We start from the raw sequence: 71146 nt of genomic DNA on the forward strand, positions 1-71146 counted from the left end.
CCCGACCCGACCCATTTGCACCCGTAGGTCTAGATGAAGCTGAATCTAAATATGGTAGTTACTATTTATCTACCCACTATTCATAACATGAAAGGAGTGGGGTAGTTATATGCATCTTCTTATTATCCATGATGTGAGAGGATGGGTAGCACTACCTATTATATATGGCAACATTAGGCTATATGTTAAATAATAGAAAGGACAAGTTTTCAAGATGAGAAGTGGCACACATCTTGCTAGTTACCGGGACTTACAAAGAGGGGTAAAACTTTTTGACAAATCAATCAATGCATTTTATCTTATCTTAGGAGTAGCCTTTCACAATAGGAGTGGTGCAGACATAACCAGATCTCAACCACCATAGCTCAGGCTCCATCCCTATTCCTATCCGAATCCATCTTCTTCGAATGGTGGTGAGACGATAGTGAAAGTACTTTAAGGTCAAGGCACCTGGATCTACACTACTCCCATATCCTTCCTTCTATGACTATCTTTCCGATTGCTATAACACCTATAGCATACTCGCAAACCTATCTATCTTGCTTTTTGACTTGTGCCAACGAATTCTTTAGTATGTCCATCCCCTTAGACTGTGCAAGGGGAACTTCATGCAAACAGTGACACCCTTGTTATGGTTGCCAATCATGGACCAAAATATGACACTTTTGGTTGCCAGACATAGGCTGAGGTCTAGCACGAGTGATGAGAGATTTGCCTACCACAAGCTAGAACATGGCTATAGTTAATCCAATGCCCAAAATTAATAATAAGATAAATATGATATAATAGTAAGGTGGAGGAGATGGGGACATCTAGACTCACCGCTATGAGGATTTGCCAGCCACTAGTTCATGCTAACCACAAGCTAGAGCATGGCACTCTGATTAATGCTTCAAACTAGCCTACTTGATTGAATAGAGCTTCTTGCTAAAGAGCAATTACTGTAGACAACGACTGATTTAATCATAAGACAAATGATTGCGAGTCATTAATTTTATTACTCAATGAAGGGAGACTTATTTCGCCTTTTCTTTAATAGTGTGTTGAAGTACGGAGTTCCCAATTCGATGGCTCCATATGTTCCTTCATTCGGCTCGTGAAATTTATCAAAGAGCCATATGAGCTTCTGGGATTTCGAGATAGGCACTTCGCCTCCTGGACTATTTGAGGTTTTAGAAAGACGCTTCTAGGCCGAGGCTTTCGAAACTGGGCTTTCCAGGCTACTAACGGAAAGCACCATGGTACTTCTTAATGTAGCAAGCCTACACAGGCGGGTGCTTTCGCTGTCTATATAGGAATGGACAAACTTGCATCAATGAATTCTATAAAATTTGTTATCTTTTTCCATGGTTTGTTTTTTCAATTCCTATAGGTAACCAGTTCTCTTTGTCTTCTGTTACTGCACAGGAATGGGTACTCCGGGGGGGGCCTATGGCTCTTTGACGAATTTCACAAGCTTGGTTGATAGTCATGAGTTGAAACATGGCACGTTGGTCGCTACCTACAGGCTAAAGTGACACATGAGTAATGGGAGATTCAGTTGTCGCAGGCTGGAGTAACATTGTGGCTCCATATTCTAGAAATAAGATATTACATTCAACCTATGCTAAATAGATAATAAGTAATCTCATTGAGATTGTTGTTGGCTAGAATTGCTGATCTAGTGACATACGATATGTATACATATAATGGAAATACTACTTTGATTATGTATTTTATGAAATAGAAATGCTCTACAAATATTATGTGATATGCATATGGTAGTGTTATTTGATTTTTATGTGAAACATCTTTTTGGATCTATTAAATATATATATTATCATTAAAATGTTAGCATATGAATTTTATAATAGCTATACTTTGATATTATCTTGGCATTTATATATTTGCTAAAAATTGCTATCCTATTCTAGTCTGTGTGCGTGCATGTGTAGGATTCTTACTGAGCTTTGGCTTATATCATTTTTATCTCTTTTCAGAGCCATAGGATGCTTAGTTTCATGGGATTGATCCAGAATTTTGAAGAGAGAATATTAGTTAGATCTTGTATCTAATACCAGATGTTTCTATACCTGATATTTTGGATAGCTCTAATTCTTAGTGATTTATAACTATGTTTTGCATATATTGACATTTTGCCCTCTATTGTGAAAAATTTGGTTTAGATTATTAGACCTTGCATATTCTTATGGTTATGCCCTAAGGGGTGTGTGGCTATATCACATGTCAGGCCCGAATGATGGGTTTTGGGTGTGATATACTCGGTGCTGATATGTATCTAAAATATCAAAATCATATTATTACAGTTAAAGTGGTGGAACAAAATCCAATATGATATAAGGATATTTTCAACAAATAATTTCATGAGAAAAAATTTTGTAATGGAAAAATGTTGAGCATGATTGCTCCATCATATAACAACTTAGCTATAACATTTCTACTAAAGAACAATCATTCTATAAAGATAAAAATAAATAAAGAAAAGACTTAACAACACGAGATAGATGTACCATACAGTCCAACAAGATTACATTGTTTTTTCCTTCATATGCAATAGAGGAAGGTAAGAGGGTTAGTTTTCCTGTTGCTTAGGTGGAGAGGAAAGAGATGAAGATAGAGGAAAGTAGTTTCAGACTTTTGAGTCCCCAATTATCCAAAGGCAATAATATCTTTCCATAATTTAAAGGTTTTTGCTTCGATGCCTATAATTTTTTCTAGGCTACTCTTTAGTTTTGATCCAAGAGCCTAGATTGAAAGAAAGAATCAATGGATATGTCATCTTTTATTGGAGGTACCATTGAAAAATTAGGTATTCAACATAAATAAATGGAAAATAGATATCTAATCTTTTTTCTAATTTACAAGAAATAAGCACTAGAATTCGACAACCAATTTTTTTTTCTATTCTTATTTACCTGTGTGATCCAAGCATATGAACCATCTTTCTTCTATATAATCTTTCTTTATTCTATTTCAAACTCTTCTATACAAACTCTCTTTTTTTATTTCGCTCCCAATTTTTCTTCTGTTCCCTCGTGAAATTGAGTATTTAGAAGACGAACGATGATGTAACATGGACAAGATATTAGGGACAGTGAGGTAGACTATAGGAATCAATTAAGGCATTTACAACATGGATGATGAAGTAATGCATATAGGATATTAAAGTTAATAAGGGCAGGCCATAAAAAAAGGATGGAGGGAGAGGTTAAAGAGTTCCCTAACAAGCGATATCAGGATAAGTAAGAGATTAATAAAAGAGGCACAGAGAGGTGAAAGCGGAAACTTAAACAGGAGTACTTAAAAAGGGATTTTCTCAAAAATATTAAATTAAATCAGAGCTATGTGAGGGAGGAAAGTAAGGTGCTTGTCCAAAAGATAGAAGGAAAGTAAGGTGCTTGTCCTGAAGGAGGGGGTGATTTGATCCATGACCAGACCTATCCTTGAGTTGATCCATGACCAGACTTGGTCTCGAGTTGATCCGTGACTAGACCTACTCCAAACTTGATCCGTATTTGAAGAACCATGTGCTTCATTGACTTCAAAAAATTGGACCTTATCTAAATTTTGGGTCTGGTCAAGATATTGTAATTTTCAACCTGACTAACCTATTCTGTATGTTATCTAGGATTCATTTAGGTCAACTAAATGGGCTAACACTAATCGAACTTGATCCGACTCAGTCCAAAAATCTGAATCATATAAACCTACTTCTCCATTTTGATCATCTTTCCCAATTCATTGAATAAAATATCATTTAAAGTAATTCTTCATTTTTTATCTTAACAACTACATCTCCTCCCATCTGTTTTAACTAAAATATATTTAACAATTACTATTTCATTATTTGATTATGTAGATTTTTATTTATAATACCATTAAGCAAATCAACATAATATATTAAAAATCAAAGTTTGTAAATTTAAGAATGATCCATTAGTTGGACGAAATTAAAAATATTTGAATAAAAATTCATGTTAAAATTAGCACTTTTTTATTTTTATTTATTATATTTATTTATCAACTATTCAATTATGGCTAACTGCCGGATTTTAAACTCAAACTACATGCAGACATACATGCTTGGTATTTCACCAACATACTCCTAACCTAGACTTGAGAGTTAGCTTCATGAATACCATAATGGGGGACCATAACAATCTAATTCTGCTTTTTATTCCATGCCAAATAGGTCTCATTTTATATACCAGAAAAAATAAAAAAAGAAAAACTTTACAACTTTTATTGTTTTATTGTATGACTGCCATCCATCTCTATATACCCATCCCACATGCTAAGGGCTGCTAGTTAACAATGATAGGGAGACCTGCTTGTGCCTCGACATTATTGGAATAAGCTAAACACTGCACTAAAGATGGAAAAATAAAAATAAAAGACACAGGTCGATGAAAAAAGCCAATAAACCTGTCATATGTTAATGTTATCCGATCCGCAGGGGCCACGAGAACATGCCCAATCTCTCCTTTTCCCCACTTTCTCACAAGCGAATCTTTGAAAAGTCAGGAACTTGCATATAATATACAACATGACAAGGGGTTCTCTATAAAATTCTCCTGCCAGTCCAATTCTAGCCGTCTGACTTCTGTAATTCCAATTCTAGCCATCTAACTTCTGTATGATGAAATAAAACCATAGCACCATCCCTTCACTCTCACGTCACGCTTGCCAGCCCGTCGCTGCTCGCGTCCCCCGCTGCAGCGTAGCTCGTTTTCCCTTTCGATCTCCACTGCTCGCCGCCATGGCCAGCACCGATCCCGAGCGCAGAGACGAAGAGGAGACAGAGGCCGCCGGCGGCGAGGACGAGAACACCGGCGCCCAGGTCGCCCCCATCGTCCGGTTCGAGGAGGTCGCCGTCACGACCGGCGAGCAGGACGAAGACGTCCTTCTCGACCTGTAAGCCCCGATCCCCTCTCCTCCCCTCACGTCCTAGGTTTTTCGCGGGAGATCCTAGGGTTTCACCTTCCAAACCTGATCGGTTCTTGATTTCAGGATGGCGAAGCTGTACCGATTCGACAAAGAGGGGAACCAGTGGAAGGAGCGGGGCCATGGGAGCGTGAAGCTTCTGAAGCACAAGGAGACGAGAAAGGTCCGGCTGGTCATGAGGCGGGCCAAGATCTGTGCCAATCATCTAGGTCTTTGTCTTGTTCCTGTCTTATTCCTTTGATTAATGATTTAATTTCTATCTCTTTTTTTTTTTTTTTTTGGTAAAAAATAGGAGGGGAGGGGAGGGACCAGCCCACCCGTGTAGCAGCCCTATTACTGGGCTCCCCTTCCACTAGGGAATGTTCGATACAGGTCGCAGGTTTCGCGTGCCTTCCCCGACCCGTGGGCTCACCCCACTGGGTTCACCGCCTCACGTATGGGTACGTCACCTCAGCGCCACTTTGGTACAAGTGGAAGGAAAGCATAACCGCCAACAAGCCAGCTGGGCGTGGGGCATCCGGTCCCCTAATTTAATCGACGCCCTCGCGTTTCGAATCTGAGCAACTTGGGTGAAATTATCGCCCTCTTACGACCAGGCTACTACCTTGGTGGCTTCTATCTCTGATGTACGGAATTGTCCCCTATTTTTTGGTCTGCAGTTCTTCCGACGACTAAGATGCACCCGCTCTCAGCCACCCGATTGTTGAGATCTCGATTTAATTCGACCGTTGGTCAGGCAAGTCAAGATTCTCAATATCTGTGCCAATCATCTAGGTCTTTGTCGTGTTCCTGTCTTATTGCTTTGATTAATGATTTAATTTCTCTGTCTGATGTATGGAATTGTCCCCTGTTTTTTGGTCATTCTTCCGACGACTAAGATGCAGCGCATGCTCCTCACCCGCTCTGAGCCATCCGATTGTTGAGATCTCGATTTAATTCGACCGTTGGAGGCATCTCCTCATCCAACAGGGAAATCCTCTCCACATCCCCTTCTTATTTAACAAACTATACAAGCTCCTACTTTTCTCTTGGTCACGGAAGAGGCCTTTTCTTTTAATTCTCGCTCTTAACTCTGTTCTTTTAATCCCCATCCTCATCCCGACGGCTTGGCTACAGCCGCTCACCCGCTCTGAGCCACCCTATTGTTGAGCTCGATTTAATTCGACCGTTGGAGGCATCTCCTCACCCAACAGGGAAATCCTCTCCACATCCCCTTCTTATCTAACAAACCGCTCTGAGCCACCCGATTGTTGAGATCTCGATTTAATTCGACCGTTGGAGGCATCTCCTCACCCAACAGGGAAATCCTCTCTGCATCCCCTTCTTATCTAACAAACTATAAAGAGCGACAGAAAGAAAGAAACCTGACAACATCTCTCAAGAAACCAGAGCATAGAGAGAGACCTGAGAAAGAAGGGAAGAAGAGGCCGGAAAGCAAGGGTTTTTGTCTCTTTCCCTCCTAATTTTCTCTTGCTCGCAGCTGGGAAGCCTTTGGATCTCGCCTACATTGGCGAATCTGAGTAGCAAAGGGGAGTCGCGAACAGAAAAGGCCTTCACTTTTCTTCGATGTTGTTTAGCCTCTTTGGGAAGAGCCTGGAAGGAGGAGGAGAAGAAGCCATGGCATCGAGGCGTGATCTTGTATTTCTTCAGCAGCAGCGAGGTGAGATAGAATCAGAAGCCCACCTCCTTTAAATTTCATTCTTTTTCATCTGTTAGCTTGGTTTCTTGAACAGTTTCGTGAGAGAAAGGCCATTTCTTGGTATCTTTTTCTCATTCAAATCTTTAATTGTTTTGTTCTTACATTGAACCATATCTATCTTGTTGTTCTTTCTAGGGTTTTCGTTTGTTTCTCTGTGTGTTAGCTGGGGTGAAGATCTTTTCTTTGTTTTCTCCTTTCCCTTGCGTTCTTTTGTCTAATTTTGGTTTCCTCACGTTAAATTTGTTATTTGAGTTCTTTCCATGTTCTTTTAAATCAATTGTAGTGTAGGTTTTCAGACGCTGTAATGCATTGCTCTGCCGGTGTGTTTACCCCTACATTGTTATGTGGATTCAATGCTCTGTTTTCCCTCTTCAAATTTTATTTTGTTTCCGTTAAAGAATTGGGGATTTTGGCAACTTTTATGGACTTGATCTTCCCCTTTCTCCTGAGTTCCAACGTCAAGGCTGTTGCTCTTCTACATGCGATAGTGAATCACTAAGTATTGGCCCTTGTTTTATTATTTTCATTTAAAATTTCAACTTGTGCTCTTGGAAATTTAGTCTCTTTTTTCTTCTTTATGATGTTCTGTTGGTCTTCTTTTTTGTGTTAATTCTTCTGAATTTGTCCTGATCATTAGGTTCTTTAAATTATTTCAAGAAGATCGCTGGTCTAAAACGTCTAATACATTGGTGTCTTCCTAAAAGTTTTGGTGCTCAGATTCAGGATGAAGCACAAACAGCCACCGCCACTGCTGCTAATGAGGTATAAACGATGATCTCTATCAATTTTTCCCCCTCAATGAACCCATTTTCCTTGTATCATGTCTAGTCGTGGACTGAATGTTATCATTAAATATAGATTAATCATTAAATTTCTTATCTGCATTGAAATTTCAATTCAGGCTACTTGTGGGATTGTTGATGAGCCAAAAGATCTGGTTCATGATATCGATGCTTTGAGTGCTGAAGATCAGTTAGCTGTGGTGGATTATGTAGAAGACATCTACAAGTTTTACAAATATGCTGAGGTATATATGTAGTTTCTCTGTTGCATTTTCTCCATTTAGTTTACCTATCTTAGCTGACCAGTGTTTGCTCTTTCTGCTAATATAGAACTCTAGCCAACCACATGACTATATGGGCTCCCAAGTTGAGATCACCGCAAAGAAGAGAGAAATTCTGGCTGCTTGGTTGATTGAAGAACACCTTAAGTTCAAGCTAAGGCCTGAGACTCTCTACCTTACATTTTACATAATTGACCTGTACCTTTCCAGGGAAACAGTTCTGAGGAAAGAGTTGCAGCTTGTGGGTATAAGCGCCATGCTCATCGCCTGCAAGTATGAGGAGATGATCGTGGAGGCTCCAGAGGTAGTAATTATATTGTTCATTAGTTAAAGATTATTTCTTTAATGCTTTTGTTTTCATGTATTGATTACTGAGTAGTTGAAATTGGTTGAGAGCAGGTCAAGGACTTCATATGCATATCAGACTGGGCATATAGCAAAGAGCAGATATTGACCATGGAGAAAAGAATTCTAGACAAGCTTGAATGGAACCTAACTGTGCCCACACCCTATGCGTTCCTCGTGCGTTTTTAGAAAGCAGCCATGTGTGATAAAGAGGTGAGAACAATTTTACTTGTGTGGTCTTAAAGTAGTGCCAATCTCAGTTCAATAAATAGTCTGATTCATTTGGTTGTTGTTATAGATGGAGCATATGGTCTTTTTCTTTGCTGAGTTGGCTTTGATGCATTACTCAATGATCATGTATTGCCCATCCTTGATCGCTACTTCTGCTGTGTATGCTGCACGGCACACTCTTAAGAAGACTCCCTTCTGGAGTGAAACACTCGAGCATCACACAGGTTTCTCAGAGCCACAGTTGCTGTAAGTATTCACTACCTTTAAAACATTTACAGAACTTTATGTGTGTATGGCTTTATCTAAAGCATTGAGCACGATAACTGAACCAATTCAATATATCTGGACACAGGGATTGTGCACAGCATCTAGTGAGATTTCATTCCTCAGCAGTAGAGAGTGAGCTGAAGGTGGTTTATAAGAAGTATTCGAGCCCTCAATATGGAGCTGTTGCGCGGCATCCTCCTGCAAAGAAACTGCTCGATAAGCCAAAGGCAGCTTCGAGTTTTGTATTTTTATTTTTATTTCATTGGGGATTTTGTACCAAGTTTTTGAAGGAGGGGGATGCATAGAGGAAAGGGGGATTGGCTGAAGGCAGATCATCTTGCTGATGATAATGTTTATTGTGTGCTTTTGGGTTCCTACTCCTTTCTTAGGAGTATTGGTGAATGGTGTGCAATTTGATGTATCATGTGTACTGAGTAACTGCTTTGCCACATCTAGTGGTAATTATTTATAGTTTGTTCCCTTTTGCTAAAATTGAATTGTTGCTTTTGGTGATTGAAGGTGCGCGCTTTGTTATAATCCATAGCAATCCGAGCTCTTATTACATCTTTGATTTGGGGACAAATTGTACAATGACGTGTTGATTCCTAACTATTCCTTGTTCTTTCCTCCAACAAATTTTGTGTCAATGATGTACGTCTTTAAGGGGTAAGTACCTTTTGCAAGAGATGTTTAGTTGAGAGTATTTGCTATATATGTCAGAAATATGCGTTATTTATGAGATGCATAAGAGTGTACCATTTTATGATATGCTTGAAATTTTAACAAGCTATTACTAGATGGCAATACATAGCTCTCGAAGAATATGTTTACATAATTAATTGAATGAAAGCCACTATTTTGTATGCTTGGCAAGCATCTTCTTCAAGTTAATTAGCAAAAAATAGAAGTATAAGTGGTTCTGGATCTTGGTTATATTCAGTTTAAATCTGGATTTGGACAGAAATTAGGCCAGATTTAGGTAGAGTTTATATTTTATTTCCCAATTAAAAAATAATAAAAAGTTGATGCTTTCATTTTTTTTAGTTAGGAGGTGAACATGGATCCATTTGATTTCATATGCTTTTTAGTTTGTTTTATATCACATAAACTCAGTTGTGAAACTAAGGAGCTAAGATTTTGAATAGTGGGGTATCTACAAGTCAGTTGTTCATTTCTTCTGTTCTCTTTTAATATCAACTCACTTAAATGGAGTGACCCATTTAACAAACATTTATCTAAGGGGCAAGTTGATTTGGAAGTCAGTATTTTTTATTGCCAATCATGCAAATGTCTAAGGAACATATTTCAAAAGCCAACTGGGATTTGCCTCCTTGCAAACATGAGGAAAAAAGAATAAAGAAGCTAACAAGGATCAATACTTAACGCTTGCATTGAAAGCCATGCTATCCTCTATTTCTTTCATTTCTGTCAAATATGGTTAGGGTTATCTTTGCCACAATTTTGGTAGTGTTCTATGGCTATTGGCGATGCTTATTGGCTTCTTTCTTTCCGACGAGACTAATTGATCTTTAGTCATGTCGTCGAATTAGAATAATGCTAGTGCCTCCTTTGTTCGAGGCATTGGATTGTGATCATGGAAGGGAGTCATCTAAAGGCAGCACCAGCTGTCTTGACATACCTACAAAATTTTTGATAAGGAAGTTGCTGCTCTGCAAGAATACTTCTCTAATGATCTTATTCTACTGAAAAACGAAATGATTGTCGCTCATAGCAATTAGGAGAGGACTTCATGGTTGCTAAGAGTGTAGGTTGGTGAGTTCCTATGGAAGTGATAGCCAAAAATTTTAGAGAAAGTGCAAACTCTCAAATGATGTCAAGGCATTCGCTACGGAGAAAGGTTGCTTTATGTTCAGATTTCAATCAAAGAAAGCTAGGGACTCTATTTTAATGCAGGGACCATGGATTAACTCAATGCAAGTCTATTGAGCCATGGTCGCCAGATTTTTTCCCTAAAAATGATGCAATTAAATCTGCTTTGTTATGGGTGAGGTTGCCGTTGTTACCATTGGAGTATTGGGAGAGATCTGCAATTCTTAAGATTGTCTCTACCACCAGCCAACCTATATTTGTTGATGAATTCATTGATAATGTCTTGGGGCTGGAGTGTGTTAGGGTCTACATTAAAATTGATCTCACAAAACCCTTGATTCCATGATAGCCAATTCAAAGATCGAAGTCAATTTTCTAGCAGCCTTTTCATATATGAGAATACACTAATTGTATGATATCATTGTGGTCGTCTAGGTCATTGGGAGGCAAATTGCTATGAAGAATCATCTCTTCATCTGCAAGCAAGTCAAAAATCCAACCTGAGAACTTTGTTATGGTGGAAGAAAATAATGGTTCTGATGGAGGCTCTGAATTAGGCAAGAATAGTTGTGGTGGCTCTACAATTGGTGACGATGATCATTGTTCAACCTCGTCGAAGAACAAGGACGAGCCATGGCTTGTGGCGACAAAGGTTAGAATCCCTAACATGAGGAACCAACCAGTATCTTGGTCAAATTGCCTCAAACTTGGCCTTTTGAGTTGATGTCTGAATGGATTGGACTCTTTGGTGAGGAAGGCTAGGAAAAGCCAACTAAAGTGGTGCAAATTAAGGAGCCCAATCCATTCCTACGGAACTAGTTATGGAACTAATTCAAACCCTGAGTCAAATGGGCCTTTCGTTTTCTCATCTACATCAGCTCCTATTCCATCTACATGGAAGGCTGAATGTTCTTCCAACCGTGGAAAGGAAAAAGTGGAGTTTGTCCCACAAACTCCAGTTATGTCAGGAGATGTGATACCAAATAAGGAGAAGAACAGTTGTAGACTAACTCATGATGAACGTAATAAGGTGCTTACATTGATGAAGGGTGCATTGGAAATAGTCTCCATTCAGAGAAAATTGATGGTGACGAGGGACCTTGAATGGAGAATGCTCATGATGATGAAAATTTAAATCCTTATAATATTAAATAAAGATTCTTTTGTAGAATTGTACGGAGACTGTAAACTCTTTTTTATGCTAACTGTTAGATGATTGATTCAATTACATAATCCTTTTATTCATGTTTTCTTTGAAATTAGATTATCAAGTAGGAGTTTAGCTCGGGTGCAACTCCATCTCCCTCCTCGTTGGTGCTATCATGCTATAGAGTCACAAAGACTAAAAGGGCGGTACTATTGCTATCTAGAAACAAGCCAATATAAAAATTATTATTTTCAATAATAGTTCACAACAAATTGTTTTTGTTATTATAGAGCCAAGCAAACATACTTAAGTTTTGTTGGCTATATATGCAAACCTAAGATCTCACCAAAAGCATTTTATTTGGATGGAAGCTTCTACACTTATTCATCAAGGATTGCCAACTTTAATTGCCGGAGTCAATTATATTGACGGGCCTTCTGAGAAGATAGGTAGTAAGGCTTTTACTAAGAAAATTGGTGTTAAAGAATTTCATTCTTTCATCTCCTCCAATGGATTTTCTAATTCGGGCTATTCGGGTATTCACTTTATGTGGTGTAACAATTAGAGTGGTCAAGCAAGGGTATGGGAGAGAATTGATAGAGTTTTTGCTACTAGTGGGCTATTCTAGGATTCAATGCATTCCTAATTATTAGGTGAGTATCTTCCTTGTATAGCTTTTGATCATTATTATATTCTAGTAGAGACTACACTTGAAATTTCTTGCAAACCACCTTTTTATTTTGAAAAATTTTGGCTGCATTATCCCTAGTACTTGAACATGTTCATAGTGCATGGAATATTCCAGTTAAAGGGGATACTATGTATTAAGTGATAAGAAGAGTGGAGCTTACAAAACAGAGGATAAAATCCTAAAATATAATAGCAGTAGGTGATATTTTTAAGAGATTAGCGGAGCTACAAAGAAAGAAGTGTAAGTTGGGAGGCCTTTCTGATGGTGATCTATCTATTCTTCAATCTAGTCTCACTCAGCACTATACTCTTTTGCATCAACAAGAATGTGGTGACAAAGATCAAGAATTAAATGGCTTAAAGAGGGTGATAAAAATACAAGATTTTTTCATCATGCTACTATTCTCAGAAGAAAAACGAATGGAACCAATTTCCTTAAATACAGCAAGAGAAACAATATAAAGGATGAAGCTACTATCATAAATGAATTATTCATATTTTTTAGCTCCAGATGGAGGATGGAGGAGGACGATATAGATCCAGTCAATGTTCCACCACCAAATATCCCTTTATTAGAATCTCATAATGTGAGGCTACTTAGAACAGTTTCAGATGATGAGATTAAAGATACTTTGTGCTCTATGTTAGGTGATAAAGTTCTCAGCCCTAATGGTTTTCTACTAGTCTTCTTGAAATATTTTTGGTTGATTACTCGTAAAGGTGTGTGCATAGTAGTGAAGCAATTTTTTTTGTCATGGAGGCACCTTTATTACTTTCATTCCTAAGAGATCATATGCATTACTTCCATCTCATTATTATCCTATCAGTTTGTGTAATACCCTTTACAAAATTATTGCTAAACTAATGGCTAATAAAAGGCAGTATATGCTACATCTTTTAATAAATCTAAAGCAAGATGCTTTTATCAAAGGTAGAAGTATTTCTAATAATGTTCTTATATATAGCTCAAGAGATTATGTATAATTTATAGATAGCTCTAGTCAAACACAATTATGTAGCAATTAAATTGGATATAGAACAAGTGTATGATAGAGTTCGGTGGAATTTTCTTTTCACTTCTCTTCAATAGTTAGGAATTTCAGGTGTCGGGATTGATTTGATTCAGGGTTATTCGTGCCCTTTTATTCTATTCTGATTAATGATGCTCCTTCTATGTCTTTCCAATCTTCTATTGGTGTGAGACAAGGTTGCCCTTTATCATCCTATTTATTTATTATATGTGTAGATGCTCTTTCAAGAATATAAAAGACTCTAGTAGATGTTAATTCGTTGTTTGTGTATCAGTCTGGCCATGAAGGGGTAATTATTTCTCACATTCTTTTTACTAATAATTGCATATTATTTTCCTTAGCTAGTTTATCTAATGCACTAACTTTAGTCTCTATTATTAATAATTATGGTAGATTTTCTAGTCAAAGAGTGAATTCTGAATGCTATGGTAAAATTTAGCCTAAAGTTTAATACTCTTACCCAACAAAGTATCAAGAATCGTATACATAATAAGGAGTTAGAGGGTACATGGCAATATCTAGGGGCCCTTATTTCTAGTAAGAAACCATGTTTAGTGGAGTGTAGTCGCCTAACACAATAGTTTTTAAATAGATAGGATGGTTAGGAGTAGAAGGCTCTATCTATGATGGGTAGAGTTAGGGATGGGGTTTGGGTTCGGTTAGGTCAGAAACAGGTCAGGTCAAAAATTCGTCAACCCAAACTTGACCTAGCTATTAATGTTCGGTTAGGTCAAAAACAAGTCAGGTCAAAATTCGTCAACCCAAACTTGACCTATCTATTAAACAGGTAACCTAATCCAACCCACATAATCCATTTATCAAATAAATAAAGTTAGGTTAAATGGTTAAATAGGTTAAGTGGGTTTCTAATAGATTAAAAAGGGTGAAACAAGTTAAATAGATAGGGTTAAACATGACAAAAATGGGTTAAGTAGATTTTAAACATGTTAAATAGGTTAAAGGGGTCAGGTCATGACACAACCTAATTATTAAATGGGTCAAAGGTCTAAATTTGAACCTAACTCACTTAATAAAACGGTTTAGATGGGTTAATCTATTTATAATCTAAATGCATTTATGTCAAACCTAAACTTATTTAAAGTGGATCGTTTACAGGTTAGATTGATAATTAAAATTCTTCTTGTTGTGTTTGTCTTTCAGATTGGATAATTATGACAAATGTATTCGACTTGAGACACTACAAGACCTCTGAGGTCAATGATAGTATGGTAACGAAACCAACTATAAGGTGATACCATAGCCGACTCGGGACCTCCTCAAGCCGAGCTCACTCGGAATTCCTCTAGAGACGAACTCCAGAGAGGTTAACTAAGGAGACACCCTGGGCCAACCTAGGACCTCCTCAAGTCGTGCTCACTCAGAATTCCTCTAGAGATGAACTCTTGAGAGGTGAATTAAGGAGACACTCCAAGCCGACCTAGGACCTCCTCAAGCTGAGCTCGCTCAGAATTCCTCCAGAGATGAGCTGGAAAATTCTTTACTTTTAGTGCCATTGAATTTATACATTGACCTCGACAAAGGCCAAGCAAAAAGAGATGTACATCAACCTTGGTAAAAATTGAGCCAAAAATGAAGTACATCAAGCCTGGGCCATCTGAGCAAAAAAGCAAAAGGTAAAGAAGTGAAGGGTTTCATTCTTCGCCTTCACTATCGTTATCGCCCCCCTTACCGACCTCGCCACCCTCGCAACCTCTTTGCCCTCGCCATCTTTGTCGCCTCCATTGGCCTTATCGCCTTTGCCGTCCTCGCCGCCTTTGCCATCCTCGTTGCTTTCTTCGTTGAAGTCAGGTTTTAAGGTTGGAGAAATCCATCCTCAGAAAGAGTCGTCGGGCTTGAGCTTGGCATTTCTCAAAGCCCTTCACAAAAGCGTTGGTCGCATTCTCCTCGTACTCATCCTTGTACAGGTCTGAGGAGAGGTATTCCTCGACCACTTTGGCAGCCCTCTACTCGGCTTGGACGATGAGCTCCTTGGCCTCGAGGACCTTCCCCTCAGCTCAAATGTCAAACTCTCGGGCCTCCCTGGCCTTTCTGCTCGGCCTGGACTAACTTCGTAGAAAGCTCCGCGACCTTCTACTCAATAGCTTTGAAGGCCTTTTTAGCTGCGGATAGTTGGTCCTCCTTGATTGTTGTGAGGGTTCGCATGGCTGTGGCATGGGCTTTTGCCAACTCAATCTTGTCTTTGGCATCCTTCGTCCTCTGCTCAGCCTGCCAGGCCCGCTCCTCGGGAGCCTTTGTCCTCTCCTGAACCTACCCGACGCTTTCCTCAACAGCCTCCCACCTCGACTGGAGCTCCGAGCCACATCTTGTGAACATCGTGATTGGCTCATACATATAGCGGACCTCGTGAGCATGCTAAAAAGAAAAAGAAGAATTAGTTATCGAAGTGAACAATTTAGTGAAGATTTATAAGTTAGAAGCTTATTCAGATGACCTAGGCGAAGGCCCCATTAAACAACTTGCTGGCATGGATGGAGCTCATGATCTCCCTATCAGCCTGGATTTGCATAGCTCGGACCATCTCCTTCGCCATCCAAGGGTTGCCAGAGCCAAATCAGACTCTTAGACTAACCACCTTGGGATGTTGGTCCTAAGAGGCATAGGGCGGAGCTAAAGGGCCCTCCTCGGTTAGAGCGAACGAGCTTAGACCTGACCGAGTTGAGGCATAGGCCTCAAGGGACGATCGACACAAAGGCATGGCAGCAGTGGAAGATTGTGTGAGGGTGACCTCCTCCGGAGGGGCCGACCTGATCGGCAACATAATCTTGACCTTTGGGTTGAGCTTCACATTCTTCCCCAAGGTACAGGCACCTCGGGAACCAAGGCCACGGTAGCGACCTCGGCAGTAGCTTCGGCGACAGGGGCCAACGAGGATTCCCCCCTCAACTTCTTCTTTCTTTGGGGGTTTTGTCCCCGGACGCCACGACTGCCCTCTTCTATATCTTCTTGCCGATCACTGCCATGTCGATTTTCATTGTTGTGACAATTGCAAAATCGAGAACAAGGTCGGAAAAAAATGCGATGAAGTGAAAAGATAGAAAATAATTCAGAAAAAAGCGTACCCTGGGGGTTGGCCGAGCTCAGACCGATGTTGATTAGCATCTCCTCGGACAACAGCTCTTGCAAGATAGGAATCTCGGATCGAAGGGCACATAGAGAATTCAAACATAATCTTAAGACGTTTACTAATGCTAAGTAAATTATATTTAAGACCATCTACTAATAACAAATTTCTAATAAAAGTGGAGGGGGAGTGATACCAATATTACCAATTTCGATCATAATTCTTTTGCCATTGTTGCCAAAAGGTGACCATCTCTCTATCTTTTGCCTCAAGAGTGATGCATTGAGATCCATCACCCGACATGTGCTTTGAACAACCACCATCGAGGTACCATCTTCTTTTCATCCTATGGGATGTAAGATACATCTACAACCAAAAATTTAAGTTTTAATTTAAGCTTTTTTGGATCATTTTTGGTTAAAGTTGCATGCATAGATTTATGTCTTAACGAACCATAGCTGAAATAAGTGACTCATTGTTATTGGAAGATTTAAGAAATATATTTTTTAGAAATTTTTATTTCTTCTGCAGATTATAGCCAAGTTTGGCCTTATTATGAGCCGCTCTTTGATTATCTAAAATCATTTATTGTTTTTTTGAATTTAATGTGAATTTATCCACAAAATGTTTCAACCTATCTACATCCTTCTTTAAATTCTGATTTTCTTATATTAGTTGCTTCCTTTCCTTTAAAGTTTCTTCCTTTTCATTAGCTAAACATTGATTTTTGATTTTCAGATCTTTGTTCTTTAAATTTAACTTCTTTAGTTCATCTAAGAGATCATAGAAAGCTTTTTGAAGTTCATCAAAAGCAAAATCATTAAAGTGTTTAGAATTTATCTTATCCTCATGAGCCATGAGACATAATTTGGCTACATCACGGGTATCTTTATCCAAACTTGAATCATTGCTATCACTTTATGTAGCAATCATTGTTTCCTTCCCACAGCTAGGATTCATAGTTACTGGCCAAAAATTGCTCAGAGAAATAGATCCCCTATTTGCTCTATTTTGGCTTCTTTCCTTCGAGTATCACCTCTATCAGCCATCAAGATTGGCTAAGCTTTGCCGCCCTTAGAGACCTTTGTAATCATGTGACTGTTAATGAGGAGATAGCCATAGTAAATGGTTGCTGTACTATTTTAGGTTCTGAATTTTATGTCGAATTCTTAGCGTCTTGAGACTAGAATTAATGGAGTATTGAATTTTGATCTTGAATCTAGAATATTTTGGTGTAGACCTCTTTCCTCCTAAATCTGAAGTTTGTACTTTTTTAATTAATATCAACCCTCCATTTGATTGAAAGAGATTGAGGTTATGTATCAACCTTGATGAATATTCTACTAGGGGTGGCTAGGAATTGTTGATGATCCAATCTTGCGATAGATCGATTAATCAAGAGTAGTTGATATTTTGATAAAGAAACTTGATGCTCTTATTCGGAATTAAGATGTTGTTTTTCATTTATAAGAGAGAAGTTTGATTTACATCATCTACAAAAAAATCAAGTATAGAGGTACTGGACCTTATTTTTCTAATAAAATCTAAATTATTTCCATTGCCTGATTATGATATCATGATGAGATTCCTTGCATGCTCATGAGAATAGTTTTCTATGAGTATGTGGCGATTGCCGCGATTCTTGACTCGCGATCTCATGTCGGGGGCGATTTCTCGAGGAAGCTTGATTAGAATGGTTTGGAGAATTTCTAGGTGCATCGGATCTGCTACATGAATCATGAGCAGGACGAATTCTTGTGTGCTACCTTACGGTAGTCATTTATCGCAGCAACAAAAAGAGAGATTTATGTTCAATAGCTCTCCATTAATGGCACTAACCGACACTAATACCAGGGAAGCTTTGCTTGTCTTTTCATCGAATAGGTGGTGGCTAAGATCTGCTGCGGGGGGGGGGGGGGGGGGGGTTGGGTCTTTTGTCGAATAGATGGTGGGCAGGTTATGCTATACCTACTTTTGAGAAGGAATGGAAGTGTGATTGCTGCTAGTGATGGGGAGCTTGTGCTATGGCTACTCCAGGAGAGACACACCATCTCAAAAAAGCCAATGGCTGGCCTTCATAGCTCGCCCTCTAGGATTGGCCATGACTACCGAGACCCACCGACGAGGGCCAATCAGCAGAGGCGGCATCATCTCTTATTGGCCAATGGCTAGCCTTTACTGCTCACCATCCGCTATTTACCATTGTTGCTTGATGCCACCAGCAATGACCAATTAGGAGTGGCCATGGCTGTTGATTGTTGGCCAATTGATGACCTTTATTAATCGTCGGAGTCTTTATTGTTGGATAGCTCGCCATCTCAAGTTGAGGGGGAAGAGGGGGTTTTGACAACACCTCTCAAGTTCAACTGAAATACCACACCAAACACCCACTTTATTTGAAAACCATTTTGAAGTTTAACATAATTATTGCACCAGCTCTGCACATCATTAGCTACAAACTATTTTCAATGGATAAGTCATGGCTATCCATGTTGAATTAGACAACCAGAGATAATTACATATAAAAAGACTTAAAAGCCCTTTGGAATATTGCAGCATTTGTTTTTTTTTTATATCACTAGGTAAAGTGGAATGGCATGGTGAGGGAGGGACGGGGATTGTTTCTTTCATGCAAAGCACGAGCGAATCCGCTGTTGGATTGCATAATTGGTCAAATCAAAATTTGTATAGATGCATACTGGATGTCGGGAGCAGGTAGGTGCCGACTTTATTATTAGAGGTTCAGACTCCAAGGTAATTGTGACTTGAGGTTGCTAGATTTTCGATACATCGATCTCGAAGGCTAAGCTGAGATCTTGGGCTGACTTATGTTATGCTCGGTGGGTGCTGCAGGCTAGGGCTGTATTGCTCGAGAGTGATTTGGTGGCTGTCATTTGGGTGCATCCAGCAGAACGTGAGTGGGGTAAGCAATTACCATTTGCTGCTTAAAGACATCCGACTATGGTCCGTGATGGGATGTCCCTACAGGCGAAGTATATGTATAGAGAGGCCAACGAGGAAGCAGATTAGGTAACCTACTATGTGACCAATCACTCTGAAGATATTTCTGTTAGCAATATATCACCTAAATAAGCAAATCAAGCTATAATTGCAACTAATAAAAAAATAAAAAAGAATAATATATATATGTATATTATTCGGCATCAAAATAAATCTATTATAGTACAAAAGAAATCTATTCTAGCACAAAATAAATCTATTCATTTAATAAATTTAAATCACAAAATTGTAAATTCTACAGATCTACTAATATTAAATTTAAAATAAAAGTAGGAGGAAATAGCCTGATTGAAGGCAGGTCGAAGCACGTAGGCGCTGTCCTAAAGAAGTATTTGCCCCCACGTACGGATCTCCTGGCAATCCTCCTCAGAGATACGACGATCCTAAACTTCTTCTTCGGTACATCTCAGAAGAAGCCAAATCGAATCTGATCGGACTTGCAGATCCAGCGAAGAATGAAATAAAAAAATAAAATAAACTTTGCTGAACAAAATTACAAAAATAAAAATCAGAAGTGGCTAAAAGGAAGAACTTTTCTCCAGAATTTTTTAGTATTTTTCTCTATTTCTTTCGTGTGCTGAATAGGATGAAATATGAGGTATTTATATGATTTTAGTGCAGGAGCATATCGGCCTTTTTGCGGACGTAAACGCGCCTTCTGCAGACACGTCCACGGTAATTATGTGGCCAGCGGGCATTGGTACACGTCTGCTTTCCGCGGACGCGGTTGCCAGTGGGCGCCAATGGGTACCCGCTGGCAGACACAATCCCCCACAAAAATTAATTTTTAAATATTTTTAAAATCAAAATAAAATGCTGGATATCTTATATTATGTAATAGTATAGGTACCTTTCGGTTTGAACCTTCACTTAGTGACAATTGATTATATCTGTGGAGCTCAGGTGGTCTTAACCTTGAACCTCGGTCTATGGCTCAGATTAAATCAACAGCACACATAATATAACCCGATCTGGGTTCTAAGCGGGTTGCGCTAATATGGCCATGCATAGGTATTTTTCATGTGCTTTTTAGGGAATCGCCCATTTTCTATAATCGCGGCCTCACGACTGCACTTATAGGTGAGTCCTAAAAGGGAAGTTAGCAAGGAAGCTCCTGCCTCTTGGATCTTGGACTCATTAAGAGTTATACAAACAAACTCATCCTACCGCTTGCTTTTATGAGCACAACGCTATTGGGATGAGGAAAACATAAAACAGTGCTCCTCTTAGTCACACTTCGGTGTGTTTCTACCTATTGAACCTTTTAAGGTTCGGTTCCCATCGTGGTGATCTATCTTTATGGGCTAAGCCCCATCCCTCTCGACGACTCTAGAACTACTGTTCTAGACAAACCTTTTGTAAGCTAATCAGTCAAATTATTTTCTGATTTTACAAAATTCAAAGCTATAACGTTATTTTTCAATTTATATCTTAATGATTTATGACGCACTTTTAAGTGTCTGTTCATTTTTACATTGGCATTTTCTTGGTTGTACTTATCTATTGCAGATTTACAGTCACAATATAAGAAGACAGGTGGTAAAGGTGACTCATCTACAGAAAGGCCTATAAGTAGATCTCTGAGCCACTCAGCCTCTATGCTAGTGGCGTCTAAAGCTATCAGTTCAAACTCCATGATACTCCTAGATATCAAGGTTTGTTTGGTGGATTTTCAAGACACAATAGCACCTCCTAGAAGAAAGACATATCCTATGGTGAATTTAATATCTAAGGTATCGCTGATCCAGTTGGCATCATTATAGCCTTCTAGAACAGTAGAAAACCTACTAAAGTGCAAACTATAGGACTTGGTACCCTTAAGATACCTAAGTATTCTCTCTAATGCTGTCCAATGATCTCTATTTGGATTAACAGTATATCTACTAAGTCTGTTTACAGTATACGCTATATCTGGCCTGGTGTAGTTTGCTAGGAATCCTAGTGAGCTTATGATTTGAGAATATAGGCTTTGAAGAATAGGAATTTCTAAGTTCTTCTTGAGGTGTGTAGAGGGATCAAAGGAAGTTGAGACAGGCTGACAATCGGAATAATTAAATTTATTGAGAATCTTGTCTATATAATGACTTTGAGATAATTCAATTCTATTTGCACTTTTAATTATTTTGGTATTTAAAATTAAGTCAGCTTGTCCCAAATCTTTCATATCAAACTTATGACTTAAGAATTGTTTTACTTCATTAACTATCTGAAGATCTGTCCCAAAGATCAGTATGTCATCTACATAGAGCACAAGATTATAAATTTATTTCCAACTCTCTTATGGTATACACATTCATCTGTACTATTGATTTCAAATCCAAATGTTAGTATGATTTCATCAAATTTCAAGTACCATCGCTTGGGTGCTTGTTTAAGACCATAGAGAGATCTGACTTGTCTGCAAACTTTATTTTCTTAACCTGGGATTATAAATCCCTCTGGCTGGTCCATATAGATTCTTCATTTAAGTCTCCATTTAGAAAAGCTATTTTGACATCCATCTGATGCATTACTAATCTATGGATGGAGGCTAATGCTATAAGGACCCTAATAGTCGTAATCCTAGCTACAAGTGCATAAACATCAAAGAAATCTACCCCAGGTCTCTGAGTAAAATTCTTGGCAACCAATCTAGCTTTACATTTATCTACAGACCCATCAAGCCTAAGTATCTTCTTAAAGATCCATTTGTACTCTATAGTTTTACAGCTAGAAGGAAGATCAGTCAGTTCCTAAGTATGATTTTGGATAATTGACTGCATCTCATTGTCCACAACTTCTCTCCAAAAGGATGAATCCAAGGATTTCATTGCATCCTCAAAAGTAGTTGGAGAGTTCTCTATAAGAAAGGTATAGAAGTCATCTTCAAATATTTTCTCTACCCTAGATCTCTTACTCCTCTAGGTTCTGCTTCTACTTCTATTTCTCTTATCTTTATTCTACTAGAGCAACTAGCTATACCACGATCTACTCTAGTCCTAAGTGGAAAGGTGTCTTCAAAATATGTTGCATCTCTGGCTTCTATGATAGTGTTGTTATTAATATTATTTTCTTTTGAATTAATCACCAAAAATCTATTGGCATTACTAGTGGCTACATATCCAATGAATATGGCATCCACTATTTTAGGCCTTATTTTCTTTCTCTTCAAATCAGGTATTTTCACTTTTGCCAAGCACCCCCATACCTTCAAATAGCTAAGATTAGGTTTTCTATGTTTCCAAACTTCATATAGGGTTAGATCATTATTTTTAGAGGAAATCCCACTGAGAATATAACAGGCTGAAACTAGAGCTTCCCCTCACAAATTCGCAGATACTCCTAAGCTGATAAGCATGGAGTTGATCATATCCATTAAAGTCCTATTCTTCCTTTCTGCTACTCCATTTGATTGGGAAAAATAGGGAGCAATCACGTCATGAATGATTTCATGATCTTCACAAAATTGAGTTATATCATTAGATATATATTCACCTCCCCGATCTGATCTAAGGATTTTAATTTTCTTTTCCTGTTTGTTCTCAGATTCGATCTTAAAAATTTTAAATTGCTGAGCACCTCATCCTTGGTTTTAATTAGATAGATGTAACAGAACTTGGATAGATCATTTATGAAGGTCACAAAATATCTGTTACTTCTCCTAGAAGTTCTACCAGAGTCACAAACTTCACTATGGATAAACTCTAATAGATCCGAATCTGTATTAACAGATTTAAAAGGCTTCCTAGGGAGTTTGGCTTTTACACAAATTTCACATTTCTCATGGTTCTTAAGATCACTTTTTGGTATTAAATTTAGATTCATTAGCTGCTTAATTGTATTATAATTTACATGACCTAATCTACCATGCCAAATAGAAGGAGGTTCTATATTCATGATCAAAGAATTTTCATTTATTGAAGAAACTATTATATTCAACTTAAACAATCCTTCACTTAGAAATTCTTTTTCAATAAATTCTTTTTACCCCAGCATCATCAAGACCATATTTGCTATCTAGGGTGTCCTAGAGTTCTTTGGCACTCTTCACTATGTAATAAATGCCATACAGCCTCTCAAAAAGGGCACCTAGAATTCTATGGATGCAATGATAGTCTATCTCATCAGGTATCCTAGAGGGTATGCTGGTGAAGGTAGAAGGTTCAGTGTGGGAGGAAGATGAACTCCGGTTTGGGTTTGGATTTTGGCAAGTAGCAGGTCGTGAAGTAGTTGGGTTGGACCCATTATCAACTTTAGTAGTGCTCTTACCTATGGCTGAGATCAATCCTAATGTGGTGAGTCAGAACCGCATTTGGTTCTGCCACCTCCTAAAATTATGGTCATCAAATTTTTCAGATTTGGCACTAAGGTGGTCACTAGTGTTAGAGGCCATAGGTTCAAGGTTAGTAAAGAGACAAAAATCTGAATGAAGGCAAAAGATTTATGTCAAAAGATTGTACTAAAATTTGTATTGAATTTTAAATGTCTAGTTAATATATCCAAAAAATAAAAGCCAGATCAGCTCTAGATTGGTGGTGGAGCACTAGACTCACTTGAGTACCAGCCTTTCTTAGGCACGTATGCCATTTTGACAAGCTTTTCTTTGACACTATTAATTAGTGGATATAATCACTAGAAATCACACAAATTCAATTTTTAGAAAAGCTTAAGTGCAAACTTAAATTTATTATTACGGATTAACCAATTTTCGAATTTTCCGTTTGAATTTTTCGAATTAGTAATAATTGATTACTAATTTAGAGCTAGCAAAAGAATTATTATAATTGAGATCTAATTTATCAATTCAATGAATTAGTTATTATGGATCAACCAATTTTCGACTTTTCTGTTTGAATGGGATCTGAAAATTACTTCTTGAGGAGTCCAAATGGAGGTATGATAAACCTCTTGGAGGTTAAGCAAATTATTACTTTTTTATAATAAGTGATTATTAATTTTGTGCTAGCAAAACAATTATTATAATTAAAATCTAATATGTCACAATTGCAATAAAGGATTTAATGAATTATTTATTACTAACAAAAAAAATAAAAAAACACTTCTTTGGATTGTTAGCAACATATCACTTAAATAAGCAAATCAAGCTATAATTGTAATTAATAAAAAAACTTAAAAGAAATAATATATATATATATATATATTATTCGGCATCAAAATAAATCTATTATAGACAAAAGAAATATATTCTAGCACAAAATAAATCTATTCATTTAATAAATTTAAATCACAAAATTGCAAATCCTACATATCTACTAATATTAAATTTAAAATAAAAATAGAAGAAAATAACTTGATTGAAGACAGGTCGAAGTGCGTAGACGCTGTCCCAATGAAGTGGTTTCCCCCACATATGGGTCTCCTGGCAATCCTCCTCAGAGATACGAGTCTTCGGTACGTCTCAGAATAAGCCAAATTGAATCCGATCGGACTTGCAAATCCAATGAAGAACAAAATAAAATGAATAAAATAAACTTTGTTGAACAAAATTGCAAAAATAAAAATAAGAAGTGGCTAAGAGGAGGAATAATTTTTCTCCAGAATTTTTTCATTATTTTTCTCTTATTTTTCGTGTGCCGAATAGAATAAAATAGGAGGTATTTATAGAGTTTTACTGCAAGGGCATATCGGTCTTTTTGCGGACACATCCGCTGTAATTATGCGGCCAGTGGGAGCTGGCATGCGTCCGCTTTTCGGGGACGTGGTTGCCGGCTGGCGCACGCCCACGTAAATCACAGCGGGCGCTAATAGGCACCTGTTGGCAGACGCGCACGCGACTCGAGGTACCGCGTGCTCATTAATTTTTTCCACAATTTTTTTGGTGGAGGAGAGTGGATTACTTGGTGCGCTCCTGTTTGATTTTTTTTTTTTTTGGCTGTCTCCATACCATAATGTATGATGCATCCACCATAGTATTATATATATATATATATCTATGTATAATACTTTGAGATCTGTGCAAAATATATTCCAACGGCCAATATCGCGAAAGAAGATCATCACTCTTCCACGCAGCAGATGCAACCCCAGTCTGGTTTGGGAGCCCCCAAAAAATGTGTCGTAAATAGAAAAAATCAGCACCCATCTTGTAATAGAATGTGAAAAATAGTGAAAACCGAGGGTCCAGCGAATCAAAACCAAACTACTTCAGGAGAAAATTGTCGAAGGTGAACAGAGAGCCCCTCAGACCGAAATTTGGGACCTAGGCTTGTTTGTCGAGGAACCCAAACTCTAGAATCCTACCACACCATTTCAGGTATCTATTCTCTGCTCTTTCGATTCTTAAATCCATCATCCCTCTGACTGTTCGCTCCGAAGAATTGATTAATGCAAATCTTTTAGCATTCGGATCTATAAATTCGCTTCGAACTCCCTTAAAAATCCGATTTTTTAATGCACATTTCAGCAAGATCGCATTTCGGCGATCTAGAACCCCTTTATCTCTGAATTCACTATTCTAGGGTTTCTTTGCTTCTCTATGTTGATCTCTCTGAAACCGATTTCTATATTTCACTATGTTGATCCTTCTGAAACCGTACCTGGTTTTAGTTTTTAGTTCGATCTTCTCTTTACATTTTATTTCTTCTCTATCTCTGCAGTGTTAGTGTTTCTGCTCAAAAGCTACTGTTCTCATATTGGTTTCTCTCCACTTATTCCTTTTCTGCGGTAAGATCGATTTTTTTAACTTTTTAAAATCATTTCTAGGCTCCTTTCTCTGTTTAGTTATCTATTTTCTGGAAATTCTTTTGATTTCAACCATTCTATGAGGACATTCATATGGTCGCTTCAAAATAAGCAAGGGGTTAGTGCATGAAATTTGTAAATTTTAATGCTGAATTATTTGATAGTGTTCAGCAATGGAAGAACCTTCGAATTGTGCTCCCAGTTTGCCCAAAGAACCTGTAGTGTTGGATGTGAAGCCATTGCGATCCTTGGCTCCGATGTTCCCTGCTCCACTTGGGTTGAGCACATTTTCTCCTCCTGAGGCCCCTTCTTTTGTTTGTGTCACACCCTTTGGTTCCTTTGCTACTGCCGCCAAATCTGTGTATCCTTCCAGCTTCACTCCGCTGTTCCCAACTTTTGCTGCAGCCCAAGACATCAACAAGAGACCTGTGGATCCAGCTTCTCTGAACTCTGAGAATGGAGCTGCCCATATTGGAGAAGGTTTTGATGCTAATAGCTCTATACACGACACACCATGCAGTCGTCCATTTCAGACTCCACCTGTATTTGTCATGCCCTTGAATGAAGAAGACTCATTGGTGAATTGTGCCACTTCAGCATCTGGAAGGACAATTAAGCGGAACAGCTATCTGGTGGGTAGTTCAGAGATAGAGAGCACTGACGGGAAGAAGGTCAAGCGCCGGAGGGCAAGGAGAGTTCAGGGTAATGACTTGTTAGCACTGCCCTCCTCGTCAGATGAACCCCGTGAGTCTGTTGAAGTGGTCCTTATGACGTTTGATGCCATCCGAAGGAGGCTTCAGCAATTAGATGAAATAAAGGATGTGAAACAACGTTCGGATTTGAGGGCTGGGACTGTCATGATGGACAATGACCTCCGGGCTAATATGATCAAGAGGATAGGGCAAGTACCTGGAGTTGAGGTTGGAGATATTTTCTACTTTAGGATTGAAATGTGTTTGGTTGGGCTGCATTCTCAGAGCATTGCAGGAATTGATTATATGACTACTAGGTTCGGGAATGAGGATGATCCTGTGGCTCTTAGTATTGTTTCTGCTGGTGTTTATGAAAATGAAGACAATAACGCGGATGTCCTGATTTACAGTGGCCAGGGAAGTTCTAGCAAGGATGACCAGAAACTTGAAAGGGGTAATCTTGCTTTGGAGAGAAGCTTGCACCGGGCTAATGAGATTAGGGTCATTCGTAGTGCTAAAGATTTTAGCTGTCTAAATGGCAAGATTTATGTCTATGATGGCCTCTATAAGATACATGAGTCATGGGTGGAGAAAAGAAAATCGGGCTTTAATGTTTTTAAGTATAAATTACTGAGAGAACCGGGGCAGCCTGATGGAACTGCAGTATGGAAGAAAACTGAGAAATGGAAAGAAAATCCATCATCCAGACACAATGTCATATTACCAGACATATCCTCTGGCATTGAAAAGAAACCTGTTTGTCTTGTAAATGATGTTGATGATGAGAAGGGACCTAGCCATTTCACCTATACCACTAAAGTTGATTATTTGGGTCCTATTAGCTCAATGCAACCTTTGCAAGGCTGCAACTGTAATAATGTCTGCCTCCCAAGTGATGTCAATTGTTCTTGTTTGCAGCAAAATGGGGCTGACCTTCCTTATAGTTCCATTGGAATCCTTGTGAGTCGTAAGCCTTTAATATATGAGTGTGGTGCTTCTTGCCAGTGCTCTTTCAATTGCAGGAACCGAGTGACGCAGAAGGGTATCCAACTCCACTTTGAAGTTTTCAAGACAAGGGACCGGGGGTGGGGTCTTCGTTCTTGGGACCCTATTCGGGCAGGCACTTTTATCTGTGAATACGTAGGCGAAGTTATTGATAAATGTAAAGTGGCTGAAACTTGCGAGGAAGATGAGTATGTCTTTCAAGTAATGCATGCTGACCAGACTTTTAAATGGAATTATGGACCTGAGTTATTGGGAGAACCTAGCCATCTTGACTCAAGTGAGTCTTCTAAGACGTTGCCGATTATCATAAGTGCAAAGAATATGGGCAATGTGTCCCGCTTTATGAATCACAGTTGCTCTCCTAATGTCTTCTGGCAGCCAGTTCTGCATGATCATGGTGATGATCAATATCCACATATCATGTTCTTTGCAAGTAAGCATATTCCTCCCATGACAGAGCTAACCTATGATTATGGTCTGAGTGGACGTGATTTTAGCAAAGATGAAGAGATGAGAAGTGGTGGTGGCTATCGAAGAACCAAAAAGTGCTTATGCGGATCATCTAAGTGTACGGGCTTTTTTGGCTGAACTTTTGGTAAACTATTTATGGACAGGCGAACATCGGCCATTCTGACAAAGTTTGGAACAGTTAACATATCTTATCTTGGCAAATCTCTTAAATAGCATAGACTTTCCATCTTTTATTTTATTTGCTTCACATAAAATATTACCCTTCTGTAAAGCTGTAATTGTTGAATTTCTGCTGATGGCCATTGTTATTTTGGATGAACACTGTGACCCCACATATTCAAGTCTCGGATTTCATAGAATTTTTTTTTGTTCTGCATATCAGTATAACTAATTCAAATAACTAGCCAAATATAATTTTAAGGAAAGGAACAACCTTAAAGTAGGGCCATTATAAAGATGTTGTATCTGTTGGTGTTTCTTGCAATCCCTGTGAATACTCCCCTTAACTGTCCTGCTGTTTAATTTTTGTAGTCAGATGCCGTATTGAAGGACTGAATGCCTTCCATTTCTCATTTGGATTCCAGTTCTCTAAATTGTTTGGATGATGAGATGCAGTAGAAGATATATTGCTTCGTACTGTCATTACTTTCTATTAACTTCACCCATGACATTATTTTGTATGCTGAAAGCAGATATGATGTGCTACTCATGTTCTTTTCAAGATATTCCAGCACATACATTATGGGAAAGAAGATGTTTATTCAAGATTTGGAGGCATCAGGTTTTAGCCCGAATGTAATGCAATCCAATTGTTCTTTTCTTGCATTTTCTTTCTGCTTTGAAAAATTATTTTTAACATTACCAAAGGATCCACTATCTTGCAATGGTTTTTTTTTTGGTTAAATCTATATATAAGGATAAAAGGAACTGTAAATTGGATTTCTTTGGAGTTGGGTTGCATGAGTTTTTGTTTCTACGTGCTACAGGTTGGTCCTAAAATGTTTATGGGAGGTTCCAATGTTGGATATCAGAAATAATGACTTGTTCTGTCTTCATATCTTGCGATCACTTTTGCTTTGTTCAAAAGCTTTTACTCGATCGATCAATTTTCCAGGTATTTATTGGTTGGTTTAAATTAAATACATTCCTGTACTTTTTGAAGTGTGATGGTGTGGAATGGATTCAGAATACTTCTGTGAAGATCAAATGGACATTATCTGATGTTACTATTATTAAATTTTAAAATGAGATTACTTTTACTACTTTTGCTGCCGTTGCTATCAAATGAATTTTCCAATGCATCTTCAACTGTTTCAATCAGAGTCCGGATGAAGAAGTTATAATCAACAAAGTGAAAAACTATCATGCTGAAATTTATTGAGGAAGTTGCAGAAAAATTACGGCTTTGTTATTTTACAGCTAGTTTGATCCAAGGATGAATTCTGACTAATTTTTTTGTCTATTTTTCATGTTTTTGTTTTGTCAGGAAATGCTGCAAAGCCCCATAACTATAAATAGTATTCTCATAGAAATGAGGATTAAGTTCTACATGCTTGCAAAACCTCATAACTATAAATAACCATGCATTCTTCTCTTTTGAGATTTCGTTGATGACTTTCCTCTTTTGTGTGCTGCTGACTCTTTCGAAACCTACAATATTGACTCCATAGCTCAGTGAATTGTGAAAGGAAGTTGTGCTTACTCCATGTGATGATCGAGCAACTCTCGGGATTTGAAGGTATTGACTGTGATCAAAGAACAAGGCTAACAAATTTTGGAGCAAGAGCCTTGGGATGCAAACTCTCCTAGGTGATCTCTAGTTATTTCATTACTTCTATTTTATTATTCTATTGTAGTATTTATACTTATACAAATCCCTCTCCTCAGCATTTCTGTCATTTTGTATTGCCTCAAGTGATATTGCTTCTTGTGTTATATTTTCTTGAACTCATGTGGACTTACGGACCTTCATTATTTGGTTTGCCAAAAAGTAATTGGTCAATCTTTTAGATGCCTATAAAATTACAAAACAGATCTTTTCCATTCTTGAATATATCTTCTCATAATCAATAAAGGACCTCTCAAAATTAACAAATTGCATACTCTTCTTTTTATCATCTACGCTCCTACTACTGCCACAAGGTGACGATTTCTGTTGAAGTAGGAGGAGGAGAGGTATATCGAGGTACATCTTTTCCTCTTTTCCAAAACGCTTTCTCACTAGTTTTAAATGGTCCAATCCAGCGTGTATCTGTTCTATTCTTCTTCCCAAATTGTCCAATAAAGGGTGCAAGTGTGTCAGTGATAGCTGAATACTCCAAATCTGTTTTGGCTTGAACTTGGAAAATAATGTCCATTTGTTTCATCTTGGATGGCTATCGTTTATCTTGATTCATAATGAATTATTTTTCAAAACCAAGTTCAGAAACAACCATTGGATTAATCCTATATACCCAACAATTTGATGATCTGGTTATTGTGCATTATGAACTTCCATTGCAACTACCTTAATTTTTTATAACAAAAGTTGAAAAATTAAAATGCATATAAAATAGAACTGCACAAATTGTTGCTGCTGAAAATTGGTTTGATTGAGGAACTGAACTGAAAAAAGTTGCTAGGGGTCTCAGCAGTCAACTGCTCGAGCCATGCAGAACGGCGGTGCACCCAAAACCGTGCTAGGATGTTGAGGCTGCACTTGGGATTCTGGTTCGCCATCAAGTTCAGCTTGAACAACAAAGACGAAGAAGTCCTCTTATTGGAGAATTTCCGGCGGAGGATAAGTGAGAATGAAGCTTAGAGAACAGTGGAGGTTTAGAGAGCAATAGTACAATGGTTTGCTAGAACTCTAGAGCACTTATTTGGAAGGTCTCCTAGGATTGGATTATATAAGCGAAGGCCGATGCCGATTGTCGGAGAATTCGGGCACAGGGGTTGGCCACCGCACGTTTTCGAGGATCGCATGCGGTCATGTCGCACGTGCATCTCGTCCTATATATCTTGTAGGTGCGGTTTGGGAAACCGTCTACGATTGTAGCCGAGGTACTGCCAGCTATGGGTGGATTTTGAAATTCAAAGGGTTGTCGCCACATGGAGGGTACATGGAGGGGGTTGTGATTGGCGGATTGGAGGCTTCATGGAGGGTTGTGATTGGCCAGTCCTCCACATGGACTGTGGTCGATTTTGAGGTATATTATTGGCCCTTCACTTTCTAGGTCGAACTAGACTTGTCAGCTCATGCAATAGAAGTAATTCTGTTGATGAGGCTGACCGGCTGAGATAATCCATGAAGTCGAGCTAAGCGACCCGGTTGTGCCCTTATGGCTATCTTTCATTCATGGCGGAAATATTAGCACAATGATTAGATGTTTAGGGACCGATGGTGATCCAGGAGATCATCTGGAAGTGAACGCTTGAGTGACACATGACTAGGGTAGATGATTCGTCGTGCTGCTCAGACTTGACCCACTTAATGAAATAGTCGATGACAACTATCCAGAATTTTCTCTGCCTGATCGCTTGAGGGAACGGTACGGTGAGGATATCCATCCCCCATTGAGTAAAAGGACGAGTGCTGATCGGTGTGAATAAAGTTGCTGGCTGTCGTTAGATATTCATGTGCCTATGGCATTGATCATACTTTCTTACGAAGTCAGCAACGTCCATTTGAATGCTTAGCCACTAGTAGCCTTATCGAAGGACCTTGTAAACTAATGCCCTAACCCCTAGATGATTTCTACAAATATCTTTATGGACTTCCTGAAGTGCATATTTGGCTTTGGATGGTCGGGATTGGTTTCTTAGCCTTCGAGCTTCTCTTCTGTGTTTGGAGTGTCCCATCCAAAAGGTATTCCACGAGTGGGTCTATCTAGCTCGGCTCAAAATCTATTTGCAGCATAGAGACTGGTTTGTCTTCTATGCTCGGCCGGTCGAGCACTTCTGGATAGGTCATCTTTTGTAGATGGAATCTAAGCAAAAACAAAAAAGAAGGCACCTTGGAGCTACAGGGAAGATTTTAGCTCCAAGAAAGAAGAACAAAAGATAAACAACTTATGCTTTATGGCATAAGAAAATGAGGTAAAATCGAGATCTTGTTCTGATTTTACATTGGATGAATTGCAAGACGCATTTACTGTTTGAATTAAAATATTTAGAAAAGAAAAATAAAATAGTTAGAAAAATAAACTCCAAACTATCTGAAGAGAAAAACTATTTTCAGAAAAAATATCAGTTAACTATAGAAAATGATGATCTAAAATTAAAATTAAAAAACTTAAATACTAAGCTTTCAAAAATATAATTAGGTTTAATTCTAGGCAAACAAAAGTATATTTATGATATAAAAGTAACTATCTCTAATAGATCATTCATAAAATATAATTATTATGGAAGAAAGGAACATATGGTACATACATGTTCCCTTAAAAACTTTACTGATGCTGGAAATAAGAAAATTTGGGTTTCTAAGAGAATGGTAATCATGAGTCAACAAGGATTTAAGAAAATTTGGACACCTAAAACCAAAACTTGATTTCTTGATTAATCAAATATAAATCAGTATTAAGGTATTTTGATTTAAACTTGAAATTATTATGAATGCTAGAAATTGAATCGTAACTATGCTTATCTGAAAGAAACATAATTCAACCCAAATTGGAATAAAATGGATTCTGAAAACTGAAATAAATGCTTCTAAGTTTGTAAATAAGTTAGAACTGAAATAGTGATAGAATGGATTGATTTTGATGAATTCCTATGTGATGCCTTACTTGCTCTAATTCTATGATATTTGTACTTAATCCTTTGATACATGCTATAATGCACTGATACTTGCTAAAACTCTTCAATATTGGCCCCATATTTGGTCTTGATTTTATGCAAAGTTTCTAATTTTTTTATGAAACAAATAAGCTCTTATACTCAGAAATATGTATTTCTATGTTCTGCTACTTGAGTATACTATGATGCTCTTGATCTTATTGACTTAAGTTGTACCATTATTTGAAATAATCAAGTTGAGCTACAATGCATAGGAAACACTTGCCCCAAATCATTAAATATAAAAATTTTATTGAAAACTAATCAAGTTGAGCTACAACGCATAGGAAACACTTGCCCCAAATCATTAAATATAAACATTTTATTGAAAACTAATCACGAAATCCTAAAACTTTAAGAGGAATGATTAATTAAGGGGGAGAAAGAGGACTTAAGGGGGAAAGGTTATATGAAACGTAATAGCACAAATCAAAAACTTCTACACGGAGGGGGCGAAAATGTGGTATCATTGAATACAACATGTGTAACTAATTGACAAAATTGGGGAGTAATAGTAAGCATTTGTAAACATTCCTTAATTATTACCATACACCATACATCTTGATTAAAAAAAGGAGGAGAGAATAAGTTAACTTTTGCTTTATATTATGACTAAGTTTGAAAATTCTCAAGAAAATTAATTCTTAAATCTAAAGTTCTTCGATTTGAATGATTAAAAGCTCTAAAACTGATCTTTCATGCTTACATCCTTAAACTCTTTAATTGCTCTGAAATTTGATTGCGACAAACTTGAAGTTGCTATAATTTTTTTGATATTCTCTAAATATTAAAAAGTAACTTTTTGATGCTGTCAAAAGGAAGAGAGAATAAGTTGAGTGTATGCTTTATTGAATATATATTTAATTAAACGTAAAGTTAGCTTCAGTTAATTTGAATATTTTATAAAGCATTCATGAAGTATGTTCTCAAGACATCTATTTGTTTATTTCATATTTTATTTAAATGAATTAATTATGCGTAAATCTTAGAAATACAATATTTTTTATTTTGCATATACTCAAAATTTTGTTATCATCAAAAAGAAAAAGATTGTTGACCCAATGAATTAATTTTAATAAGTACAAAGCATTTGATTATGATACTAATAATTTTGTATTCTTGGAGTAGTTAATTTGTCTTATAGGCAGATTAATGAGTTTGAAAGTTTAAAAAAGCACGGAGAAGCATAGAAGAACAAATCCTAAAGTTGGAAAAATATTCAAAGTGCTTTTGCAGTGAAAAAGTCGACCTTGGAACTCTGAGGAGCTGACCTCTAAATGCCTTCAGACTTAGACAGAAGATCTTGAGTCGACCCTTATGGAGCATTAGTCGACCCCAGGATTAGCTGATTCGTCTATGAAATGATCTCGTATAAAAAACAGAATGTAGTGAAAATCAACACTTTCTCGAGTCGACCCTTAAAGAACTCAAGTCAATCTCTCTGCATCTGACACTTCTAATGGCTAGTTTCGTCTCTCTAAAGGCTAGAAATAGCTCTCCAATATCTTTTCAAACTATAAAAGCTTCCAAATTAAATTGGAGAAGGTGTGGATTGAATAGATTGGGTGGATGAGGAAAAGAAAAAGGAATGCAAGTCAGCCACTACTTCTTGAGCATCAATTTGAGGAGTGACCATTCAAAGCCCCACCTACTTCAAAGAGAGCTTCAAATGTCTATAAAGAGAGCTTCAACTTTTAATCCTTGAGTTCCACCACAAAATTAAGAGGAAGCAAGAAATGGAAATGGGAGAGGGATGTATTCTGTTCTCTTCAAGATCCCAACATTTAGAGCAATCAAACTCGATCTACAATGGCATAAATCCAACCTTTGTAGAGGTTATATTATAATTTATTTTTCATCTTTCTTTTGTACATGAGATTAGAGAATCTTGTGTGGGGTTTTTGGTGTGACTGACACCATAAAAAAATTAGCTACCTTGTATGGTTTGGCCGTACCCGGTAATAGGTAGATTGCGATTGATTTCTTTCAAAAATCGACTAAATTTTGCTCAACTTGGAAATCAGCAAGGAGTACCTAAATGTTGAAACTTATTGTTGGTCCAGCTGTACCTGCGAAATAGCTTAGTTTTGATTGATAGCCATGGAAAATCAATTGGATTTAGTTGTGAGCCCGGAAAACAATAGATATGTAATCTTGTTGATAGATTATAGTAAAAGTCTCAAGGAGGAAGCCATAGGGAGTGGACGTAGGAGTTGAGTGTGGCTCTAAACTATTATAAATTTTTTATATTTGAGTGGTTTGTGCTTGTTCTCATCTTGTGCATTTGTTTATCACTCGTTCTACTGCACATACGTAAGTTTAGATTAGTTTTACCTAATCATTATTTAAGTTTGTAAAAGTTTTTAAAAACCAAATTCACCTCTTCTTCCTCTTGGGTTGTTATCTTGGGCAACAGTTGGAATCCAAATTGATAACAAAAATCTCCAAATTCTTTTCTTCCAAACTTTTCTTGTTTCTTCAATTAATCTCTAAATTTCAGACCATTACACAATTTAGCTTAAACTCTTTGTATCTTTTGAGCTATTTTTCCCATGTCTAATTGTCTACAATTTATTTTTCCCTCACCCTCATTTTTTAGATGGGTTCTGACGATTTTGTGAATAATGATGGTAATCTTGGTATAACTTTCTAGAATTCTTGATTTGAGTCTGGAAGTTGATATAATTTGGATAAGAATGTGTCCTTATATCATCTAAAGTCTGACATTATTTTGCATTTGAGTATCATTAGTTATTTCCTAAGTTTTTTTATATATATCTTGTTAATCACCTACAAAGTGGAATATAATATTTAAGATTGATATAATAGCAGCATCAGTGGGATGATCTGGCAAGTAATTGTCTTAAGGATCCCTTTTAGTAAAGTTCAGGATTTTTTGTCACTATCGTTCGATGAGGTAATTATCCCACCATCCTCTTAATTCCCTTGAAAAGCTTGCTACGTTCATTCGAGTGGTACCTTTTTCAGATTTTTCATGAACTTTACAGGCATTTGAATACATAATTATTTGATGATACATAGTAAATATTTGATATTCTATTAGTCCATCTAGATTTCACTCTACTAAACTCCTTCCATCAAATTATTACTGCAACTGCAGTATTACATGTTTCTTCGAACTGCAAGTCTGTATGGGCAGGTCTAGGATAATAATTTTTAATCCTAGAGGCTTGAACTATCTATTTATAGGCTGAAATTTTATTTATTTTGTCTTTAGTTTTTCTGATGTATTGTCTTCTCTTTTGGAAGAAGTGTCTTCTTCTTTCTCAAAGGCTTTTTCAGATAGATAGTTGACTGAATTTTTAATTTTTAGTAATGCGTTTGTTAATTTATTCATCTGAGAAGGACAGTCCGATATTGGCTCTAGGTTAATTTGAGATGGGAACATTGGAGGAACTTATTTTTACGAAAAAGCTTTTTTATTTTTTTTGATGTAGCTTAATTTGTTTAAGTTGGGGCATTTTTTTGCTATCAGGACCTTATGTACTATCTTACCCATCTCTTCCTTTTTCTCTAGAATGATGGTTTCTATCCTTTCTGTTTTTTTTCTTGTTATTCTAAGAGCTATATACGTAATGTTTTGTTGCTCTGCAACCTACTCCATATGTTTGACTCTAGCATTTTCATTAAGTCCTTTGTAAACACTTTCAAGGAGCTGGCTCATACTCCTCCCTCTACTTGTATAGTTTCAAAGGATGGATGTACGGAGCCTATTTCAACTCCTCTAGCTATCTTCCCTATATTGGATAGATATCTGACTACTGCCACATGTAAGTCTGCAGGACTACTTTCAAGTCCTTCTCGATACTCATTCTCATACCAGTCAAAGAAGAAGGTATTTCTATCTTTTGTCCTCATCTGATTATACCATATTTCCTTGATGAAGCTTCATTTTTCTTCGTCATGGGTCTTGAGGAATCATTTTCTTTTTTCTTTGTTGGCTCCAGAATTAAAATCTTTCCTTAATGGATCTTTGTCGATTTGAAATTCATCTAATTCAATGCCGTTTGTTTCAAAATCCACAATAGATGGCTCGTAATTATCTCTATAAGTTGCATAGGTTATGTTAGTAGGTCTAAATTGACCATTTTCTGTCTATCATGGCTACTGCCGAGGTAGGGAACCAACCAACATAATTCTTCTACTGGTTGAGCAGTGTATTTCTATGTTGCTATTTGGTGTTTCCACAATCTTCTTGGCCTTAGTTTCGTGGTGCTTTTTGGTTCTATGATTTGGGTCAAAGTCTATTTCTCTGGAAGAGTGATTTCGTCACACCAATGCTACTTTGGGGTGACATAATAATTTTTGGGATTAGCCATGGAAAACATAGTCTCTTAGAAGCGGCTCTTCTTGCTCTAGGGCTAATGGTCCTCAGGGATTTGTAATAAACTCCATAGGTCATTGAAACATTTTCTATTCCTGGTTTCATCTCGTAGCCTGGGGTTTGCATGTTTAAATTCAAGTAGTCTAAGATATTAGGATCAGTTAAAGACACTGAGAAATCAGAAAAGTATTAAAGAATACTGATCCATCACTCAGACTGGATTCTAGTAATCCTATGAGTCAGAAAATTTTAAATCTCTACAATATTTTAGGCATCCAAGAATAGCAGTGTTATAAGACCCTTTCTGGTTAGAGGTCTTACAGCTATCTGAACAAATTCTATACGTAGATGGTTATATTTTGACTCGGAACAGACATCTTTTAGATCATTTTATCTCAAAAGTTGGATGGTCTCGTGAGTTGTATCAAAAGACAGTTTTTCCTATCATCTTTATATAGTAATTGGTTCTAAATCGAAAGATTCCTTGATGATAGATCTCCTTAGTTGGTATTTTTGGTATTTTCTAATTTTTAATACTTTGTTCTAACCGTTCAAAATATATGGACGAGGAATTTTTTATGGATATAATTTGGAAAATTTTGATTTTTCTTGGCTATCAAGCCTAGTATTTCTTATAGTGAGGGATCTAATGATTCAATATATAGCTCAGACTTTGTTTTGTGATGGAAGGCAAAATGGATCGTCCTATTCCGGCATGGAGTCACCTAAATCAGGTCAGACTGACCTCAGCCCCGCCAAGAGCCAGGCTGACCTCGGCCAAAGCCAATCTCGGGTCTTACCAAAGGCCGAGCCGACCCCGACCAGAGGCTGGGCCGACCTCAGTTCGCCGAAGGTCGACCGAGCTCGACAAGCACGTTCCTCGGCCTCCGAGCCTGCTTAATCTCGCCCGCAGCCGCACTATTGGAGGGCGACTCTCGGCCCCAAGTCGCCACACCAAGCCTTGCACCTTGGCTTCTTGCGGATGCCTTAGAAATGTAGGAATATGGGCCGAACGGGTAACGCCGATTGTGTGCCGAGCACTTGTAGCCAAAGGAATCAAGGCAAGGGGAGGGCCTACTGGCTGCAGCTTGACCCAACCCTTGTCTTGAATGAAAACAACTCAAGAACATAAGTGGATTTAGAGGAAAGCTTGAGGTAGATTCTATTCCCAAAATGAAGCTTACAAGCATAATCTAGTGGAACTATGATAGATTCTCACTAGCCCAAGTCCTTAGAGACACTTTAGGACTGAATATAATAGGGCAAAGCCCTCCCAAGCCTAAGGCCGAAATACAAGAGAATACATATGACATAAGGTCCCAAAAATGTGCCTCTCCAAGGCTTATTTATAGGCATCCAAGTCCTCACATGGCTGCCCAAAGAAGTGGCTAAGACATGGCTTCATAGGGCCTAGGCATGGCCAAGGCCTAGGTGACATGTGGCACAAGGCTGCAGCATTGGACCTTGGCTAGGCTGTGGCATGGGCTGGCAGCATGGCTGGCAGCAGGCATGGACTTTGGCAAGGCTGTGGCAGGGCTGGCAGGGCATTGCTGCAGGGCTGGGCAGCAGGCTGGGCAAGGCATGGCTGTGGCAAGGCCTTGGCAGGCGGTTGGGGCTGGGCAGCAGGCTGGTCAGTAGCAAGCTGGACAAGGCGCTGGGCACGGCAGCAGGGCGGCCAGGGGCTGGGCATAGGCTGGCAGGGCGCCTGGGCGCGCGGCAGGGGCATGGCTGGGCGCTGGGGCACGGCAGGGGGCGTGCTAAGGCGCGGCAGGGGCGCTGGCAGGGCGCGGCATTGGCGTCGAGGCGCGGCGCGCGCGCAGGGCGCGGGGCAGGGCCTGGCGCGGGCTGCGGCAAGGTTCACTGGGCCGAACCTCGCCCGGGGCACGAGCGCACACGGTCAGGCGGGCGCGCACGGTCAGGCCGGCGCGCTGGCGGGCGTGCTGACGGGTTGACGGGCGCGCGGCATTGTAGCTGGCGAGGTTCTTTGTCCTGAACCTCGCCAGGCCTGTCCGCTGGGCCTGGGCGCGCCCGACACTGTAGCTGGCGAGGTTCAGTATCCAGAACCATGCCCGGCACCCTATAGCTGGTGAGGTTCTTGTCACAGAACCTCGCCAGCTACAGCAATGCAGTCTTGCAACATTTGGCCGCGGCAAGCGTGCGGTGGGCTAGGCTGAGGTTGGGCATGCTCGGACGAGGCTTGGACATGTGCGCGGCGTGCTCGGCCGAGATTAGGCATGCTTGGCCGAGGCTTGGCATTGATGGTATGGGCACGGTGTGCGCGGGCGATGTCGGGCACGCGGCGGGCGCGGACGACCGCGGATGCATGCGGGCAAGCGCGGGCGTCGTCGTGCGCACGGCGGGCCGAACATGGGGGTGCTTGGCCAAGGTTCGGCCAAGTGTGAAGATGCTCGGCCGAGGCTTGGCCAAGCGTGAAGGGGCTTGGCCAAGGCTCGGCCATCCCTCCAAGCAAGTAATTGGCTCGATCCTTGATCTTGGTCTTGGTAGGACCCTCCTTCGGTAGCTTCCGAGCCCAGACCTCTCCTTGGTGGTGGGATCCGACGGTGGTGTATAAGGGGGGTCTGCAACATTCCCCCTCCCTTGAAAACTATCCTTGTCCTCAATGATAAAGTGTGGATACCGCCGGAGAACCTTGGTATATCTTCTCAAGCATCCTTCCTCCCCAATGGATGAACACTTGCCATATCTTTCTTCTTGCTTTCTCCTCTTTCAAAATCCCCCGATGAGCTTCAAGCAACCTTTGAACCTTCGGAGGTAGGCCCTCCAACTTCTCTTCTTGTCGGTTGCTTTCATCATGGTGCCGGTTGGTCAACTCCAAGACTCTTTTCGATGCTGGCTCAACCTTGGGCAAGGGCCAATAAACCATGGCCTCAAACTTTCATTGGTCAACATTTGTTTCTTCTTCCAAAATAATTTGGCTAAAACACTTGAATTCTGATTGGGTGGGGGCATTCTTTGTGAGCATGATGTGGAAGTGGTGCTCATTCAAAATGGACAACACAACCTCCAAATGTCTCTTAGGTGGCTCTATGAGTCGGGAAGGGATCAAAATATCATCATAAGAATAAAGAGAGCTTTCTCAAGCAAGGCCAAAATACCTCCTCCGTTGAAGCTTGAAAGATGAACGGTCCTTCCACCCTCGACAAGGTATGTAAAGGGGGGTCGGCCTCCTCCTTTTTAGTGCTATGTTCGGCCTCACCATCAAGCCCAAGCTCTTCACTTCTTCCTCTAAATTTTCAGTCTTGGTGGTTTTATTTTTGCTTCCCACTTGTCCCATCTTGTTTTCCTCGAATTGGCCCTCAAGCTTTTGAGCATGGTAAAGCTCCTTCTTGGGTTGTCTCATTTGATCATGGCTTGCCCCAATCTTCATACACTCCCGGGCCTTCTCTAACTCCCTTCTTATTATCATCAATTGGCCCTCTCTCCACCTACTTTCCCCATAGCCATGCTCCCCATGGTTGCTAGCATAGCTACTTGCTCCTTGAGTACTCTTATACTCCCAACTCCTTATCTTTTATTCTCTTCTTTTTTCTTCATCTCTCCTCACTTCTTTCTCCTTTCTTCTCTCTTCTTTTCTTCTTTCTTCTCTCATCCTCATGAACTCATTTTTCCTCTCTCTTTCTTCCCTATCCCTTAGATCCTTTCTAATTTTGGATAGGGTCTCATTTGTCATCTTTAAACAAGCCTCACTCTCCTCCATGATGTTTACCATATTAACCCAATTCTTTCACTCTAACCCTTCGGACTCCATAAAAAAATTTGTTCTCCAAATCACCTCTTCTAACCTCCCTTAGTCGTCACCCAAGGGATGAACCGACCCTCCTCTTTTTATAAAAATTGGAATGAACACCACTTAATCTTTTTCAATTACAACAAAGATTACAACAAGTAAAACTCTCTCTTTCTTCCAAGAGAGATGTTTTGAAACTTTATTTGCTTCCTACCCGATGTAGTTGGGAAAGAGCACGAGGTACTACCACTAGCCTCCCTCTTGTACCGTCCCTAATGTACCCTACATCGAATAGTTTGGTCAAATAGTACCGGGTACTATCATTAGCCTTCCCATTGGCACCATCCCTATGATGAGCAAGGTAGAGATCAACCCGTTCCCTTTCACAAGAAAAAAATGCTCACTCCTCTTTTGCAAATAAGAACGATAAGTTGCCGAAATTTAAGAAACCAATGCATGCATAATAAACTTCTAATGTACCCTTTCACAAGCTCAACAATTAATATGAAGGTATCATGAAGCAAACCTCACTTCTAAACATGCAATGTAATGTAAAACAACTTATCCCAACCCAATATAGAATTTGAAATTTTTTTACGGTTGTAGGCGTTACCTCTTAGGAAGAGATCTTCGACGGAGCTTCTCTAGGAACTTCTCCCGATGAAATCTCTCAATGCAAGCACCATTGTTGGAGGGCGGCTCTCGGCCCAAGTCGCCACACCAAGCCTTGCACCTCAGCTCCTTGTGGATGCCTTAGAAACGTAGGAACGCGGGCCGAACGGGTAATGCTGGTTATGTGCCGAGCACTTAGTAGCCAAGGGAATCAAGGCAAGGGGAGGGCCTACTGGCTGCAACTTGACTCGACCCTTGTCTTGAAAGAAAACAACTCAAGAACACAAGTGGATTTAGAGGAAAGCTTGAGGTGGATTCTATTCCTAAAATGAAGCTTACCAACATAATCTAGTGGAACTATGATGGGTTCTCACTAGCCCAAGTCCTTAGAGACACTCTAGGACCGAATACCATAGGGCAAAGCCCTCCCAAGCCTAAGGCCGAAATACAAGAGAATACATATGACATAAGGTCCCTAAAATGTGCCTCTCCAAGGCTTATTTATAGGCATCCAAGTCCTCAGATGGCTGCCCAAAGAAGTGGCTAAGACATGGCTTCATAGGGCCTAGGCATGGCCAAGGCCTAGGTGACGTGGCACAAGGTTACAGCCTTGGCATGGTGGCTGCAGCATTGGCCCTTGGCTAGGCTGTGGCATGGGCTGGCAGCATGGCAGGCAAGGCTGTCATGGCTGGCAGCAGGCATGGCTGAGCTGGCATGGCCTTTGGCAAGGCTGTGGCAGGGCTGCTGCAGGGCTGGCAGGGCATTACTGCAGGGCTAGGCAGCAGGTTGGGCAAGGCATGGCTGTGGCAAGGCCTTGGCAGGCGGCTGGGGCAGCTAGCTGGTCGGCAGCAGGCTGGACAGGGCGCTGGGCACGGCAGCAGGGTGGCCAGAGGCTGGGCACAGGCTGGCAGGGCGCCTGGGCGCGCGACAGGGGTGTGGCTGGGCACTGGGGCACGGCAGGGGGCGTGCCAGGGCGTGGCACGGGCGCCAAGGCGCGGTGCGCGCAGAGGCGGTCGGGCGCGCGTGGAGGGCGCGGCAGGCGCGCTGGCAGGGCGCGCGGCAAGCGGTCGGCGCAGCAGGGCGCGTGGCAGGCGGCGCGGCAAGGCGCGCGACAGGGCCTGGTGCGGGCTGCGGCGAGGTTCGCTGGGCCGAACCTCGCCCGGGGCACTGGGCGCAGGCGCGCACGGTCAGGCGGGCGTGCGCGGGCGTGCTGACGGGCTGGCGGGCGCACGGCACTTTAGTTGGCGAGGTTCTTTGTCCTAAACCTCACCAGGCCTGTCCGCTGGGCCTAGGCACGCCCGGCACTGTAGCTGGCGAGGTTCAGTATCCAGAACCTCGCCCGGCACACTGTAGCTGGCGAGGTTCTTTGGTCTGAACCTCGTCGCAGCAATGCAGTCTTGCAACATTTGGCCGCGGCAAGCGTGCGGTGGGCTCGACCAAGGTTGGGCATGCTCGGCTGAGGCTTGGACATGTGCGAGGCGTGCTCGGCCGAGGTTGGGCATGCTCGGCCGAGGCTGGGCATTGATGGTATGGGCACGGTGCGCGCAGGCGATGTCGGGCACGCGGCGGGCGCGGACGACCGCGGATGCATGTGGGCAAGCGCGGGCGTCGTCGTGCGCGCGGTGGGCCGAACATGGGGTTGCTTGGCCAAGGTTTGGCCAAGTGTGAAGATGCTCGGCCGAGGCTTGGCCAACCGTGAAGGGGCTTGGTGTTGGGTACCCGAGGACTTGCGGTCCCGATCCCCGGCCCAATCCTCCGATTTGATGTGGCTCGGTTGCCTTGTTGCTTGGGACCGACTTGTGGGTAACGTGGCTCTTCTTGTTGTCTTTGGCCTTCACCAATGCATAGTCCACACAAGGGAAATGGCGAAGGGAATGAATCAATGATGTGGGGAAAACAAACTGAGATTCAATTTCCAAGAGGACAACGATTACATGGAATGGTTGGCCAAGGGACGGGAAGTGTTCTTGCCCTATCCTAAGAACAATCTAAGGGGAGTGATATGCTCCTCCTTAGCCCAAGCCTTTCGGCCGAATGACCCCTAAGGGACCTAAGGGATGAAACCCTTTACAAGACTCTAAGTCAAAATGATATATGATGAAAAGATGTCTAACTCGGCCTTAAAGGCCTCTACTTATAGGCCTAGTGCCTTATTGGCTTCATGCCTTCGGAATTCAAAAAGGGGATTGGCCGACTTCATTTGAATTTGAATTCAAATGCATTCGGCCATGTGCTTCATGAGTTGCTTGGCCGGCTTCGGTTTGAATTTGGATTCCAACCTTCTAAGGAAGGTCTTCAAGTGGGTGCTTGCGCCGGTTTGAATGCTCCTTGCTGTTGGGCTGATAGTGTGCTTTTGTGCTTGTTGCCCCTTCACGCGGATCCTTGACTTGGCTTGCTGCTGGCCTTCGGTTTGGCAGCCGGATGCATCTTGGCCGCCCATGAATCTGCTCGCCTGATAGCTATGGGAAAGCCTGTAGGCTTCCCCTTCGGTTTTGCCTTGGCGCACATGGGATTTGCTTGGGCGGAGCCTGGGGCGCCGCTGCTGGGGCTGCTGCCATGTGGCGCGGCCAGTTATGGCCGCGCGCCTGGTCGGGTGGCTCTGTTGGGCGCGCTGCCATGTGGCCCTGCTCGTGCGCTTGGTTGGGCGCTTCTGCTGGGCGCGCTGCCTTGTGGTCCTGGCTGGGCGTGATGCTGGGCGCCTTGCTTGGCTGTGCTGCCATGTGTCGTGGCTTGCTGTTTTAGGCATGGCGCACATGTCTTGATGGCTGCATTGCTTGGTCGGGCGCCACTTGGACTTTGGCCAGATCCTTGCTAATTCTGTCGGGCGCACACATGCCATTGGTTGTGCGCTGGCTTGGCCTACCCTTGGCTGACTTGGGCGCAATGTGCGCGGGCTCGTGCCGGCTTGCCTTGCTTGACCCTTTGGCTTGGATTGTGCTCGGCCGCTTGGTTGGCTGACCGGACTGTGGACTTGTTGCGCTCGGGTCTTCTCCTCTTGTGCGCGCGTGCCTAGGTGCGCGCACACGGGCTGGTGCCCCTGGACATCGGCCATGTCCATGCTCATCATTGGCACGCGTGTGGCAGACTGCTGCGCGTGTGCCGGGTGCTGGCGCGGCGTGGCCTGGTGTCCTGGCAGTGCACTGGGCCACTGCGGCTGAGGCGAGGTTCGTTTGGCTGAACCTCGCCAGGATTCCGCTGGCGCGGTCGGGTCGGCCTGGCGCTTGGGCGTGGGTCGGCCCGGCCGGGAGTTGGGCGCGCGCAGGGGTGCGCGCGACTGGCTGGACTCGGGCGTGCGCATGGGCGCGCGCTGCTGGCTGAGCGCGGGCGCGCGCAGAGGCGGGCGCGGCAGGCTGGGCGTAGGCGCGCTCGGGCGCGGGCGCTGCAAGGTGGTCGCGCTCGGGCGCGCGCGCTGGAAGTCGGGCGCGCACGGGCGCGCGCGCTGCTGGGCCGGTGTGCGCGGGCGCGTGCGCTGCAGGGGTGCGCGCGGAGGGCCGCGCGCCTGCTGGGGCCTGTGGGTGCGCGGTTGGCCGCGCGTGGCTGGTATGGGCGCGCCGTGGCTAGCGCACTGCTGTGGGCGCGCGCAGTGGTCTGCGCACGGCTGCTGTGGCCGGGGCTGATGTCCACTGTTTGGACATCCTTCCAAACAGTGAAGGTCGGCTTCCTTGGGACTTGGCTTGGCCATGGACTCCGGATTTGGGCTTGGCGGGCCGAGGTCCCCATCATCCCCCCCTCCTTGGAAAATACCCTTGTCCTCAAGGGTGGCATCTAGGACGGGGCTTCCTTCTTTGCGCGACAATGCATCCGCCACCTTGTTTTCCTTCCCGGGTTGATAAATGATTTCATATTCAAAGCCAAGAAGCTTTACCAAAAATTTTTGCTGATCCGGAGTGACGATCTTTTGAGTAAGGAGATGCCGAAGAGCTTGTTGATCGGTCACAATGGTGAAGCGTCTCCCAAGCAAGTAGGGTCTCCAAATCTTGACCGCATGGACCACGGCAAGCATCTCCCGGGCATAGGTACTCCAAGCCTTCTTTTGCGGACCGAGAGCCTTAGAAATGTAGGCCAAGGGCCTCTTGTTTTGTGCTAGGACCGCTCCAATACCTTCATTGCTTGCATCCATGTAGACTTGGAATGGTTGGCTAAAATTTGGAAGGGCAAGCACCGGGGTTTGAGTCATGGCTCTCTTGATTTCTTCAAAGGCTTGCTTGGCGGTGGGAGTCCATTCGAAACCATCCTTCTTGAGCATGTTGGTAAGGGGTTTGGCAATGAGGCCATAATCCCTCACAAACCTCCTATAGTAGCCGGTGAGGCCTAAGAACCCTCTCAAGGCCGAAATGTCTTTGGGCAAGGGCCAATCGGTCATGGCTTCAATCTTGCGTGGATCCACCCTCACGCCTTGGCCGGAGACAATGTGCCCAAGATACTTAAGTTCTTCTTGCATGAAGGCGCACTTGGAAGCTTTGATGTAGAAGTTGTGTTCTTCCAAGATGTTCATGACTTGATCCAAATGCTTCATGTGTTCCTCCTTGGACTTTGAGTAGACTAGTATGTCATCAAAGAAAACTATGACGAACTTTCGGAGGTGAAGCTTGAATACCTTATTCATGGCCGCTTGAAAGGTTGATGGAGCGTTGCATAGACCAAATGGCATGACTAGGTATTCATAGTGGCCGGAATGGGTGCGAAAGGCCGTCTTGTGGGTGTCTTCCTCCTTCATTCTAATTTGATGATAGCCGGCTCTTAGATCCAATCTTGTGAAGTACTTTGCGCCATGGAGTTCATCTAGCATCTCATCCACCATGGGTATAGGGAAGCGATCTTTGATTGTGGCTTCATTCAAAGCTCGGTAATCCGTGCAAAACCTCCATGATCCATCCTTCTTCCTTACTAAGAGGACCGGGGAAGAAAATGGACTTGTACTTGGCCGGATCAACCCTTGCTTCATCATCTCTTCCACTTGCCTTTCGATCTCACCTTTTTGGAAATGTGCATACCGGTAAGGAGGTACATTGATGGGCTTGCTTTCATCCTTGAGCCGGATCGGATGGTCAAAAGATCTTTGTGGTGGAAGATGGGTTGGTTGCTCCAAGACTTTTTGGTGAGCTTCAAGAAGTTGACGCACTTGCAATGGAAGGGTGTTAATGTCTTCATTTGGCTGCGGTTGAGGTCCCCCCGCAGCCCCTCCTTGGTTGGCCATGACCACGGCGAGGCATAAAGCTCCCCCACGGCATAGCCTCTCAAGCATGTTGGCTTCACAAGGCCGAACTTCCTTTGGATGAAGTGCTGTCCATACCTTTTTTTTGGTGCCGACTTTGAACTCCATTGTCATTGTTTTGTAATCGGTGATGACCTTACCAATATTTCGAAGCCATGCATTGCCAAGAACCACATCTAGGCCAACAAGTTGGAGTACATGTAGATCAGCCACTATGCGGACTCCTTGGATATTGAGCCGCACATCCTTGACAATGGTTTGGCATTGTAGTCGATCTCCACTTGCAATCTTCACATCAAAAGGTTCGGTGGCTACTCCCTTGAGTCCGACTCTATGCAAGGCATCCGGGTTGATGAAGTTGTGGGAGGACCCGTTGTCGACAAGGAGGGATACTTCATGTTTTCCGATCCATGCCATCATCCTCATCGTCGATGGTCGTTGTACTCCGGATAGTGCATGCAATGACACCTCGGCATTCTCATGGGCTGATTTTATGGCTTCCTCTTCTTCATCAAGGGTGCTATCTTCGGAGGATGAAGTAGCACTTGCATCGGTCTCATCTTCGCTGCTCTCAAGGTAGATGGCGAAGGATTGGCCAGGCTTGCATTGGTGGCCTTTCTCCCATTTGTTGCCACACTTGAAGCATAGGCCTTTCTTGATGTATTCTTGCAACTCTTCCCGGTTGAGCCTTCGAACTTCATGTTGAGGTGGTTTGGAGGTCGTTGTTGCAGATTTTTGAGGCTTCATTGGCAAAGGTTTGGGGTCCTTGTGGTTGATTGACTCCTTGGTTGGCCGCCGGTCATGGAAGTTGTTTTGATCCATGATTTCGGCCATCCTCATGGCCTCTTGAAGTCGAGTTGGCTGCTTGAGCTTGATCTCCTTGGATAGTCACGGTTTGAGCCCATCCACGAACGTACCAAGGAGAGCTTCTTCGGACCACCCTTCCACCATGGTTTGTAGTTGGCGGAATTGATCGATGTAGTCTTGAACCTTCCCTTCTTGCTTCAATTTGGCCAATTGGCCATGATGATTGATGGTCGGCGATGGTCCCCATTGCTTCAAGAACTCATCCATGAACTCCGTCCATCCCAATGGATTTCCCTCTTTAGCATAGAGGCTCCTTAGCCACCTCCACCATCGGTTGGCCCTCCCCTCCAAGTGATAGGAAGCTAGAGTCACCTTCTCCTCCCTAGGAATTTCGTACACTAGGAAGTATTGCTCCACCCTATCCAACCACTCATAAGGGTCTCCTCCTCCAAAGGTAGGGAAATCTATCTTCGGTTTACGGATCCTATCATGCCGATCCGAAACCCTATCATCATCATCCTCTCTTCTCCTCCTTTCCTCTCTTTCTCTCCGGCCATGAGGCCTTCGATGTAGAGGACTCCTTTGGGGCTCACTCTCTTCTCCCTCATACCCTCTTGGCCGATCCTCCTCATGGATACCATCGGCCCATCTTTCAAATGGTTCTTCTCTTCCACTCCTACTTCCTCTCCTTCTTCTCTCATTTCGGAGCCCATCACTACCATTGCTCTCCCTCTCTCCATATCTTCTTTCTAGCCTCTCGGCATTGGCATTGCTCTCCCTCCTCATGTCGGCCAATGTCTCCATCATCTTATCTAAGACATTGCCTAACCTAGCACTACTCCCCTCAATGGCTTCAATTAACTTTTGGTTGTTTGAGTCTCCTCCCGACTCCATGACAACCTTTCTATTTTTCTCCCTTTTGAAAACCAATCCGAACCTCCTATGGCCGTCACCCAAAGGATGATCCAGCCCTCCAAGAGTAGTATTACAAGCAATGCACTCACCCCCAATTAGATCTTACAAGATGAAAAAGAAAAACAAAGATCTAATTTTTCAGATCTAATAGAAGTTACAATGAGTGTGTAGATCCGAAAGAGCTTACGTTACCACTTGAGATCGACCTTCTGTGGGTCTCAAACTAGTTGAGCTCCCGACGATCTCCTTGAAGACTCCTCTCAATGAAAGCACCAGTGTTGGGTACCCGGGGACTTGCGGTCCCGATCCCCGGCCCAATCCTCCGATTTGATGTGGCTCGGTTGCCTTGTTGCTTGGGACCGACTTGTGGGTAACGTGGCTCTTCTTGTTGTCTTTGGCCTTCACCAATGCATAGTCCACACAAGGGAAATGGCGAAGGGAATGAATCAATGATGTGGGGAAAACAAACTGAGATTCAATTTCCAAGAGGACAACGATTACATGGAATGGTTGGCCAAGGGACGGGAAGTGTCCTTGCCCTATCCTAAGAACAATCTAAGGGGAGTGATATGCTCCTCCTTAGCCCAAGCCTTTCGGCCGAATGACCCCTAAGGGACCTAAGGGATGAAACCCTTTACAAGACTCTAAGTCAAAATGATATATGATGAAAAGATGTCTAACTCGGCCTTAAGGGCCTCTACTTATAGGCCTAGTGCCTTATTGGCTTCATGCCTTCGGAATTCAAAAAGGGGATTGGCCGACTTCATTTGAATTTGAATTCAAATGCATTCGGCCATGTGCTTCATGAGTTGCTTGGTCGGCTTCGGTTTGAATTTGGATTCCAACCTTCTAAGGAAGGTCTTCAAGTGGGTGCTTGCGCCGGTTTGAATGCTCCTTGCTGTTGGGCTGATAGTGTGCTTTTGTGCTTGTTGCCCCTTCACGCGGATCCTTGACTTGGCTTGCTGCTGGCCTTCGGTTTGGCAGCCGGATGCATCTTGGCCGCCCATGAATCTGCTCGCCTGATAGCTATGGGAAAGCCTGCAGGCTTCCCCTTCGGTTTTGCCTTGGCGCACATGGGATTTGCTTGGGCGGAGCCTGGGGCGCCACTGCTGGGGCTGCTGCCATGACTGGCCGCGCGCCTGGTCGGGCGGCTCTGTTGGGCGCGCTGCCATGTGGCCCTGCTCGTGCGCTTGGTTGGGCGCTTCTGCTGGGCGCGCTGCCTTGTGGTCCTGGCTGGGCGTGATGCTGGGCGCCTTGCTTGGCTGTGCTGCCATGTGTCGTGGCTTGCTGTTTTAGGCATGGCGCACATGTCTTGATGGCTGCATTGCTTGGTCGGGCGCCACTTGGACTTTGGCCAGATCCTTGCTAATTCTGTCGGGCGCACACATACCATTGGTTGTGCGCTGGCTTGGCCTACCCTTGGCTGACTTGGGCGCAATGTGCGCGGGCTCGTGCCGGCTTGCCTTGCTTGACCCTTTGGCTTGGATTGTGCTCGGCCGCTTGGTTGGCTGACCGGACTGTGGACTTGTTGCACTCGGGTCTTCTCCTCTTGTGCGCGCGTGCCTAGGTGCGCGCGCACGGGCTGGTGCCCCTGGACATCGGCCATGTCCATGCTCATCATTGGCACGCGTGTGGCAGACTGCTGCGCGTATGCCGGGTGCTGGCGCGGCGTGGCCTGGTGTCCTGGCAGTGCATTGGGCCACTGCGGCTGAGGCGAGGTTCGTTTGGCTGAACCTCGCCAGGATTCCGCTGGCGCGGTCGGGTCGGCCTGGCGCTTGGGCGTGGGTCGGCCCGGCCGGGAGTTGGGCGCGCGCAGGGGTGCGCGCGGCTGGCTGGACTCGGGCGCGCGCATGGGCACGCGCTGCTGGCTGAGCGCGGGCGTGCGCAGAGGCGGGCGCGGCAGGCTGGGCGTGGGCGCGCGCATGGGCGCGCGCTGCTGGCTGAGCGCGGGCGCGCGCAGAGGCGGGCGCGGCAGGCTGGGCGTGGGCGCGCTCGGGCGCGAGCGCTGCAAGGTGGTCGCGCTCGGGCGCGCGCGCTGGAAGTCGGGCGCGCACGGGTGCGCGCGCTGCTGGGCCGATGCGCGCGGGTGCGCGCGCTGCTGGGCCGGTACGTGCGGGCGCGTGCGCTGCAGGGGTGCGCGCGGAGGGCCGCGCGCCTGCTGGGGCCTGTGGGTGCGTGGTTGGCCGTGCGTGGCTGGTATGGGCGCGCCGTGGCTGGCGCACTGCTGTGGGCGCGCGCAGTGGTCTGCGCGCGGCTGCTGTGGCCGGGGCTGATGTCCACTGTTTGGACATCCTTCCAAACAGTGAAGGTCGGCTTCCTTGGGACTTGGCTTGGCCATGGACTCCGGATTTGGGCTTGGCGGGCCGAGGTCCCCATCACTTGGCCAAGGCTCGGCCATCCCTCCAAGCAAGTAATTGGCTCGATCCTGAATCTTGGTCTTGGTAGGACCCTCCTTCGGTAGCTTCCGAGCCTGGACTTCTCCTTGGTGGTGGGATCCGACGATGGTGTATAAGGGGGGTCCGCAACACGCACCCATGCACGCGTCCACGTCCGCAGATGTGGCCGAACATTCCAGCCTGGCCAGCCTCATTCCTCGAACCATTATTTGCAGGTCACATCATGACATGCTTAGGGTCATATACGGTCCCACCTATCAAGGGCCATATCCAGTTACACCTGTCAAGGGCCATATTCAGTCATATCTGTCAGGGGCTATACCCTGCTACACGTGCCAGTACACACCGTCTCAGCTATGGACCAGCTAATCACAGCTCAGCCCGAGATTTCTGGTAACGGTCAAAACTCTCACTCTATAAAAGAGGGGTAGGAAAAGGCCTTCGGTAAGCTATGATAAGCCTTAACAAACATCGACAAGCAATTTTTGAGCTACAAGAAGCCATGAAAGACACTGAGACAGCTTTCCTCTTCACATAAAAGGCCTGGCTAATTTAGCCATCAGAGAACCTTCGCCGGAATTTCTGGCAAAGGCATTGTGCAGATACCCTAGAGCGCAATAAGGTGGCTCTCGGCTTCCTTCTGGCCGGCGTCCTCTCGGTTCCCTTCCGTGTGGTCATCCTAGGCTGAATTTCAACCACAACATTTTGATCCTTTGAAAACAACAATCAAACGACATGGTATATGACATGCTCACCTGAGATTCTTTGAGGAACATTCGAGTATTATATATGAAACCACTTGAATATATATATATATATATATATATATATATATATAGAGAGAGAGAGAGAGAGAGAGAGAGAGAGAGAGAGAGAGAGAGAGAGAGCAGCAGCAGCAGGAGGAAGAGAGATAAACTGAGCTTCTTTTGAATGGATCTAGGGCTAAAATTCTGTCGAATCCCGAACTGTCGGATCTTTATCACAAAACTTCCACTTTCTAGCTTGACATTAATGTTAGCTATTTACGAGAAGGAAAAAAAAACTTAATAAGATGGGATGGAATGCATTGTGGATTGGATGGGACACCCATGCGTGTACTCATCCCTCAGTCTCTTAACAACACTCTCCCCTCTCCCTCACACCTCTCTCTCTCTGTCTTGTCAGAAGGGAACTCTCACACACGCCTCTCTCTGTCTCCCCCTCTCTCTCACACCTCAATCTCGCTTGGAAGGAAACACCCCTCTTCTCTCTTGCCCAAAAGGAAGACCTCGAACCCCTATCTCCCAAGGAAACTCCTCTCTCTCTCTCTCACACACACACACCCCTCTCTCTATCTCGCTTAGAAAGAGGCTTCTCTATTCTCTCTTGCCCGGAAGGAAGACCTCGATCCCCAAACCCTCCTTTTTAGCCACTCATTGGAATCCTTCTCTACCTCCCTCCGACAAGCTACCCCTTGCTCCCTCTCTATTGGTGGAAGGAAAACCCAAAAACCCTCCATCGCTGCAAGCTAAGTTTCTTCACCTTCTTCCCCTGCTCCGCCTCCCTTCCTCCATTGCTCTACCTCCCACTCCCACTCCTCTGCATGGAAAACTCTATTTTACATCTACGTACCTGTGCTCTCTTACTTTGCATGGTACAAGGAGAAACCCGATAAGTCGGAAGACGTTGTGATGGGAGCATGAATATACTTCAGAACTCTATGTAGAAGAACCAAATTACACTTTCCAAAGCAAGTGGTAGCATCATCGGGCAATTAGAGGTTAGTATAGAAGTGTAATTTGAATGTTCATTTACATGTCGGTGCAAGTGTATTCAAGTAATAAACACTTATCCTATATTAATGAACACTATTATTATAGAAATAAACCGTTATCCTTCAGAGATAAATACTAACTTTACAGGAGTAGATACTTACCCTTCATACGTAAATACCAACTTTAAATTTTGTTTGACCTCCTTCCTACCTTCTCCATGATAGTACACACTAATATTGTAGAAATAAACACTAACCTTTCCGCAAAATAAACACTCAACTCTAGACAATAAATACCCAGCGTGCCTAAGCAAACATAAATGTTGCAAAAATAAATGAATGCAGTCTTAACCACATTCCGTTAAGTGAGGGATGTCTTATAGAGAGAATAAACACAAACTGTTCAAAAATAAACACTAATTGGTCTGGAGTAAACACAAACTATGTAAGCAAAAAAATAGAAAGTTGCAGGATTGCTCTCTGCCTTTCGACCTTTCCTACGGTGGTAAATACTAACACTGTAGAAATAAACATTACCCTACCCATGATAAACCCTTAACCATAGATGATAAACATCTAGTCTATGTGAATAAACACAAATGTCACAGAAATAAAAAAATACAATCATAGCCACACTCGATCAAGTGAGAGTTGCTTCTGTTGAAAAAGGAAAAAAGAAAAGAGAATTGTATTTCTGCCCGTTCGTTACAATGTACGGGAGCATCTTTTATATAAAACTAGGAGGCCAACTAAGTTTGATAAGGCCGACTAAATTTGGCATGATCAATTATAAATCAATTAAGGTAAAATCGGGTAAGGCCGACTAAGTTTGGCATGATCAATCATAAATCAATCAAGGTAAAATTGGGTAAGGTCAACTAAGTTTGGCATAATCAATCACAAATCAATCATGATCCTAATCAATCATATGATTTTAACATCCTCCTCAAACTCAAGGTGGTAAAGTAGACACCAACTTGAGTTTGGAACCAAGAGATCGCAAGATGCCAGGAGGATGAGCTTTAATGAAACCGTCTATAGCGAGGATATATCTAAGAGAGAAGGCAACCGAAGCTTAATGATGCTCGTAGAGGAAGAAACCATAGAAAAAGTGCAAGAGACTTCGTAATGGATGGTGAAGGAGTCGGGGTAGCAAATAAAGTCGAAGATTGAGGACTGGAGTGGTGCCATGCAGATGTACGCCTCAATGATCGAGAGTGGAATCACGCCTACCAAGTTTACTCGCCAAGCTTCTGATGGTACGGTTTGACATGCTGCTGCTGGTGTTTTATATAAAGAGGACAGAGGAGTTCGTGAGAGAGAGAGAGGAAGAGTTTTATATATTTTTAATATAGAAAGGACAATTTAATGGAAGAGAGAGAGTGAACGGGTCAAAATAATTTAATGAAAGGCCACGGAATATGAAAAGAAGTTGAATACGAGAAGTTAAATAGAGAGTGAAAGCACCCAAGACAGCCCAACAATTTTCTTTTATATTTAGAATGAAACAAAAATGATGAAAAATTATAAAAAAATAATTAAAGAGAAAAAGAAGAAAGAAAGAATGGTAGAATTTTATCAGGATCTCGATGAGAAGAAAGAAACTTTGAAAGCTGCCGAGGCCGGAGCCCCGGCTATACCTCCCAAACGAGGCAGAAGAAATAGAGGATCTATAAGCAACGATGGCCACAGAAAAAACAGAAGAAAGAACGACAGCAGGTTACGTGATTGGTGGCTCTGATACCATGTTGAAAAAGAAAAATAAGAGAAGAGAATTGCATTTCTGCCCGTTCGTTACAATGTACAGGATCAGCCTTTATATAGAACTAGGAGGCTAACAAAGTTTGATAAGGCCGACTAAGTTTGGCACAATTAATCACAAATCAATCAAGGTGAAATTGGTAAGGCCAATTAAGTTTGGCACAATCAATCATAAATCAATCATGATCTTAATCAATCATATAATTTTAACAGCTTCATTGCAAGAATGCTCACTACCAGATTTAATAGCAAGCCTCTAATACTATAAAATAAGAAAATTATTTTCATTTCCTCATTAAAAAAAAAGGAAAAAAGTTTTTTGTCATTTCACACAATAAACCGTTAGACAATTTGAGTTACTCAAAAGATAGAAGTCCTTGATCCGTGTTGTGAAGGGTTATTAAATTGCTCTTCCACCATAATCCAAAATAAAATTAAAATAAATACCAAGTGCAAAACAGCTAAACATTCCCATTGTAAATTAAACATTATCCAATATACATCGTAAACAATTATTCACATCAGTTTATTATGAAATAACGAAAGCAAAAACTTAGACAACCATCACTTGTAAAGATCAACATCCAACTCACTTATATCTTCAATCCACCAATCCTTGAACACAATATTCAGCAGAAAAATTGAGTGACAACATAGTAAAGACCAATTCTTACACAACAATCATGCTATATCTTCAATCCACCAATGCTTGTAAGGACCAATACACAAGTAGAGGAAAAAGGAGAATGAAGTGATGGCTCTATGGGCTCGTTTGGTTCGTGGGAAGCATTTTCTCTCCTAGGAATATGATTCCTGAAAAATAAATTTTCAGGAAGAGAATACCTAGGAAAGTACTTTTGGCATGTTTGATTGACCATGGGAAAGTGACAAATTTCCAAAGTGCTTATGTTTGGTTGGCCATCCACTTTTCTGGGAAAGTTATGTATAATTCCTATTATGCCCTTAATAAAATTAGGTCTTTAATGCCTCTTTAATGCTTTTTTAATGCTGAAGGGTCTTTTTGGGAAAAAGTAAAAATAGAGTGATTCTCGCCTCATGGGAAAGTAACTTTTCCATGTTTCTTATGGGAAAGACTTTTTCCATAAAATGTGGAAATCATATTCCTATGGGCATACAATTTTTCCGTCTCTCTCCTTTGAAAACTCCAACTAAACAAGAGGCATCTCATTACTTTTTCGTTGACCACACTTTCCCCCCTTCTTTTCCCGCGAACCAAACGAGCCCTATATGTTGGCTATGGGTGCTGCCCCTACACATCAGGGTAGCAAATTCTGGGCCTCGTACCAGAGGATGGAGTTCAGAGAAAAAAATCAGAGGGTGGTAGGACAAGAAGGAGAATCAAGAATCAGCTCTTGCTGTTGTCTCTGCGCATCAAAGTAATGGATCCTGGGCTTCATAGTAGGAGGAGGAGGTCTGAGAAAAAAACCAGAGAAGACGCACACACATACCTCGAGCTTCTAGTGTTTTTTTCCGCTTATCGAGCAATGTGCCGGATACGAACCCTGCACGCCAATGGCAGGACCTTAGAAGAGAGGTGCCAAACTAGCAAACAGTTATTGGCAGATTTGAGCTTAGTTTTTATCCGCTGATTACTCAATGCAGCCTTCAGGTGCATCCACACACAAGATCAACCATGCAAGCAGAGTTGTTCAGAAGCACATCTAACAAGACAACCTTTTTTTTTTTTTTTTTTTTTGGCTGGAACGAATGTATCATACATATAAGAATACATCCAAAGAAATAAAAAAATAACAAGTACCAGAATGGTTCCTTTCCTCCTGTCATAGAGTCTTCCTAGAATGGTTAGCCACAAAGAAGGCTATCCAATCTGCTGCCGCGTTGGCCTCTCGATATCTAAAGAAGTCAAAACTTTCGCCATCAATAATGGTACAACAATCTGTCACGAATTTCCGCAGCATACAAACAGCTACAATTAAGTGATGTCATCTATTTTTATTATTTACAATAGGTCCATCCCGAGGCCAACATTTTCCTGATCATACTTTTTGTGATTCTAAAACCAAATCCACTTTCGGGTTGCAAACATCAAATTGTTTTAACTTCCAAAAAAGGAAAAGGAAAGAAAACACAAAATGCTTACTAGAATTTAACCATGTGTTCAGCACTATATAACAATTTTAATTTTATATTACAAACACTGCACATTTTCACAACAAAAAGAAATTCTTAATTATGAAATGTGCATCATTGGTAAACAACTAAACCTGTAATGTAGGCAATATATGTCTGACTTGCAACACCAACAGCTGGTAAGTCAAAGTCCCAAATCACAGAAATTAAAGGAGGATTCAGTAACAAGAGGTATCAAATGTTGATATACAACAGTGTCAAACATACCAATTTTTCTCTAATAGTAGAAATGAAATTTGCACAAAGTGTATGTAAATGAACAGATCACACTTCAAAGTAATAGACTAACTAAAACTACTATATGGATCATTTTGGTCATGTTTCTTAAAAAAATACGCTTTATGAAAATTATACATAAAATGCTAATATCTATGAACTATAAAAATAAGGCTATAAATCCTATCACCTGAATCACAAAAGCAGATGGAGGAATTCCATATAGACACCTAGCACTTCTTCTTGTTACAGTTCTGTAAGGGGCTGATGTTATTGGTAGTTTGGAAGAGTGTCTGCCTTCCTCACAGTGAGGGCGGTCTTGCGTTGTAGCCTCTCTTAAAGAGGCGTAAGACGCTCATTGCTCGACACATAGTACGTTTTATGCTGGAGCCATAGGGGTTCTGGAGTCAGGTGATGACAGCCAGATACAACCAAGCAAGCTTTGAGGGGGTGGCCCGGACTGGGCGCAGATGCTCCTTTTTGTAACGAGAGATCGGGAGGTACCTGCCTATCGCTTTGGCAAACACCAGATAGCTGATAGGTGATGGGCGGAGCATCGACGTAGTTGGAAACCCGTGGGTGGATGCCTTCCCCTTGAGGTATTGGCCATCTACGTTTGACGTCGAGGTTGCGAAGGGACTGTGGGTGTGCAACCTCCTCGACCCAAGAGGGACAGAGTGAGATGATGACAGGTTGCGACAGTTGTTCAGAGTGCATCTTGCTGAGAGGGTCAGGTCTCTCCCGATCCCGAGTATGTGGGACCGGATATTCGAGTTTGAAGCACCTCATAAAGGACCAGCATCAAGATGGGGGATCTCTCCCGAGTCCTTTGGAGGGGGCACGAGGCGGGGCCAGAGTGTGCTTGGATCTAACAATTCAGACTTCACATGAGGATTGCATTATTCTTATGGAAGGTGATCTAGGAACGCCTTCCAACGAGATTGGTGCTCAGTAGACGTGGTTTGAGGATCTCCCTGAGTGCGGGAGATGCGATGTCGATGAGACGGTGGACCATGTGTTATTCCAATGTGCATGGGCGAGGGGGACCTGGCGGCCGACAGAGACTCTGCGGGAGGCCTAGAGTCAGAGGGATCAGTTCTTACAAGCCATCCGTTTGTAGTCGGATAGCCCACAGACACGCCAGGAGGCTGTCAGAGCGACTTGCACAGCATATCAGATTTGGCTGGTAAGGAACGCTCGTATATTTGGCGAGCATAGTATGCCACTGAGGTTCGTAGCGGAGTGCGCCCGAGCGCAGGTGGCGGAGATTAGTCATGCTATCCTTTCTGATGAGCCTTTGATAGCTTGGAATATCTGGGGTTTCTATTCTGCTCAGGCAATACCCCAAATGGTATTTTTAATTAGGAGCCCCCATACCCGAGCTTTATCAAGGTCAACTTTGATGGGTCTATTTCGAACGGAGGCACGAGGGGAGGTGCGGATTTTGTCATCAAGAAAGCGAACTTTAGTATGGTGGCAGTAGGTGGCTGTCAGTTATTTGATATTTCGGTCCATGGTGCAGAGCTGAAGACTGTCTGGGCCGGTCTTCGACATGCGTGGCGTGTGCTACAAGCTAGTTTAGTTATCCTAGAGGGTGACTCAGCCACGGTGATCAGTTGAAACTAGAAGGGTCCAAGGGACGTTGGCTTGGACCATCCTTTGCTTCGAGATACTTGGATGACGGTGGGGAATGGTGGAGCCTTCCAAGCCAAGCATGTCTTAAGAGTGTCCAACGGGACTACAGACTGAGTGCCTACCTATGTGGCTAGTCATGTTGGAAGTACCTTATGGGCCAAGGAGGGAAAGTTACCTTAAGCACTCCACGATCTTTTATTTTCTGACTTTATTGGATGTGTTAGGGTAAAAACTAAGTAATCCCAGGACAACCTGCGGGCGCCCGACCAGAAGGCGTCCGACTAGGCGACGCCCAAACCAGAGGCGCCCAACTTGAAGGAAACTAGCTCAGCTCGGTGCCCGACCAGATGCCGGACTCCGGGATGCCCCGTCATAGCACTTGACCTCAGAAACCTAACCTCACTATTCACCCCTCCGTAGTTCAGCCAGGGACCATACCCTGCTTCGCCGTCAGCAATTAATGCACATGGCCTATTATGATCTCCGGCTCATTCAACCATTAAAGCATATGATCTCTGTTGATCTCCGGCTCACTCAATCATTAAAGTGTATGGCCCCTGCTGATCTCCAGTTCGCTCAGCAATCAATGCGCTTGTTATCTACGGATCTCAAGCCCTCCACGGCAGGCAGTTGAACCACTCCACCACGTCTGATCAGCCACGACGACTTACTGACTCCGGTGTGATCTCCCACGACACTATTAATGCACATGATCGTGTTCAATTATGGCAAAAGGGACAATCTGCCCCGTCACTTCACAGGTAATACAATACCCATCTATAAAAGGGGAACCCCTCCATCTGGGAGGGGGGTTGGACTCTGAAACCCTGAAAAAACATCTTCCATCTCCTCTCACATATTAGCCCCCTCTGACTTAAGCATCGGAGGGCCGGCACCGGAAACCCCGGCCACTGGCTTCTTGCAGGTCACCTAGAGGACGCCGTCCGCCGACTGACCGCCACCCTTCTGCCGTTCAAGCACCGGAGCTCCTCCTTATCAGCCGACGGCCGCCCCCGGGTCCAATTTCCAGCAACAGTTGGCGCTAGAGGAAGGGCCCGAGTCGTGGCCATGAAGTTAAGAAGTAAGGGAGCCTCCAATGCTTCCCGGCGCCTCCCACAAAGTTCCGGACGCTCTATCCGGAACTCGCCATCTCCGGCTGATCCAACTCCCCAGGTCCAACCGGAATAGTTCAACATCCTGGTGCAACAAGTCTAGGCTTTAGCCGCCGTCGTCCAAGGCCTGCGGCGTGAGGAAGCCCCACCAACGCTACCTCCGCAGGCCCAGGTCCAGCCGGTGCTTCCTCCGAATGGCCCGATCCCCCAGGGCCAAAACCTTCATGGCTCCTCCAGGGCTAACAATGAAGAACGCGTGTCTCCCCGGAGAGAGTTGCCAGGGAGGAGCATAGACAGGAGGCAACAGTTTTCGGAGGCTGAGTCGACCCCGGACCGCCGTGAACCGGAGCAAACTACTGTGGCAATCCCCCAGGCTGGGGAACTCGATAGAAAGGTTGAGAACCTTGAGCGCCGGATTGAGAAGCTCCATAGCAGGAAGGCGAGGCGCGAGGGTGACTTTGAATTTACCACGAAGTTCCTCTTTTCCCGCCAGATCGAGGATGAGCCGGCTCCACCCAGATTCAAAATGCCCCAAGTGGAGCCCTACAATGGGACTACCGACCCCCTCGATCATTTGGAGAGCTACCGAGCCCTAATGGCGTTGCAGGGGTCTGCAGAGGCTGTCCTCTGCAAGGCCTTCCCAGTAACTTTTAGAGGAACGGCCCGGCTCTGGTTTTCTGGGCTAAAGCTGAGCACGATCTCCTTTTTTGAGCAGCTCGGCAGGCAGTTCGCCACCAACTTTGCTGCCAGCCGGTGCCAACGGCGAACGTCGGACTCCCTCCTGGATGTCAGCAGCGGGAGGGTGAATCTCTCAGGGAGTACCTTGACCGCTTCACCGCTGCGACTTGGGAGGTTCGCGAGCTCGACCAGTCAATAGCCATGTCGGCGCTGAAGACTGGGGCTCGCTCCTACAGATTCCTCTTCTCCATCGAGAAGAGCTTCCCCGCTGACTTCACCGAAATGCTGGCCCGAGCTCGGAAGTACGCGAAGGCCGAGGAGGCTGTCGCCTCCAGGCGGGGTGCGACTGAGCAGGCTTCAAAGAAGCAGAAGAAACGCCGCGAGGAACGCGGCCGTCCGTGAAACCCATCTCTCCGCCGAAACAAAATTTTGCCACAGCTAAGGAGTCCGCCTCGGCAGCAGGGACAGCGCGGACCAAGGTCCCCGCCCCGACCAAGATCCCCAACGCGGCCACGGGTTCCACCGGGGATGTATGAGAATTACACTCCCCTCAACGCTCCCCGGACGGAGATCCTAATGGAGATCGAGGGCCGAGATTATTTTCGGCCTCCACCGCCGATAAGGGACCCCGGAGCTTACCACAATCTTAGAAAGTATTGCCGCTTCCATCAAGACCACGGCCATAACACGGATGATTGCTTCCAGCTTCGGGACGAGATCGAGGCACTCATCCGTCGCGGAGTACTGAACCGGTTTGTACAAAACCGGCGTGAGGAAAGGAGGCCAGCAGAAAGCGCCGAGCAGCCCGAAGGTCCAAATGCCAATAGACCCATCAGGCACCATCAACACCATCGGAGGAACCTCGGTCGGAGGGCCAGCTGAGGAGAGGGACCCCCCGAAGCGCCTGCGCACCTCTGAAGCCATCTCGTTCTCGGACGAGGACTTGAAAGGGGTTGAAACCCCGCACGACGACGTGATGGTCATCTCTATGGTTGTAAATAAGTTTGATGTAAAACGCGTCCTGGTTGATAATGGAAGCTCGGCAAACATTTTGTATTATGACGCCTATCAAAAGATGGGGATGGCAGAGCACCAGCTTCGGAGAATGAATGCTCCGCTGGTCGGATTTATCGGAGATTCGGTTCCGGTGGAGGGCGAAGTTGGCCTCCTGGTCACGGTTGGGCTCGCCCCCCGAGAAAGTACTGTGAAGACGGACTTCCTTGTGGTCCGCCTGCCTTCAGCCTACAACGCCATTCTTGGACGACCATGGCTGAATGCCCTCGGAGCCATGGTCACGACCTACCACTTGCTCGTACGATTCTCCACCGACCAAGGAGTCGGCGAAGTTCGTGGGAACCAGCTGATAGCTAAGCAATGCTATATGGCGGCCTACAAAGCGAAGCGGCCGACCGAAGCATCAGGTCAACAGGAGCTGCTGGCCGAGGTGCCAACTCAAGCAACGAACTGCACGCTTCCCATCGAGACTTTGGAGGTGTGGGACAACCTTTGGAAGAAGCGGGTGGAACCTGGTGAGCTTCTTACTCAGGTTCCTATATAAGAAAATTGCCCAGAGCTAACCGTGTAGGTCGGCTCCGGTCTGAGTTCCCTCAAGAAGGAGCAGCTGATCGGATTCCTCTAGGCCAACAAGGACATCTTCGCCTGGTCGCCTGCCGATATGCCGGGAATCGACCCCGAGGTCATGGTTCACCGGCTCCAGGTGAAACAAACCTGCAGACCCGTGAGGCAAAAGAAGCGGGGCTCCGCCCCGGAACGACAGCAAGCAGCGGCCGAGGAAGTAGACAGACTCCTCGAGGCCGGCTTCATCCGGGAGGTCTCTTATCCGGACTGGCTCGCCAGTGTGGTCCTTGTGAAGAAAGCCAATGGAAAATGGCGCATGTGCGTGGACTACACCGACCTAAATAGGGCCTGCTCGAAGGATAGCTTCCCCCTCTCCAGCATCGATCAGCTCGTGGATTCCACTTCAGGACATCAACTGCTAACCTTCATGGACGCCTTCTCGGGATATAATCAAATCCGAATGGCGCCAGAAGATGAGGAGAAGACAGCTTTCATCACCGACAAGGGCACATATTGCTACAAAGTGATGCCGTTCGGGTTGAAGAATGCAGGAGCCACATACCAAAGGCTGGTCAGCCAAATCTTCAAAGACCAGATAGGCCGAAACATGGAGGTCTATGTGGATGACATGCTAGTGAAAAGCCGGACAGCCGAGCACCATGTGGCTGACCTCAATGAGACATTCTCCAAGCTCAGGAGGTACCGAATGAAGCTCAATCCGGCAAAGTGTGCGTTCGGAGTCACCTCGGACAAATTCCTGGGCTTCATAGTGACCCAGCGTGGAGTCGAAGCTAACCCCGAGAAGATCCGGGCGTTGCAGGAGATGGTGCCACCAAAGACAGTCAAGGAGGTACAGCGGCTTACTAGGCGGATCGCGGCCTTGGAGAGATTCGTCTCCAGATCGGCCGAGCGGTGCCTCCCATTCTTCAAGATCCTCAAGCGACCGAAGGACTTCCTGTGGTCGGAGGAATGCCAGCAGGCTTTTGAAGAGCTTAGGTGCCTTCTCGCCTCACCGCCGCTGCTCACCAAACCCCAGCAGGGCGAGCTTCTTTACTTGTACTTAGCTGTCTCCCCGGTTGCAGTGAGCTCAGTCCTAGTCCGGGAGGAGGACAAGCTTCAAAAGCCTATCTACTATACCAGCCGAGTCCTCAGAGATGCTGAGACCCGATATTCTAAACTGGAGAAGATAATTTTCGCCCTGATCATCTCAGCTCGGAGGCTCCGACCCTACTTCCAAGCCCACACAGTAGCCATACTGACTGACCAACCAATGAAACAGATTCTGCAGCGGTCGGATCGTGCTGGGAGGATTGCCAAGTGGGCAGTCGAGCTCGGAGAGTTCGACCTCGAATACCGTCTAAGACCGGCAGTCAAAGCCCAGACGCTCGTCGATTTTATCGTGGAGTGCACTCTGCCGGATGACCCCGAACACCCATTCATGCCAACAGAAGAAGCCCCAGGGCAGCCATGGGTCCTATATGTAGATGGCTCCTCGACCTCGGGGGTAGCGGAGCGGGTCTCATCCTCACCAGCCCGGGTAGCGGAGCAGGTCTCATCCTCACCAGCCCGGACGGGGGTTGTGGCCGAGCAGGCCCTACGCCTCGAATTCCCAGCCTCGAATAATGAGGCATAATATGAAGTGCTTATCGTCGGGCTCAAGTTGGCAAAGGAGTTGAAGGCGGAAGACCTAAAGGTCTTCAGCGACTTGCAACTGGTCGTGAGCCAGGTTCTGGGGGACTTTGAAGCGAAGGAGACATCAATGCAAAAGTATCTCCAAAAGGTACGAGACCTCACCTCTACCATGAGCTCCTTCAATATTCACCATATCCCCAGAACGGAGAACCTCAGGGCCGATCAGCTGTCAAAGTTGGCGACCTCCCGCATGAGATAGCTCTCCAAGGCGACGGTACTTGAATATCTCCAAATACCTAGCACAGAAGAGCCTGAGCCCGCCATGTGCATAGACACCGAGCCGAGCTGGATAGATGAGCTCGTCAACTATTTACAAAGTGAAGTCCTCCCCAACGATGAGCTCGAAGCTCGCCGGATCAGGCGTCTAGCTTCCCGGTTCATACTATATGAAGGCAAGCTCTACCGAAAGTCTTTCACCTCTCCTCTCCTCAGGTGCCTCCGCCCGTCAGAAGCGGACTATGCTATGCGAGAGGTTCATGAAGGGATATGCGGGAACTATCTGGAAGGCCGAGCACTGGCTCATAAAATCTTGCGCCAAGGATACTTTTGGCCCACACTCCAGAAGGACGCAACGGACTTTGTCCGAAGGTGCAACCAATGCCAGCAAAACACCAATATTCAGCGCCGACCTTCGGCCCCGCTGACTTCGATCAGTGCACCTTGGTCGTTCGCCCAGTGGGGCATCGACATCCTGGGGCCATTCCTCCTGGCGACCGGGCAGAGAAAATTTTTGGTCGTCTCCATCGACTACTTCACCAAGTGGGTCGAAGCTGAACCAGTAGCCCGGATCACTGAGCAAAAAATGCGGAACTTTGTCTGGAAGTTGATCATCTGTAGATTTGGACTCCCCCGCATCCTTATATCTGATAACGGTCGTCAGTTTGACAACATCCGTTTCAGAGAGTTCTGCTCCGAGCTCGGCATCGATCACCGCTTCACCTTGGTTGCTCATCCCCAGACTAATGGAGAAACTAAGGTGATGAACCGCACCATCCTTCAAGGACTTAAAGCCAGGCTGGACCGATCCAAGGGGCAATGGGTTGAAGACCTCTACAATGTCCTTTGGGCCTACAAAACAACATTTCGGCTCCCCACCGGCGAGACCCCCTTTAACCTGGCATACGGAACGGAAGCTATTATTCCTCTGGAAATTGGGCTCCCCTCACCAAGAGTTGAACACTACAACGCAGCCTCCAACTCCTCCCAACCTAGAGGAAACCTGGACCTCATCGAGGAGACCAAGGAGGCGGCCCGAGTTCGTATGGCGAGGTATCAACGGAAAACGGCACAGTACTATAACTCCAGAGTAAAAGCCAAGCTCTTCAAAGTAGGAGATCTCGTCCTCAGGAGGGTTGAAGCTTCTCAGCCCACCGAGCAGGAAAAACTAGCCCCGAACTGGGAAGGACCTTACCGAGTCGTGCGAGTCAAGCGGCCCGGAGCTTACAAATTGGAGACTCTTGAGGGAACTTTTATCCCTCGAAGCTGGAACTTCGAGAACCTTCGGATGTACTACCAATGAACCCTTCGGGGGTCGTCGACAAACAGGAATACAACTCTCTATCGATTATGATGATTTGCTTACGGTTCTCCGTTAATTGTTTCATACTCCTGATATTGGGACACTCATAAATCCCAGAAAATCCGGGCAAAGCTCGGATGCTCGACAAAGCTCGGATGCTTGACTGCTCGGCAAAACTCAAATGCTCCAGTCAAGCTTGAAGCACCTCGCTGCGCTGCTATCGAGCTCGGTCTCGATCTCCCTCAAATACCTCGACAAAGTTCGGGATGCCCCGTGAGTCGATAGTAGAGTCCGAAACTTCCTCGACCTCGGGAAGCGTCGCAGGTCGACAATGCGTTCCCAGACCCCTCGACCTTGCGCACGATCCTTTGATAAAGTTCGGAATGCCCCGTGAGTCAATAGTAGAGTCCCAAACTTCCTCGACCTCGGAAAGCGTCGCAGGTCGACAGTGCGTTTCCAAACCCCTCGACCTTGCGCACGATCCCTCGATAAAGTTCGGGATGCCCCGTGAGTCGATAGTAGAGTCCTAAACTCCCTCGACCTCGGGAAGTGTCGCAGGTCGACAGTGCGTTCCCAGACCCCTCGACCTTGCGCACGATCCCTCGACAAAGTTCGGGATGCCCCGTGAGTCGATAGTAGAGTCCTAAACTTCCTCGACCTTGGGAAGCATCGCAAGTCGACAGTGCATTCCCAGACTGTGGAGTGATTGATTAAAACCCCATTTGATTTTGATGAGCTCAAAGCAATTGAGTATATCTTGTGATTACTAATGAATTCAATTGAGTGTTTCAGTGAAAATCCTGTCCAAGTGTTTCTAGACTTGGTTCATAGTATTTTGGATAAGTTAAGAAGTCTACATGAACCAATGTCTGAGACTCGAGTCGACTCCCGAGTATCACGAGTCGACTCCAAGCGTATCAAGTTCACTGGCACGAGCTCGAGTCGACTCCAGATTAGTACGAGTCGACTCCGACTGAGAACAGAAAGAAGAACAGAAAGCTTCATCTCAGAACCTGTCAACGAGTCGACTCCTGAAGTGCGCGAGTCGACTCCAATGTTCACCGAGTCGACTCCAGGGAAGTAAGAGTCGACTCCAAGCAGTCACAGGCAGAAAAGTCAGAGAGCAGTTTTCGGGTCTGAGATTCGAGTCGACTCCAGTGGAACGCGAGTCGACTCCGATGGTTGGCAGGTCGACTCCAAAGAAGGTAAGAGTCGACTCTCAGAGGAACACAAGGAAAAAGTCAGAGAACGATTTTCGGACTCTGAGATTCGAGTCGACTCCGAGACTGAGCGACCATCAACAGACAGAAGACCATGTTACTGCCTCTGAGATTCGAGTCAACTCACAGACAGCTCGAGTCGACTCCAAGACAAGCTTCACGTCAAAAGGCAGAAGACCAACTTTCGGAAACTGAGAGCCGAGTCGACTCCAAGGAGGTTCGAGTCGACTCCAAGACTGGATGAGCCAAACGACAGAGAATCGAGAGTTCGGGCTCTGAGATTCGAGTCGACTCCCAGGACAGTCGAGTCGACTCGAGTGGACAAAATTCAAATTTGGATCCACGGACTTCAGTGGATGAGCCGACTCCAAAAATTGCCAGGTCAACTCCAGAAGTTGGCGAGTCGACTCCAGGTCAAGACGAGTCGACTCCCAGTCAAGACGGCAACTTTAATTCAAATTTGGAACAGTTGCCGAGTCGACTCCGGAAAAGCGTGAGTCGACTCCTGCTACAGCCGAGTCGACTCCTGATCGCGCGAGTCGACTCCAACCCACCAACGGTCATATTGTCAGGCTGCGCAGAGTGTGCAGAACGGCCAGAAAAAGCAGAGTAACGGCTAGTTTCCGTGGGGGTTGGCTTAAATAGCCACAGAGGACTGTAGCAAGGAAGAGAACAGATATTCCACTCCAAGCATTCAAGTTTTCAAGCTCTCCAAGTGCTCTTAAACGAAAAAGGGGAGATCTGCATTTACTGCTCCAACAACTTCTTTCCAACAATCAAAGCTTCCTCCTCCTGCATTCAAGTCGACCACTCTTTCAAGAGGAGACCGGAGTTCCAGAAGCCATACCTCTTCACCAGCTTAAAAGCGTTTGAGGGCTTCTAACTCCTTTACGATTATATTGTCTTAAATCTGCTTTTTGAGAAGCTATTTTCTGTTTTCTCCTATCTCTTGTATTTACTTGATTCAATCGGGGGATTGAATAAAGGGGTTTAAGGTTGGTTGGTGAGCCAAGTTAAAACCAACGTGTGTAAGGGTTTGATTGTGAGCCCGGGAAAACAATCGGGGTTGGTTCTAGTCGGTGAGCCTGGAAAAACCGACCGAGTTCGTTGTGAGCTCGTAAAACAACAAGTTTGGTTGTGAGCTTGTAAAACAACCGGCTGTAATCCAAGGGGGTTATAGTGAAATTCCCAAGTGAGACTTGGGGAGTGGACGTAGGAGCAAGGGTTAGCTCCGAACCACTATAAAACTTTGTGTTTGTAGTGCATTGTCTCTCATCTCCTTCCCCGCACATTACTCACAGCACTAGGCTTTAATTAAATAACTTGCTATAGTTTTTAATTAATCATCCACAAAGTTTTAATTAGCCAAATTATATTAAAAACCCAATTCACCCCCCCTCTTGGGTTGTCTATCTGGGCAACAAGTGGTATCAGAGCCAAAAACTCTTCCACTCAAGAGTTAAAAGATCAAAATGACAACCCCATTTGGATCTTCTCACATTGAGGGTCAGTCCACCCAAAGACCCCCTTTCTTCAATGGATCTGACTACTCATACTGGAAGGCTAGGATGAGAATATTCATCCAAGCCCAAGACTATGAGATGTGGTCCATTGTAGTAAATGGGCCATACATCCTATCCATATACGTAGATGGTGTTAAGGTACCTAAATTTGAAATGGACTGGGATGAACATGACATGAGGAAGGCACAATTAAACTCTAAAGCAATGAATGTCTTCTATTGTGCCTTAGACCGTAATGAATTCAATAGGATTTCAACTTGTAATTCAGCAAAAGAAATTTGGGACAGACTTGAAGTGACCTATGAGGGCACGAATCAAGTCAAGGAATCCAAAATAAACATCTTGGTTCATAAATATGAACTATTTAAAATGGATTCAAATGAAACAATCACATCCATGTTCACTAGGTTTACTGATATTGTCAATGGCCTAAAAAGCCTTGGCAAGAACTATACTAACAGTGAGCTTGTCAGGAAAATCCTTCGGTGTCTACCGAGGTCGTGGGAAGCTAAAGTGACAGTAATTCAAGAAGCCAAGGACTTGAACAAGCTACCACTTGAGGAGCTTCTTGGATCCCTCATGACGCACGAGCTCACCATGAAACAACACAACGAGGAAGAGTCCTCCCATAAGAAAAAGGTAATAGCCCTTAAATCTACTTCTTCTAACAAGGACTTGTCTTGCAGCAGCAGCAGCGAAGAAGAAGAAGATGAGGAAGATGGTGGTGAGGCTCTTCTTGTGCGCAAGTTCAAGAAATTCATCAACCACAAGAAGTCCTATCATCAAAGGAGAGGCCCCTCAAATTCCTACCGGAAGGACAAAGGTAAGGAAAGGGAAAATGAGGGGATTGGTTGTTACGAGTGCAAGAAGCCGGGTCACATAAGAGCAGAGTGCCCCTTACTGAAGAAGGGGAGTAAGTACAAGAAGAAAAAGGCACTTGTGACTACCCTATCGGACTCCGACTCATCATCCTCCTCATCAGATGATGAACAAGAAGAGAAGGCCAATCTCTGTTTCATGGCCAACGAAAACGAGGTAACTTCCGACACGCATCCTGATTTTTCTTTTGATGAACTTTATGATGCATTTAATGAATTAATGGTAGAATATAAGGCTATAAATCTTAAGAATAAAGAACTGAAAATAACTAATCAATCATACCTACATAAATACGATAAATTAGTTAAGGATAAGGATTTAATCACCAAAGAAAATATAGAACTTAAAACAAGCAACCAACTTTTAACTCAAAAGACCAACACCTTAACTAAAGAAAATGAAAAACTAACTAAGGAATTTTCAGAACTTAAAAAATATAAACAAACCTTAGATAAGGATCTTACTAAAGAACTTAATGATCTAAAAGCCGAAAATCAGACACTAACTAAAGAACTTAACAAATACAAACCCTTAGTTGAAAGATTTACCTATAGTTCTAAAAAATTAAACATGATACTAAATAGTCAACGTGCAGTGTTTAATAAAGCCGGTTTAGGATATAAACCAAGGAATAAGCAAAAACTTCTTAGTAACTTCTTTGTTAAAGCTGGGGAAACAAAAACTAAGAAAATAACCTGCTTTTGTTGTGGTACAGTAGGCCATAAAGCAAATGTATGTAATTTTAGGAAAAGTAAAACTAAAAGAAAAATTAAAAGGGTATGGGTTCCAAAAGGAACCAACTTGACTAACCATGAAGGACCCAAGAAAACTTGGGTACCTAAGATGACATGATTTGCTTGTGTAGGAGTGTCTTGCAGCCAAGGTCAACAAAAATTGCTGGTATTTGGATAGTGGCTGCTCAAGGCACATGACGGGTGATAAAGACCAATTTTTCACCCTTGAAGCTAAGAAGGGAGGTGCTGTGACGTTTGGAGACAACAACCAAGGTCACATCATTGGTATTGGTAAAGTTCAAATCACCCCTTCTACTTTTATAGATAATGTTAGATATGTTGATGGTCTTAAGCATAACTTGTTAAGCATTAGTCAATTATGTGACAAAGGATATGATGTTATGTTTAAACCATCACTGTGCATTATAACAAATACTAATGATAATAGTTTAGTTTTTAAAGGGATTAGACGTGGAAATGTATATGTGGTAGACCTAGAAGACCTTGCAAAACATAACCAATGTTTAGTTGTTAATGAAACTAAAGATAATAATGCTAGTTGGTTATGGCACCGTAAGTTAGGTCATGCAAGCATGGACACAATAACTAAATTAGTTAAAAGAGATTCCGTGATAGGTTTGCCAAAGTTAAAATTTGAAAAGAACAAAATCTGTGAAGCATGTCAATTTGGCAAACAATCTAGGAATTCTTTTAAACTCATAAAATGTGTCTCTACCTCTAGGCCTCTAGAATTATTACACATGGACCTATTTGGTCCAACTAGAACAACAAGCCTAGGTGGAAATAAATATGGTCTAGTCATAGTAGATGATTACTCTAGGTACACATGGGTCATGTTTCTAGCACATAAGGACCAAGCATTTTCCATGTTTAAAAAGTTCCATAAGGAAGTAACAAATGCTAGAGAGTCTTCAGTCATAGCCATTAGAAGTGACCATGGTACCGAATTCGAAAATCAATTATTTGATGAATTTTGTAGTAAAAAGGGGATAACCCATAATTTTTCTGCACCTAGGACACCACAACAAAATGAAGTTGTGGAAAGGAAAAATAGAACACTAGAGAAAATGGCTAGAACGATGTTATGTGAAGGTAACCTCCCTAAGTACTTTTGGGGAGAAGCCATTAATACTTCTTGCCATATATTAAATAGAGTTCTATTAAGACCCATCATAAAGAAAACACCTTATGAACTGTGGAAAAACAGAAAACCAAAGGTTAACTATTTTCATGTTTTTGGATGTAGGTGTTTTGTACATAATAATGGGAAAGATAATCTAGGAAAATTTGACCCTAAATCTGATGAAGGAATATTCTTAGGTTATTCTACAACTAGTAAAGCCTATAGAGTCTTTAATAAAAGAACACTAGTTATAGAAGAATCTATACATGTTGTATTTGATGACTCTAGTGACATCTCCTCTAGTAAGAAAGCCAATCTTGATGATGATATTGAAATACTTGAAGAAAAGATAGATGAGGTGGAATTACAAGATGGTAATCAAAAGTTGATTGAAGGAGAATCATCAAACCAAGAGCCTATAGTGGATCATGGGCTAACTAAAGCTTGGAGGTATGCTCACGGGCATCCTAAGGAA

At 43.3% G+C, this 71146-nt stretch overlaps 4 protein-coding genes and 1 pseudogene across 10 annotated transcripts; 4 read left to right on the top strand and 1 right to left on the bottom strand.

Moving 5' to 3' along the window:
• Window positions 1-4625: 4625 nt before the first annotated feature.
• Window positions 4626-5680, top strand: LOC103722139 (ran-binding protein 1 homolog c-like). 2 transcript variants are annotated; one of them, XM_088713577.2, is made up of 3 exons: window positions 4626-4914; window positions 5011-5107; window positions 5237-5410. In XM_088713577.2, exons 1-3 carry the CDS (start codon window positions 4760-4762, stop codon window positions 5267-5269), a joined length of 285 nt encoding a protein of 94 aa, XP_088569703.1. In that variant the 5' UTR covers window positions 4626-4759; the 3' UTR covers window positions 5270-5410. The 2 variants fall into 2 exon arrangements, with proteins under 2 accessions (XP_088569703.1, XP_026666215.1); XM_026810414.3 differs by having other exon boundaries at window positions 5011-5680.
• A 692-nt stretch (window positions 5681-6372) lies between these two features.
• Window positions 6373-9041, top strand: LOC103722130 (G2/mitotic-specific cyclin S13-7-like; annotated as a pseudogene). The gene is made up of 7 exons (XR_015974403.2): window positions 6373-6604; window positions 7281-7405; window positions 7545-7670; window positions 7756-8010; window positions 8106-8264; window positions 8350-8528; window positions 8635-9041. The product of XR_015974403.2 is annotated as a G2/mitotic-specific cyclin S13-7-like (transcript).
• Window positions 9042-25345: 16304 nt separating this feature from the next.
• Window positions 25346-28558, top strand: LOC103722129 (histone-lysine N-methyltransferase, H3 lysine-9 specific SUVH1-like). 5 transcript variants are annotated; one of them, XM_088713313.1, is made up of 3 exons: window positions 25346-25603; window positions 25947-26013; window positions 26196-28558. In XM_088713313.1, the coding sequence occupies exon 3, from the start codon at window positions 26205-26207 to the stop codon at window positions 28314-28316; it is 2112 nt and encodes a 703-aa protein (XP_088569439.1). In that variant the 5' UTR covers window positions 25346-25603; window positions 25947-26013; window positions 26196-26204; the 3' UTR covers window positions 28317-28558. The 5 variants fall into 5 exon arrangements, with proteins under 5 accessions (XP_088569439.1, XP_088569440.1, XP_008810793.3 ...); XM_008812571.5 differs by having other exon boundaries at window positions 25438-25603; window positions 26203-28558; XM_088713314.1 differs by lacking the exon at window positions 25947-26013 and having other exon boundaries at window positions 25370-25603.
• An 8717-nt stretch (window positions 28559-37275) lies between these two features.
• LOC148699588 (uncharacterized) lies at window positions 37276-47777 on the bottom strand. Its single transcript, XM_088713784.2, has 2 exons — window positions 45467-47777; window positions 37276-37532 (listed from the first exon to the last, which is right to left on the bottom strand). Exons 1-2 carry the CDS (start codon window positions 47775-47777, stop codon window positions 37276-37278), a joined length of 2568 nt encoding a protein of 855 aa, XP_088569910.2.
• A 13680-nt stretch (window positions 47778-61457) lies between these two features.
• LOC148699589 (uncharacterized) lies at window positions 61458-61940 on the top strand. The gene has a single exon (XM_088713785.2). It carries the CDS (start codon window positions 61458-61460, stop codon window positions 61938-61940), a length of 483 nt encoding a protein of 160 aa, XP_088569911.2.
• The last annotated feature ends 9206 nt before the right edge of the window (window positions 61941-71146 follow it).

This window comes from Phoenix dactylifera, chromosome 17 (genome assembly GCF_051530095.1).
Source record: "Phoenix dactylifera cultivar Ajwa chromosome 17, Ajwa_hap1_PhDact_Kaust_v1.1, whole genome shotgun sequence".
NCBI lineage: Eukaryota > Viridiplantae > Streptophyta > Magnoliopsida > Arecales > Arecaceae > Phoenix > Phoenix dactylifera.

Excerpts from the sequence above, each read along its gene's own strand:
- LOC148699588 (XM_088713784.2), bottom strand. The coding sequence starts at position 47,777 with ATGAGGATGGCCGAAATCATGGATCAAAACAACTTCCATGACCGGCGG. Across the intron at positions 37,533-45,466 it reads TGCCACCCTTGAGGACAAGG|TGTCTTTAACTGATCCTAAT; the intron begins GTATTTTCCAAG and ends CTGATTTCTCAG.
- LOC103722139 (XM_026810414.3), top strand. The coding sequence starts at position 4,760 with ATGGCCAGCACCGATCCCGAGCGCAGAGACGAAGAGGAGACAGAGGCC. Across the intron at positions 4,915-5,010 it reads GAAGACGTCCTTCTCGACCT|GATGGCGAAGCTGTACCGAT; the intron begins GTAAGCCCCGAT and ends TCTTGATTTCAG.
- LOC103722129 (XM_088713313.1), top strand. The coding sequence starts at position 26,205 with ATGGAAGAACCTTCGAATTGTGCTCCCAGTTTGCCCAAAGAACCTGTA.
- LOC148699589 (XM_088713785.2), top strand. The coding sequence starts at position 61,458 with ATGGGGATGGCAGAGCACCAGCTTCGGAGAATGAATGCTCCGCTGGTC.